Source organism: Panthera tigris, chromosome B1, assembly GCF_018350195.1.
Source record: "Panthera tigris isolate Pti1 chromosome B1, P.tigris_Pti1_mat1.1, whole genome shotgun sequence".
In the NCBI taxonomy this organism is placed as follows: Eukaryota; Metazoa; Chordata; class Mammalia; order Carnivora; family Felidae; genus Panthera; species Panthera tigris.
Window position 1 is genome coordinate 91,817,447 of NC_056663.1, and position 72,089 is coordinate 91,889,535.

Sequence of the window (72,089 nt, forward strand, 5' to 3'; positions counted from 1 at the left end):
AGACAATGAGATTTACTTTCTGAATGTGCTGAGAACCTAGTTGAGCCCTGGGTTGAATGGGGCAAATGCATTAATCTCTGTAAACGAATCCATTAACAGAACCTCCTTAATGGGAATGGTTTGTGCCCTAATTGGCTTTGTCTTTGTCTATGATACTTATCATTCTTCTTGGACCTGAATACCTAGTTATGGCTGATACATAACTGGGCCATGCCTCTTGGGTTATCCAACTGTGCCTCTAATTTTCCACAAACTAAGATACTTCGTGAATTGACTCCCCTGAATTCACACCATCCAATTAGAAAGAACCTCTCAGGAGGCACTAGTGACTCAGGATTTGCTTCCTTTGACAGGGCCATACTTCCTTGGCCAGGAGTAAATGTAAATGAGAATATGATGGGAAACCTCTCTCTAATTCTTGAAGATATTGTAGAATCTGATGCTAAAACAATAGCTACCCAAGAAAAATTTTTAGACGTTTCTGACCAAGGTAGTTCTTAAGGACAAGATAGCTCTTGATTATCTTTTTTTTTTTAATTAAATTTTTTTTTAATTTATTTTTGAGAAAGAGAGAGACAGAGCATGAGCAGGGGAGAGGCAGAGAGAGAGGGAGGGAGACAGACAGAATTTAAAGCAGGTTCCAGGTTCTGAGCTATCAGCACAGAGCCCGACACGGGGCTTGAACTCACAGACTGTGAGATCATGACCTGAACCGAAGTCAGACACCCAACCGACTGAGCCACCCAGGCGCCCCAGCCCTTGATTATCTTTAAGCTCAGCAAGAAGGTATCAGTGCTATGGCCAACACCAATGTGCTGTACCTGGATTAATACTTCTGTGGAAGTTGAAACCCAGTTATATAAGATCATTGAGCAAGCCACTTGGCTTAAAAAGGTGACTCTTTTAGGGGGGTCTTTCTTTGACTTTTTTGATTTTGATGGGTTTGGGTGTGGGGGACCATGGCTCCAAAGTGCACGCCACACATTAAAAACTATCCTGCCTATTATAATTATAATAATCTCCCTAGTGCATTGTATTCTCTCAAAAGCTTTAAATGTATGTTCACAGCTGCTAACCACCAAGAAAATGATCTCCCCAAGACTGGGATTTCAAAAAAAGAAGCAAAGAGAATGATGAATCTAAGGACTATGAACCTGGAACAGTGACCTATGGAAACCACACAAAGAAACAACAAAAGCTGCGAGTGGTAGCCGAGAGGGGTGCTAATGCCTTCAATTTTGATGACATATCTCAGTCAAGCTGACAGTCTGATCTAAAGGAAGGAATTGTTAAAAAGGAAACCACACATCCAAAATGGAGTTGCTTCTGCTAGGCCCGCATTGCCAAACAGGGGCTTTATTCCTAACCTAATTGTAGTTTCAACCTTCCCCAGAAACGCAATCTTAGTCAGTCTGGAATTCTCTGCTCAGCACAAGTGAAGTAATCCACATAATAAGTCCCTGTTAGCCCCCCAAAGGGAGGCGATCTTGCCTATCTTGCCTGAAATAGCCCTTTGTTTGGTTTATGATTCCCTTGTTCTGGATTTATGAAACCTTTCCCTTTCTGTAGCCCTTTGGAGCTCTTTTCTACTTGCTAGATGAGATGTCAGATTTCTGAATTGTTCGATAAAGCCAGTTAGAACTTTAAAATTTACTCAATTGAATTTTTGTTATTTAACACTGTCCAGACTCATTTTATGATATATCATATGCAAAAAAATATGATTCTGTCAATTATTCAGTAACTCCAACAAACATTTATTTGCATGGAAATAGAAAGTTATTCAAAAAGCACACTGGGGGTCAAGGGGAAATATCAGGTAAATATATCCTAGTGCAATCATACATATATATATTTTTCAATAGTAGGGATGGAGGGCTATTTGAGAGTTGCAAAGGGGGTGAGGGAAATGACTGGAGCTCAGCAGCTGTGAGTTTTACTTCCTGGACTCCATACCACCCATAAATAGAGAGGCAAAGGTGAACTGAGCTGATGAGTAGATACCAAAGGCAAGTTAACTTTCATCTTGCAATTTTGCAATCAGCGCTGCTTAAATACAACTCAGAAGCAGACTAGAGTTTTGAGAAAGGAATGATTTCCATTTGTTGCCTGTATTCCATACTTTTGAGCATCAAGAATAGCGACAAAGTGATGAAAAGCAATATTAATAATTAAATACACCACTTAATGTGCGTTAGCATTGTGCTATGCATTTCACACATGTCAGTTCACCTAATTCTCATAAGAATTTCACAGCTAAGTGTACTTCATATTTTACAAAAGTAAAGATCAAAATTCAGATGTGAGATAACTTTTTGAAAAGATCTCCCCTGACTTTCTATAGCATTAAAGAAATTTAAATTTGAAATAGTGATCATACGATGCGGTGCTTTTCAAACATTTGGGTAATGATTCACAGCGAGAAATATATTTCACATTGTGACCTATTTTACACATGTATCGGAAAAAAAATGTTTCACAAAGAACTATTTGTTTTTACCATGAGTGACGTGTTTTCATACTCTTCTACTCTACTTTTTTTCCTATTCTATTTACTTCTAGTTTTATTTTTATGTTATCGTCTTAATACACTGAATTACTCTTGTGACCCACTATTGGGTTTTGACCACAAATTTGATTACTTAATTATTTGACTGTTGAATTATTTAACATTTTCCTATAGTTTCTTTGGTTCTCAAAGCAAACTAGAATTTTCATGAAGGCAGATATTACTATGCATTCCTACCTCTCCTCATTGTTGGACCTTAATAGAAGTGTGTAATTTAACAAAATTTAATTTTTACATCTGAAAATTCATAATCTTGGTTACATAGAAGAGTCCATGATATGATTCCCAGAAAGGGTAAAAGTAAGGGACAGGAGGGACAGGTCTAGGGGAACAAAGCAACTTGTAACTATCACTGTTAACATTCTCTTGAGAATCATTCCTGTATATTTTTATTAGTTTTTTTTCCACCATAGGGCTGGCTTTATTAGACATAAAGAGCAAGAGAAATACCTAGTCCTATCCCTATCCCTTGTTGCTTCATAAAATGAGTTTCTGTCTAGGTATGTGTAGTTTGAACTCAAGAAAATTGGTTACGTAAACCACACATTAGGTTACAAAGCACACTTTTCTTTTACCTTTTAGTTATTTCGGAATATAAATTTCTGTAAGATTTGTCCAGATTATTGTTATCATTATTAAAAAACACTATACCTTAATTTACGTTTTCTTCTTGGAATATGATACCCATATGAATTTTATTTTTTTCTTATGTGTCCATTGATTTTAAATATGAAATAATTTGTGTCTAAAATTTTAGATAAAATATTTTCCTTTTATTGCTCGAAGGCACTCCTGTGTCAAACATCTACATTATTCCTTGTGGGCCCTTGGTATTACTACAAATCAAAAAACTTAAGAAGAAAATATAACAATAGGTGGAAAAATATATACATTTAAAATATTCATTGTGGGTCTCATGAGAATCATATAGAATTAAATGCCTACTTTCAAAAGTGTAAATATCGCAAAATCCTTTAAACCTAGCATATGTTTCTTCGAATGAGACTCAGTTTTGAACAGATGTCCCCTTAGACCTGTTATATTAAGACTGAATTTACTAAATCAGCATTAGTTGTTTTTAAACTTAGGGCCATATTTTGCCACTGATTTTTATTCAAAGCTCCCACGGGCGTCAGTGGAAGATCCATGCATGGAAAAATGGCATAATATGTATCCTAGTTTTATTTATTTCATGTGTATACAGCAGTATAAAATAATATATTACATTTACACTCATTTTACTTATGTATTATTATAGCATTCACAGTAACAAACACTATAGTTAAGATTTAAACTCATCTTTTGTTATAATACCCTGTTTTCACTCACAGATAACTGTCTTGAAAATGTGTTTAGAGCTGAAATTCCCTGCTTACTTTCAGCTCTATGATGTACGGAAGTATTGGAAGTCTGAGTTCTATCATTCAGAAGTTTTTGAGTCTCATGCGAGATTTTAATATTTGCATCATTAATGCAAAAATTGCACGCAACTCAAAAACGTCTGAAGTGTAAAACTTCAAACTAAGCATGTGACAAGTTTTCAAGAAATAAAAGTCATTTTTCTAATTTTACAAATACTTAAAAAATAACAGTGGTTAGAAATACATGCATGCACACTAAAGGTATTAGAATTTTAGTCATATTATTGCCTTCAATACTCTGGCGGCACCCATCTCCCAGCATTCTCATAGAATGCTATAATCTAAAACCTATGCCAAGTTTTAGAAGAAACAAAAATATTCTATTGAACAGTAGCTTCACAAATTACTGTATAAGGATTTTGTTCGACCTAGCAGAGGGATATTCCTTGAAGTGCTAACAATATATATAAAATAATTTTACTACTCCATGGCATAAAAAATATGGAATTTTGTCATTTTCTGTTTTTCCTTGTTAAAAAGGAACATAAAAAGGATGTTAAGTGCAAAGCCTTTACCACTACAAAATTAGAGTTTTGAAAAAGATAAAGAACCCAAGAAATTGCAATATGAAAAATATAAGATTTTCAGAAAAATTATCAAGTATACCAAGATTTTAAATGTTTTTGAGTTCCTCGGGTATTAAAAGCACACATAGAAATATGAGGGGGAGAAAGAAAACCACATGTAATGACAAATAACAGTGCTATGATCAGTCAGCACCGTAAGTAATTTTCTTTATGCTGCCTAACATTTGCAACATTCTGAGTCAGTAGTTGTATTAAATATTAATTTTACTCCAGTAAACTATTTTTGTAAAGTTAAAACGGCATAATTAATAGACAGTTATTAAAGTTTATGTTGAGAATTGTGAGGATGTTTTTTCTTCCTCTTATTGAAGAAATAAGGTTTCTACAGTACAGGAGATCCGGCGGCAAATTATAACACTATTAAGAAATGAAACAGGAGGAAATTAAAAGGAAACGGGAGTAATTAAAATATTTAAATCCTCTACTATAGTACTTAATTTGCAATGTTTGATAAAGGCATTGCATTTAATATCTTCAAAAAACAAAATATACATATTTCTCAATAGTTCCCAAGAAAGATGATACACTTAGAGTGATACCATTATATCTGTAAAGTAATTATGATGTGATACTTAAATATCGATTTAAAATGATTTCACAAAATTATGTTTACAAGGTAAGAATTAGAATTTTACACGTGGAGAAAATACTTCTAAAAATTGTCGTTTGACATACCTTTGAAACATTAAGACACTGTTTCCACAGGAAAATATTTTGACATTTTTACTACTTTAGAACGAACCGTGTTTATCAAGGAGTAAATGTCATGATCATTCGTTTCTGAAGTAATTTATTGATGAAATGTCATCTGATAATTTAGATAGTATTTTTTGATATGTATGGAATTATGTAAGACTGGATATTAAGATGACTAGATTAAATAGAAAAACTATTCTAAAATTCCTTTTCATGGTAATCTAATACATGTTTTTTTGTAAACCTTTATTATTGATTGGTTGCATTTTTCTATTTTATAGTCCCCCTCTCATTGGTAGAAAACATCCTAGCCAAATACCTAAAATTATATCATTACTCTCTGGTAACTTCTGATTTATTCTGGATACAATACATGATTAATAACTGTTTAGCATTTTAGCAAATTCTATCTTTCCCACAAATTGGGTAAAGTTTTCTTGTTTTTGTTGTTTGCTTTTGTTGATTAATGATATAATTTAATAATTAGAATGTAAATTAGAATAACTGTTACTATGATATATAAAAAACGAATGCGTAAATATATGGCATAAGAAGTTTGTTCAAGGGAGATGATATACGATGACATAAAAGTCTAAATAATTAAAGAAACCTTCTTAACATTGAATGAATGAATATAAACATAAGACATGAAATGAATATAACCTTATTTTTAATGCATGTGATAAGGCAGATGGATGTGTGTTTTCCGCCATAATTGGAAAATGATGAATGAAAGGTTTTAATTAAAGCAGTGATTCAACAAGAAAATCATTTTCTTGTTTAAAAAGCAATTACAACAAACAGACATTTTTCCAGCTAAATTATATAGAAACATATCCTTATTAAAATAGTCTATCATTCAAAATCTTAATGAAGTAGCGCCAAAAGTTTGAGAAAATGTTACTGCCGCAGTTTTGTGAACGTATGTGCTTTTGTGTCATAGGCGATGGATTGGTTTTACGTATTTTTAAAGGGTCCCCAAAAGACTGGAATATTACACATACTTCAGTAGATAAAATGATTGGGATTACGACGTATTAATCTCTGTCATTTGATAAGTCAAATGAGTGATGCCAAGATATCACTCAAATCTACATATCAAGGTCCTCTGAAAATATGTATGCATTTTATTGTTAAATCGAAGGAAAATATTCCCATTTACATGACCATAAAACTAGGTGGGAAACATTTGTTATGTGTTAAGCTTTAGTCTGCTCTTTAATAACATAGCACAGCTCAAACTTTCACTGAATCCAGAAGATCAGTTAGCAGTTAAGGTAAATGTGTCAAAATTGATCTGTAATTTGGATTAGGCAAACATTTAGAAACGTTGAAGGCTTTCTTAGGAGGGAGCTTTGAGAATTCTGTTTTTTGCTAAGATTATCTCACATCCTCTGATTTTTCTCTCTTAATTTCTCTCTTAGTTAAGCAATAAACAATAGCTGGTAAAAAGAAAACTATGTAAAAGAAAGGAAAATACATCTAAATGAATTTAATAATTAACTTCGTGGACATGAAAATAAAAGGCAAGCTTAACTTTTCAAGGCTGACTGAAAGAATTTTCTCATTAATAAAACACTGACTATATTTAAGCTATAAAATCTTCACATGTAAGATAATACTGAAACAATAATGTACCATATTTCTATCTCCAAATTTATTTAACTTATTTTAAATTTAGAGATCACTTATATCTTATAGTTACTCTTTACCAGTTCAGATACTTATATATCTCTATATGTTCATATAGAGTTATAAATAGATTTTATATTCATGTGTTAGTAAGAGTCACAAAACTACGTAAAACTATGTAAAATAAAATTCTGTGTGAGTTATACGGTTGAGGACTTCTTAAAATAGTAATCTCAATTACGTATTTTACACCACAAAATGTACAGACACCCAGTGTTTGTTTTTGTTTTTTTTTCTAACAACAAATACAGGTGGATTTATAGATTCTTTATAAAAGCTTTAAATGATTCTAAATTCAAAGCCATAGAAATAGAATCGAAAGAATGTAGATTGTTAGATATTCTGATATTACATATTCAGTGCTCTTCTGATAACATCGACAGCTATATCTTTGGCATTGAAAATTCAGTACAAGTTCTTGACAAAATTGTGTAGCTTAGAGCTTCATTTTCTTTTAAACAAGGAAAAACAGGGTTGTATAAGATGAAAATTGGGAGGAAACTATTAATGATTATTCTTTTCTTAGTAAGTTTATCTTTGGGACCCTGAATTACCTTCACTTTACTATATGATGTGGACTGTATGAATCCATTTAAAAACCAACTGAGTTGTACCACATTTTAGGAAAATTATATAATATAATATATATATTTTATATTTATTTAGAAGCTTTGAAATAGTACAGTAAACACTTTGCAACACGGTGTATAAACTACAGAATGTCTTTGATATTTTGTGGGTCTTCAGAATACAACATTTTTTATAACCCACAGGTGAAAAGAACATAATCACAATCTGTCTTGTAAAGTTGGAATAGTTTGGGGAACACTCGATCACACAAAAAGAATATAAAACAGTCAAGTTTAAAACAGTGATATTGCATTTATAATGCACAAATTTCCTTTATCTTTATGACTGGCTTCTCGTGGTGAATATAAACATGTAAAGGGCTCAGTGACATTTGGAGAGAGAAAGATATATAGTGCTGTAAACAGGCACACACTGATCGGAGAGGCAAAAGCAGTTGCCTCTAAAGTTTCTACAGTTCTGCACATTTCAACTCATTTCTCAGGCCTGCTGAGAGCAATTAGGTCCTATAATTGGCCACGATGACTCCGCCGGCAATCTAGTACTCGGTTACACACAACTAACTGATGGCCAAGATAATGAAGTTGAAAAGTTGATGCTTTTGTTGGTCGACTTTGTGCAAATCATGCTGCTTCAGGTAAATCCTGTAGAATTGACTAGCATATCCTTTTCCGTGCTGTGAAAAAGAAAGAAAAATACTCTAAGAAAAGGAGCCTGCGTTTGGGAGTTTAGAATTGCATGTTACTGGAAAAGAAACAAATACAACTGGAAATAAGTCGTCTCCCTATACCAGACCCACGTCGTGTCAACGTCTTTCATTGTTAGCCTTGGTTTCTAATTGTCAAGTCAATCCGTTGCGTGGGTTTCTAAAAATGTCAATTTTGGTATTTTAGAAAATGAGTTTTGTGTGGGAAAGGTATGTTTTATATATCAAACACCAATTATGTGGAGATTAAACTTTTGAAGTTACATACAGAACAATCCCCACTTCATTACTTATGCACGATCAGAGTATAGAAAAAAAAAAGTGTGGCCTGTAAGCATTCTAGAATGAGTCATTAGAATATCTACAAATAACTGGTTATATGTTTAATTGAAAAAATTCCAAATTATATATATTAAATCAACATATCATACAGAAACCTGTACTAGAAAATGTTGATGTAATTAAAAAGTTAAAAAATGCTTCACATTTTCTGGTTTTACTTTACTTCATCATTTATATTATGTAAAAACCAAACCTTTTAATGTGTACAAAAATAATAATAATAAATTTATTCCCTAAAAGGAATCCGTTTTCTTATAAAAGGGTGACAGGAAAAAAGATATTGAATTTGGTCCAGTCTTATAAAATGTACTGAATTATGAGGTAGAATTTCCAAATCCAATCATTTAGATTTTATGATTTTAAGTATTTTATTTATTTATAATGATAACGGATATTTCTTCCTACCTTTCTATAATCTTTATATTAGGCAATGAGCACAATGAGAGCAGAAACTGCATTGGCTAGGTCAGCATCTGGCACGTAATAGATATATAATGAAAATGTGCGGAAAATAGTGTTCAATTGTGATAAAAAGCAATTCTTTTGTGTAAAATCGATTGTAATAATATATATACATATATAAATTAAAATATCATTAAAAATTAAGAATTACACTAAATGGCATAACTGGATTGTTTCAATCTGGTAAATAGTTGGCTTTTTTGTTTCTTTTGTTTGTTTTTTTTAACACAAACATAAGAACATATTGATCAGAATAATTTTTCTTCTGTGGTATTTCCATTTATTTCAAGTAGATTATCTAGTTAATATATTTTTCTTAATTTATTTCTCCAATTCTCACATTTATTTTTCCTTACAAATTCAGTTTCTGAACAAATCACCAAACGTTTCTTCCCTAGGTCACCATTTAGCAGACACATCAATTAAAATTGGAAAAGTCAGGCACCATAATTGACAGAAATAAAGTGAAAATGAATATTTACATGTCCCTGGTGGTAACTCATATTGAGCAATCAAAATATATATATTTGTAATATAATATCATGAATTATAAAACAAGTTAGCTACAACCCAGGATTATATGGTAGTTATTATAACTTACCTGGTCATAATGCTATAGAGAATATTCTATTAAAGAAAATAGAAATTTTCCTCTTTTTAAGCAATCAAATCTTATTTTCCTATGTTCTTGAATTCGAATTCCCTGTTTCATGATAAGCGTGAATATATATAGTTTAAATATATTTTGTTTATACCAATCAGAATTTAAAATTCCTCAGTAAATTACAATAATTAAGCACCATGGAAATTCAGGTTTATAAAATGAATTTGAACAAATAATTGCAGGGGTCAAATAATTTACTGTCTAATCCAAATAATTGTGTGAGTAAAAGGAAGCACAGGACATGATCTTGTGCTTTCATGGATAACTCAGGACACATGAACATTCTGCAAATAATACTACTTTTCTCAAAATAAGGAGGGGATACTACTTACAGGATGAAACTTTTTTTTTCTTAAAATACTGATTTATAAGAAACAACTTTCTAGTAGTTTGAGGACAAAACAAACTCGCGTGACCTATCCACAACCTATAGAGTAATTTATTATGTGTAAAAATTAATATACCGAAAAGCACATCGCAGTATAATGCAGAAATTAGTCAACCTAACACATATTTAAATCAGTAAAATGTTTCTCATTAGGTTAAAAAATACTTATGAAGAAACCCTTTAGCATGGATACTACATGTTTATTTCATGTAGTCAAAAGACAAAAACAAATTGTTTTTACTGAAATAGTCCAGAATTTTAAGAACACAGAAGTTTAGCACACATTATACTTGATACCTTAAATTTCAACATAAATTTAAAATGCATACTTTAGTTACTGCTTAGGGTTACTTGTGTGCCGCTTTTATTTAAAGTGCACCTATTTCAAGTAGTTGTATGAATAATATAACCGCCTTTTATTAAATTACCACCTCCCACCTATCTGTTAAGTCAGGAATGCAAATCTGAATAGGACAAGTGTAAAGGCTGAGGTTGAAGGTCAGAACCAAGTAGGATGGGAAGGAAAGATTTCCTCTATTTCAGCATCAAATTTCCCAAATGTGAAGTAGTGCCAGATAAACTAGAAAAAATGAAATATTATTACTAAAGTTATAGTCACATACATTTTGTTTCAAGCCTCTTAAGAGCTGATTTTGAATACTGAATATTCATTGTCCTTGGGGGCTGTCTGGGTTAATGTTGGACATGCAGCACACAAATATATATACATATATAAAAGCAATGTTACTACATTTTAGAGTCAGTGCCAAGGACAGTTATCCCACAGTGTTAACTATTATGGGTATGCATTTGCTGAAACATTTCAGGCTAGAGAGAATGGGTCAAATACGCTGAATCTCTATGCTTTATGATATATTCTACATATGTTTTGGAATTATGAAAGCGTACTTGAATTTTTTTTTTTTTTGCTTTTTCTGTTCACTTCACAAATGCATTTTTCCCCTAGTTATTCATCAGCATACATAAGGAGTTGGTCACTTGATATAGATGAAAGATTTTCTTTTCAGTCAAATCTAAAGTAAAGGCATTGTTGGTATTCTTTTTATATCAATTTATTCATTCACTTCATTTATTCTTCAAAGTGAGTCATAAAAATCTTACATTTAAGACCTTTATATTATTTTCTGAACTATGGATGAAAAAATTACTCTTAATGGAAAAGAGATATTCAAATATCTCCTTTTTTATAATTTTGCATACATGTATGTATGCATATATTTAACATTATAGGTATGTATATATTTAACATATATGTTTTTAATGACATGATGCATATTTTTCTTTGTAATTTTTTTTAAGTTTATTTATTTTTGACAGAAACAGAGTACAAGCATGACCTGGGGAGGGGCAGAGAGAGAGAGGGAGACACAGAATCCGAAGCAGGCTCCAGGCTCTGAGCTGTCAGCACAGAGCCTGACGCGGGGCTCGAACTCACAAACCGTGAGATTATGACCTGGGCCGAAGTCGGATGCTCAACCGGCTGAGCCACCCAGGCGCCCCGATGCATATTTTTATTTATATTGTGTCATCCTGTTATTGCCTTTGATCATCTGTAAAGTATATTAAACTTTGGGACATTTACAAATTCTGATTAATGACGTAAGAAGAATAACTATAAGCATGTATGCTGCAGAAATAATTGTAAAAATAAAAGTGCTGATAATCTATTTATACCATGAATAATATTATAATTTGCCTGCCAAAAATAATTTAGTATAATATATTAAAATGAAAATTAAATAACTAGAATATTCACATTTCTATATTTGCATAACAGGAAGCAAGTTATCCTTTATACTTTATGACAGTATGAACCACAGAAGCTAAAGAAATATATAAACGTGTGAAGTGATCTAACCTACTTCTGTGACTGAAAGAAAGAACAGCCTTCAAATATCGCAAATGATTGAGACTCCACTGCAGTGAAAAACTTCCAGATACTGAGATCAGTAACCTACTCCAGAGTGCATTCAAAAGTTTAATGAGCCTCAAGGTCAGGACACTTCTTTATAAGTAAAGTGAATCTAGCAGAGACAAGTTAAAGCCCATTACCCCTTCTAGAAGTCAGAAACACCTGCCCTCTGTGTCCTGAGTAAAAGCATATCATAAACTGAAAGATCGTTTAAAAGGAAGTCTCCATTAGAGATCTGTCCAGCTGAATAATCAATTCATTTACCTTTCCTCTATCTTATTCCTGAGACATTTTTGAGGATTCTCTTTAAAAATCTATTTTTTTTTCTGTTTAACAGTAAAGTCCAGAAATAAGCATAGTAGAGGTTACTATTAAAAGTGGGTCACTGCTTGATTTCTCTTTTATCTTCCCACTTGAACAGTATTATATTTGTTTTTATATTTTAAGATATAATCGTACATTGTCCATATTGTAAATGCTTTCCTTTTCACAAAAAAAAATGACAAAAAGGTTGAAAATTTTAAGATCCATATAAGGCAAAACTGATTAAATGTTATAATTATTATGAATTATAAAAAGCTTGAAAGCCTTCTGTTAATATAATATATATTGTCTTTTGTCTAATAGTACTAGCTTAGTGCAGCATAATCTTGAGGTCTTACATTTATTTCGTAATATTCACACCATCCTCATGTTAAATTTCCTTTTTTCCTTTCATCAAACAGTATGCTCTTTATTTTAGGTTGACAGAGCTAAGAGATTATAGAATACATTTAGAAAACGAGAGTTCATCTGGAGAAAGTGGTTCCCATATGTAAAGTTGATTAGTTTTTTAGAAAGAAAAATTTATAAAATGAATGACTCAAACAAGCCTTCAGAACATTCATGCGAGAAATATGTATTAAATCCAAGTGTTTAGTTTAGTCTTTAGACTTATGTAATGCTTACAATGTAGTTTACAATTAATAAATGTTTATTAAAAGTTAAATTCATGGGTGTTCGCAGAGATAGGTAATTGGCAAGCGTAGTTTTGTGGTATAGAATTTTACACCAAGAATGAGCAAAATGGATCATTTCTGAGAGAAAACAAGCATGTTGAGCATATTCTTTTCAGAAATATTAAAAAGAAAACCATTGCCTGCCGTTTTCATCTTTCAAAATGGCATCACTTGGACCACATTCCTATACAGGAGCCTCATACCTAATCTATTTGCAGTTTCAACCTCTCCCTCCCAGAAATCCAGTGTTAATCGTCAGTCAGAAGAAACTTTTCTTTTTGATTAGCGATTAGGGACACAAGGGCCCTCTCTCCTCCCCAAAGGAAGATGAGGTAATTTGCATGATAAATCCCTTTCTTACCCCCCCTATGGGAAAGCAGCCTTGCCTGGAACAATCCTTTCCTTCCTTCCCTTCCTTTCGTTTTGCTAATAACTTTCTTGTCCCACCTTTCTTCTATAAAAACCTTCCATTTTGTAAAATTCCTCAGGGGCCCCCTGTATTTGCCAGATGGGATGCTGTCCAATTGGTGAATCATTTAATTTTTTTTTTTTAACATTTATTTATTTTTGAGACAGAGAGAGACAGAGCATGAACGGGGGAGGGGCAGAGAGAGAGGGAGACACAGAATCGGAAGCAGGCTCCAGGCTCTGAGCCATCAGCCCAGAGCCCGACGCGGGGCTCGAACTCACGGACTGTGAGATCGTGACCTGAGCTGAAGTCGGACGCTCAACCGGCTGAGCCACCCAGGCGCCCCTGGTGAATCATTTAATAAAGCCAATTAGATCTTTAAAATTTACTCGGTTGGATTTCTGTTACTTAACAACAGTCACCATCTCCCCTAAAAATCCAAAGTAACCAATACTGCTATATTTCAGTTGTGGTAAAGACTATATACCAATTTGAGGCTATGGATTAAAAATGAATTAGGACTCATATTCTCACTAAGAATGGTTATGTACAAAGATACTTTATTTTATAAGCTGGAATGTGCTCCCAATATCAAGAAGAGGTTGATGTACTGTGCAAAGCCCTGAATTTACTACCAGGAAAAATTTCAGAAATCATTGCTCAAAATTTATTTTCAAGCCAAACTTTATCATTATTTAAAAGGTTTAACAACCTTCAAAATAGGAGCTTCTATTTGTCTACAAGTACAGTCCACAACTATGACATATATCATGACCCTCACACAACTCTGTATGAGGATGTGAGTCTCCTGAAACATCATGGGTTCTTTCTAGATAGAGGATCCATAGGCTTTTAGAAATTTCTATATACTTGCGTGTGTTTATGTGCATATGGGTATGTGTTATTTAAAATGACCTTCTCACAAAGGTACATTTACAACTGGTTCACTAGAAAATATCTACCCTGTGGGTTACTGCAACCATGTCAACTATCACTATTATTTTTAACAGGAAAGCTGTACAATTATAGTAACTCAATTTTGTTTTTAAAATCTTTAATTCTAATTAGCTAAATTAATTAAGAGTGCTTTGAACTCTACAGCAAAAACCAGTGATCATGTATCAGCTCCTTTAATTAGACAATACACTTTGATTATTATCATTATCTAAATTGATTCAAGCTAGATATCTAAAAACACAGTAATCATGCATAATTTTTCCATCTAAACACAAGAGTGGTCAGTATTCTAAATATCTGTTCTTTAAATATTAAAACCATTAAGCTTTTAAATTATTTATGAAAAAATAAAAACCCATATGACAAGGTATTGAATAAAAGTTACAGATTGAAGGAATCATCTAGAAATGTGGAAAATTATGCCTTAGAGGCTTAAGAAATTTTCTCTGAGAGGGGAAAAATAGTAGAAGGTGACAATACCTAGCACACATTGGCCACTGTCAGGCTCTCTTGATGAATAAAACCACTTTGCATCATTGGTATCTTAAAATCAAAGCTGGGGATTGAGTTAGTTTTTTAATACTTCCATCCCACATCGGCATATATTTAGGCAATGGAACTCTAATGTATATTGCCCTCTATGTTTATAATATCATCGAACATTTTTCTGTAATCCTTTATCATAATCCACTAAAATATGAACACTATGATTTGTTCCAGAGTTATTTGAAAACCACATTTTTTTTATGTTGGTAATAAAGAAGTACCCTTGAAATATCTCTTGAAGACAAGCCACTCAGTTATCTTGCTTTAATAATGACAAAGGATGCTTTCATTTAAGTTACACAAATACCATTAGTTTATGTATCTAAAATTCTAAGAGGATATCCTTATACTCCTTTACAGAATAAATGGTTCTTCTTTTTTCTTTGACAACTATGAGCGATAACATTTACTGACATTTAGACGCTTGTATTTCAACTAGTTTTCTTCAAAACAACATTATAAGGAGATCAAATTAGTTGTTTCCCTGTAAGGTTGCAATTAGCATTAATTTTCAAAGCAGAAGACATGAAAAATGCCTGAATGGGATCGGTCATTCCTACAGGTATAAGGATCTTATGTACATAGACCTATCTGCAACAAACATCATTGTACCACAATATTAGATCAATTACTAGTGATGTGTGCACCTTTGTCTTTTATATGAAAACTAATCATAAATTCCAGCAATGAAAGATAGGAAAAACTTTAAAAACAAATACATAAAACCTTCATTTAAAAATATATAGCTATGCATTTAATTTATTAACTACTAATAACCTACTTAAGCCAAATACAATTTCAAAATAATGTAAGTAAAACCTTAGATAATTAAGCCATGAAAATAAATGCAAAATATTCAGGATTGGGAAATAAAATACTTATGACACAATTCACACAAATTTATTTTCAAAAAAGACACACACGATATACACAGCTTAGAAATTATGTATAAAAATATGGCTGTATATTTAATATACTTAATGATCCGATTTCCCCTAACATAACTCAGTTGCTTCTATGTGTAAACAAATAGCAGATTAAAAAGAGGAATTTGCAGGCTCAGATAGGGGTTGAAATGCTGACATACTGAGAAGTGAAAGCTGACCACTGTTTTTCTGTATTCAGAAAACAACCCTCACACTCAACCATGTCAGAAACTCCAAGACTACGTATGGGCTTCCATAAGGCCTTGAGCAGGATTGCCAGATAAAATACAGAATGCCCTTACATTTGAATTTCAAGCAAATAATGAATAATTTGTTAGTATACATAAGCTCCATGCAACATTTAGGTGTCGTGTCATTTATTTGTTAAACCTGGAAGCCCTATCCTAAAGCATCTGTTTCATGACACCACAGGTGACACTAGTTACTACTGGGTGAATGGTACAGTGTTTTCTAGAAAAAAATGTTGCGTTACATTTTCTAATTATTTTATAACACTGTAATTCCTAAATTTCATATGTATTTCAGTCTACAATGATTTACAATTAAGATAACACATTTTTTAACTTAAGATTGAAAATTCAAAGAAGAAAATAAATAAATAAAAATAATAAAATTCAAAAGACAGAGAAATGAAATGCAGTTATCTACAATATAAATTCATATGTAATGAATTTAATATCATACACGAATGTAATCTTTATTGTCGTTTAAATTATTTCTTTGTATCATGATTAAATTGTAACCTTGGTTTTGAATGAAATCTTTGTTTTTATGAGATGTGGATACAGCATATTAGATCAAATCTTCTTTCTCTTTTTGCATAGTAACATAATTTTTAATCATTTATTCTAAAATCTAAGCTTACGTATACATTTTAATTTTAGTTATCTCCTAGAAACTCATTAAACCACCTCCCTCTTGCCCTTCCAATTTAACCTATCATCAGATAATTAAAGATTTGAAAACTGGTACGCAGTGAACTATACTCACCTTTAAAATAATCGCAAACATGCGAATTGTTGAAACAAGATTACATTATGCTTGTGAAAGGTTAAAATAATTTTAGTTATGTACTAATTAAATGACAAGATTTGGATCCTTAAATAGTTGTGTTACATCTCATAACTTTACACTTTTGTTTAAATAGGATTCACCTTAATTACTGTAAATATTTAACCACATAATAAATAAAAGTAAAAGTCATGTTAGACACTTAGTATTTATGAAAAATACCACAATCAATCTAGAAAATAATTCAAATTTTAAATAATCGATCTTTGCTGGGGCAGCAACAGATTCTGGTTAAATAGTATCGACAGTGTATGTTTATATATAAGATATCTATATCATTATTAAAACATGACAAATGTACAAACCTACCTACATATCTTACGATAAAGTTCTCACACAAAAAAATCAAAATTCTACCTTATGAAAAAAGAAGTATGAGATACTCAGTTGCCACAAGACCATAGAAAAAGAGTTGTTTAAGAAAACAATTTGAAAATAACTTTTGCAATAATGATGATGAGTAAAGATAACAAAGACTTAAAAACTGTTAGTTACATGGAAACCCCCCCAAACCTAAAGGAAAGTCAGTTAAATTGCCTGTAGCCATAGTCATCCTGTATTATTAACAAGTTCCTGCCGTTGCCCATAATCATGTATTTAAAGTGGATCTCCTTTTATGTTCATGTTTAATTATCTTATATTGACTTAATTTTTACAAATATGTTTGTAAATTATATACAACAAACCATTGAAAAAATATATTAGTTAAAAGAGCAGTTGGTGATGGTGAAACATGAGGCTTAGGGAGTTTTTAAAGAAAAAGTAATCAATCAGAAAAAAAAGAATAAAAAGACTAATACAGTTAAGGCCAGAATAAAAAGGACAAATAAATTATGGAAGGTTAAAAATTGATGAAACCCAGGGGAGAGTATGTTAGGAGTAGAAATGGTTAGGTTCGGGGATTGTTTGTTTGCTTTGGCATTAAGAGATTATTACAATTCTATTAATTTGCATAAGTCGGGAAGATGCCTAGATAACCAAACAGGGGAAAAAAAAAAAAGTTCTCAGTTTCAAGGTGTTTCATTTATTGATTCATTGATGCAGTCTATAAGCATTTATGGGTGTTTACTTTGCTGTAGACCTTATTCTGCGACTTGAGACTCTAAAATGAATACACATGGACTCTGTTCCAAAAGATTTAACAATTCAGTGGTAAAAACAATGTTTTACAAGATATTTTAAAAATAACAATCATGTATAAAAATCTAGAAGAAGTTACAAGAAGAATGCATATCTCTTTTTGGACAGGCTTCATTATTAAAAGTAAAATGAGGGACGTCTGGGTAGCTCAGTCGGTTAAGCGTCCAGCTTTGGCTCAGGTCATGATCTCATGGTTCGTGGGTTCGAGCCCCGCACTGGGCTCTGTGCTGACAGCTCAGAGCCTGGAGCCTACTTTGAATTCTGTGTCTCCCCCTCCCTCTTCCCCTCCTCTGCTCATGCTCTGTCTCTATCTCTCAAGAATAAATAAACTTAAAAAAATTAAAAAATAGAAAGTAAAATGAGATGAATCTTAATTGACGAGTATGAGATGGCCAAACAGATGTGGTGAGGAGTGGTTTTGTAGGTGAGAGAGCATTCCAGAAAGAGAATAGAATGTGTCAAATCACAAGAAGCTGACAATCACTGAATGACATACAGCAAAACTACAGGCAGGGTTTAAACATAAAAAGCTTATAAAGCTACTGAACATTATTGTGGTCACAACAGGGAGCTTCTCAAAAATTTTAGAGGACTATCGAAGTCAAATGTCTATAAATATAAATTAATACTCTACTTAACAGTAGACGCCAGATGGAAAAACGGAGGGATCTTCGTTAATTTTGGTGAACTAAGCACATAGGACCGGGCTTGGAGAATGCAAAAGAAAGTATACCTGTGTCTCCTCACAGAGCCCAGCAGAGAGGTTTATACTTTACATATCTGGAAATAATTTGCATTCCACCCTAAATCTCCCAAGTGTAATAAATTATTTTGCAATCAAATGACTGCCTGGGTGTCTTGGAGCTGATATTTCAATATTAAAGATAATTATGAAAGACAAAAATTGGTGAAAGGACCTGCTCAAAGAAGTGATTCTGTCCCAAATCTCAAGCCTCGGGTAGTGTCAGCAGCAATAAAACTAGGCGCCTAGAGAAAAGCGGGGGATGTTTTTCACACCCATTTTAACAAAGAAAAATTAAGGCAGATGATGCTCATAGCCTAACATTAAATTTACTTTATAACCATGGGGCGCCTGGGTGGCGCAGTCGGTTAAGCGTCCGACTTCAGCCAGGTCACGATCTCGCGGTCCGTGAGTTCGAGCCCCGCGTCAGGCTCTGGGCTGATGGCTCGGAGCCTGGAGCCTGTTTCCGATTCTGTGTCTCCCTCTCTCTCTGCCCCTCCCCCGTTCATGCTCTGTCTCTCTCTGTCCCAAAAATAAATAAAAAAAAACGTTGAAAAAAAAAATTAAATTTACTTTATAACCATGAAACCGAAATTTTGTAAATAAAATATGGCTCCTGAGTTTATTCTTTCAAAGAGACACTCACAAGTAAAGCTCACCGTAAGAACATCTGGGTCCGCAATTCACAGAAATAGTGAAGACACAGGAACAATTTTAATTGTTGCATTTAAAATAATATACTTTAGGGACGCCTGGGTGGCTCAGTCGGTTGAGCGGCTGACTTCGGCTCAGGTCATGATCTCACGGTCCGTGAGTTCAAGCCCCACGTCCGGCTCTGTGCTGACAGCTCGGAGCCTGGAGCCTGTTTCAGATTCTGTGTCTCCCTCTCTCTGACCCTCCCCTGTTCATGCTCTGTCTCTCTCTGTCTCAAAAATAAATAAACGTTAAAAAAAATTAAAATAATATATTTTAAGTGATTAAAGGTCACAGGCATTTGATCAAATCTTTCCTATCCAAAATTAACCCCTGTCATATCTCTGCCTACTAGAATTTTCAGTTATCACGTTACCTTGTATCTACTTTTCACTTCCAAAAATCTTGATACAAAAAGTACACATTTTTTACAGTCTCACAATTAACTGTGACACTGTGTAAAAAATTTCATACTTTTGATATATATTTTGCTTTTGCTACATAATTTTTCATCTTTTTCCATTTGATTGAATTGTCCTTTCAAGGGTGTTCCTAGCTGGTTATTAGTTTTTCAATCAAAATGTATTCCCTTTCCTTTAGTATTTGTATATAAGAGGGATGCAACCTTTTCCCAAACATTCAGTCAGAAGATTTCACAACCATCCCTGATAACTATTTTCTTTATCTTTTATTGCTACATTTAGAATTCTAATACTTCCCTTTTTTTTTTTTTTTTTTTAAATTTCTCTAAAGGTAAACTTCAGCTGTCATTCTCCTCCGGGGTCTTATTGCCACGAAGCCTGACGACTGGAATACACTCTGCTGATAAAACAAAATGCAAAACAATACCGTACAATACATCCTTCCTGACTTCTCTCTGAATAGTGTCCAATTTCTTAAGCCTGGGATTCAAGTAGTGAACTGGTTACAAGTAAATGCTTACTCTAGAATCAGGTGGTCTCAAATAAAAAGCCTAGCTCTCCCTTGCTAGCCATCAGACCATGGACAAGTTACTGGACATCCCTTTTTCTTAATTTTATCATCTGTAAATGGAGACAGAAAACTTATTTCATTTGCTTATTGAGTAAGGCTTCAATCACTAGTTCATCACTAGTGCTAGGCTGACAAGTTCTTAACAACTCTTAGCTACTATCATTATTAGCATTATTATTCAAAACATGTCTTCATCCATCCTAAACATAACTTTCAAACTTTAACTTCCACTATTCCCTCTGGATTTATCTTATAGATTTGGCAACTCAGAATACTCACTTCTTCATATTTATTTGCTGTCTAGTTCCACATTTTTGTTCATTCAACTTTGTCCTCCTAGAATGCCATTTTTCTTTATCAGTTAAAATCATTCAGATAGTGCTCCAATAATGGCCCCAAAGTGGAGGTCTATAAATCCTTCCTTGGTTATACTCTAAGAGATCTTCTCCAAAGATAGCCAAAGACATTTATTATAATAAAGTAACCATCTTATTTATCTGTTAATGAGATAAGAAACTTAAAGTACAATCACCGAAAAACTGCATTTTGAGAAGAGAGAAATGCTTAATTGCCGTTGACATTGCAATTTCACAGATATGTAAACGAAACAAACAATTAAATCTGCTTTAACATTTCATTTTTGCAGAGTTGGGCAAAAGTACTATTAAATGGAGGAAATTTCACCATTTTATAAAAAAAGATGAGAAATTTTTGTTTGCATATGAGGCATGAACGTAAAAAGACATAAGAAAATATAATGCTGGACTGTAATCAGGCACTAAAAGTTGTTAGGTCTCTTGTTATTCAGGCAAAATAGCAATGTACATATAAGGCAGTATATATGGGATATGTACAGGAAGGCAGAGGACAGAAAACAGAGAAACATAAAATCATGAGAGTTACATAAGACAGCCCGACGAATAAACCGTAAACAGAAAGTAAAGTTTGGATAGTCTTTTAAGAATTTCTCCAAACAAGGCTAGGTAAGATCATTTGCTAGTCTTATGTTATTTTTAAAAGACAAAGTTACAAAAATATAAATATAATGCTGGGTGAGAGAATTCGGTTTATCAGATAATAGGATTTTAGGGCAGAAAAAGAGGCAGGGAAATATTGGAGTTCCTGCATGTCAAATACTGACTTACGGCAGGCAGAGTCTTTGGGATATCTTCTAGAAAGACTCTATTTTCACATAGTAGCAGACTGTTCTCATTTACTTTGTGTGATGATTTGGGGGCATCTGTGTCATCTACGCAGAGATATCAGAACTTTTTGGAGTAACAATGTCCTAAGGCCAGAATTTACTCTAATGGGCTAGTATAATTGTCGAAATGCAGATTATGTCAAATTAGATACGGGCATCTATTTGTACCACTTAAAATTTGGAGGGGGGCGGGGAGCCCCAAGAAACATATTCTTTTTTCAAATATAATATGCTGCTTCTTACACCCAAATAAGAATCTGTTGTCTCAAAAGTGCATTCTTTGTCAAATTATTTTAACTGCTTGTTGTACATGATCAAGTATATTTACTCACTGTAAATACACAAGTTAAGTAAAATAATGAGAATATATATATTTTTTAAATTATAATCATGTTCTGTGACTAACATCACCACAAAATGAATACAACCCAGTCTTTAGTGGGCATCATACCTTTGGTTCTATTCAATCTGTCTCATTGGTTTTACAGATGAAAAAGAAAAATACGGATGCTGTCCTTTGAAAACATATGTATTATGTGGAAGAATATATACTGCAGATGTAACATAGTGATATATCGTGAAAAGAACATTTGGAGTCTGATTTTTCTCTGGGAGTAAAAGAAAGCATAATTAGTTCTATTTAAGCCAGAATTTTAATTTTCTCCATACTCAGGCTGATGTCATTGTTCCAATTTTAACTGAATATATGGTTGCCTTGAACACTTAATGAGTGCTTCCTTTGGGCCAGGCACTCCCTGCTTTAGATATGATAAATAATTTAATCTCTACAATGAGCTTTCGAGGATCTATGTCACAGATGAGGAAAATGAGTTACAGGAAGGTTAAATGAATTCTAGAGGTCACACAGCTAGTAACTGGCTGGATGAGTATTGGAACCCCGGGTAGATTGGCCCTGTAACCAGAGCTCTTAATTATACCTCATCACATCTCTGATATGAGGACAGACAGAAAGACCTACTCTTGTAATTATGTAGTAGGCTATGAGTCCAAAGCAAGTATGCACATACCTTAAGAGCAAAATCAGAAAGTGATATTTGCTGGAATTAAAAATTCCATGTTCCCATATAGTCAAATGGGAAAAAATTAGTGATGCTTAGGAAAACCTACCTGAAAATAATAAGACTAGAATATTTTCCAAGTATTTGCTAAGACCACAATCCAACTAGGTAAGTAGGCTGTGTTTCATGTACATTTTAAAGGAAATGGAGAACTTTTCACTAGTGTTGGAAAATGCCAAGTTTTGGTTATTCATTTTTGGTTTTTTCAAAATTATCTCAAAAGAGGGCTGGTAGTTAGCATGAAGTATAGCATGGGAGGATATCAAGAATTAAAAATGCTTTTGCGTATTTCTGGAATGGTGCAGAGCAGGTGACACTGAGATGACCTGATCTGAGTATGCTGATCTATGCTCTAGGGCAAACAAAACTGAAAATCACTGTGCCTAGAACACAGTTGGTGCTCAACTGTAAGTTTTCTTGAATGTGTGTCATACTGTTTTTGTCAGTAGCTTGGGAAGATCTGCCTAAAACAGCTGGTTAAAAACTTTTTTACAGTTCTAAACTGCCATGGCACTACTTTATAATAAATAATAGTATTACAAATAGTAGGACCTATTGACATCCTCTGAAATTAGAAAGTAATTGAAATATGAAAAACTTTGAAGGATTAATGAAGGGTACAGAATTAAAATTAACTTCAAAGAAATATAATATGCCCTTCATAAACTACATTAAATGTTTTTATTTAAGAGGAAGATAACATTTCCCCATATTAGATATATCAGCACACTTTCTCTATTAGCATTATGAAAACATAATTTCTATGAAGAATTCCTACAAAGCAAGCAATTGAAGTTCTCAAGGATTATGTCCCTAGATCCCAGGCTCAATTTTAAATGTGAGAGATGAAAATTAAATTATTTAATGTCAAGTATTTCCTAAAAATAATTCTAAGTAAGCCTGCATTAAAAAAAATAAGTTTCTTAGTAATTTTAATGAGTCAATATTTTATTTTTATAATTTGAGAAATAATTGTCTTCATTCCTTATATAATTTAAAAAATATCATTTTCCCAAATCCTTAGCTTAATTCAAGTTCAAAGGAGTTAGAATTCAATCCATCAACAAAAGCCATTTCTACATTGTCTAATACCAAACAATCCCTTTGTCTCTATAAAATTAAGTATGTTTATATAATCATAAAATATGAATATATCTAATTCAAAAATTATTTCATGACCCTTGATTGATAAAAAGAGCTATCCCCTTACAACACTGGTTGTATATTTATGAAATCAGTGCCTTTATTGTGTCTTATTTCATCTTTTCGTGCCTACAAAATGGGCACTCAGTAGTAGCTAGTACTGTTATTAAATTTAGACTTAATGTTTAGCTAATACAATTTACTGTTACACTGTTCTTTTCATTTTCTATTCTTTTTTAAAATTATTTTTAATGTTTATTTATTTTTGAGAGAGACAGAGTGTGAGCAGGGGAGGAGCAAAGAGAAAGAGAGACACAGAATCTGAAGCAGGCTCCAGGCTCCCCATTGTCAGCGGGGCTAGAACTCACAAACAGCAAGATCATGACCTGAGCAGGAGTCAGACGCCTAACCAACTGAGCAACCCAGGTGCCCCTCATTTTATTTTCTTAAGTGCAGAATTAATTCCTGCTTTCATGTTACCAAGCTAATGCTACATTTACTTTCCAAAATAAAACCCAAAATGTAATGATCACATATAGTCAGCTTGCTATATCTTCCAATATAATTAAGAAAGCTTGTATGACTACTAGGTTTAAGGAGTAGGCAACTTGACAGTGAATCATTATTAACGGCTGTTTCATTTTTTGTTTAATTGTGAGCCATTTCACAGTAACTGACACCAGGGATTTCCTTAAAATTCAGCAGAAGATAATATGATACCAAAAGGGGAAAATTCTTATTATAAGAGAATTAAGTCAGCTTGATAAAGATTCAATATTTGACAAAGTAAGCTATTTAAAAGCTATAGTCATCTGTCTTCCTGTTATAAATTATTATCATATATAATGTGAAGCTTCATATTTTTTAAGTTGTAATGCATACTTTTAATAGACACAATCTATGTTATATATTTCATATAAACAATAATTAAATAATTATTCAATAATTTAATAAACATTTTACACTTAGCTTTTGCCCTCTACACATTTCCCCAAACTTCCTTCTAAAACTATGATTTCTCAATTTCTGTTCTTGGATAGTCAATCATCAATTGCAATTCATTGTGTGAGGGGGAATCAAAGGCTTTAAGAAACCAATTTTTTTCCCTTTCAGAATCTCTAAGAAAGAATAAGAAGTCATCTATATAGAAACAGGAAGCGAAGGAAATAGATAAAAACCTAGGCTTCCTCAATTGCTTTTCCTTTGTCCTCCAGTAAAATTGAGCCTCATCCCTTTCACTCCTTCACCAGCCCCAATGCCGGGAAAAGTGTTTTGCAGGAAGTACATCACAGGGCTAGAAAGTGCCATTCTACCAAATCACAGTTGACATATGCCTACGTTTGTAGTTTGTAAAGCTTTCTAGGTAAAGTGTTTCCATATCTCTCAGGAGAAAATACCAATGTCAGGGTCAGGATATTTCCCATAATGTGCAATTTACATCTCTCAGGATGCAATATAGATCCATTTTCTCTGTTCTGCTCTCAATAAAGACAGATTAACCGATAACTATCTTATCTGTGTAGTATTTGTTTAAGCACTTAACATTTGTTAAGTCACCTCTCCCCTTTCTTCTCAATTCACAGTCCCTCAATCCTTTTAAACTCTAGTCAGATATGCTGTTTTCCAAAATGTTAATCTCTTTATTTTATTAACTCTCCCTTCAGCATCATGGGTGCCAGTTTGCCACAGTCCTCTAACCTAGACTCAAAGAAATGTGAAATACAGACATTACGATTTTTCTACTCTCTTGTTTTAATCTGGTATTCAAATCAATATACTTAAATATTTGTTTCTATAAAACACCTCTAAATTAACAGATTATGTTTCAATCAAAAATAAAGATATAAAGACAGGTACCAAGCATTTCTGAAAGACTAGACAAGAATTCCAAAAAATAGCAAGATAAATCATGTTCAAGGAGAATACATGTTAACTGGTCTTTTTAGCTTACACATTTTAGGCTCTGCTGATTGCTTTCCCTGTATTAACAGAGAGAATAACTGGCTATTACATTTTAGTGAAACAAATACATTATACTATTCCACTTATTCAAATTGTATAAAATTGAAAACCCAGAAAAGCTAAATTTGGTTAGGGGATAGGATAGTGGCACTCCCTGGGGTGGTCATAGCTGGAAGAAGACAGAATACAGGACTTTTTTTAGGTACTTGTAATGTTTTGGCTATTCGACCCAGTTAATGTGGCCACTGATTACACACGTGAGCTCATTTTGTAAAAAGTGGAGTTATACATCTGTGATTTTTGTATTTTTCTATATGCATATTATACTTTAATAAAAAGTTTAAAAATAAAAATGAATTGCCATGTATGGAACTTATTTCAAGCATGAATCAAATTAATTGTAAGTGTAATAATATTTATGAGAAAATTATGGAGATGGGAACAATAATTAGACAATCGATGATAGTAAAAACTTTCTTGTTAAAGAGGAATAGGTTCTTGTGTTGATGTTAAAAATAAACTTCATCTTTAATAAACATACGCTGAAATAGTAATGGATTAAGCAGTCAGAAACCTGGATTTGCTCTAAAAATGTGAGGAAAAAGACAGTATGTTAGCATTTGGATGAAATAAATTTGGCCAAAACCTGATAATTGTTTAGGCTGGAGAACATAGAGACTTTAGTACTATTCTCTCTATTTTATATACTTGAAATTACCCATCATTTTTTTCTTAATTTTTTTTTTAACATTTATTTATTTTTGAGACAGAGAGAGACAGAGCATGAACGGGGGAGGGGCAGAGAGAGAGGGAGACACAGAATCTGAAACAGGCTCCAGGCTCTGAGCAGTCAGCACAGAGCCCGACGCGGGGCTCGAACTCACATACCGCGAGATCATGACCTGAGCCAAAGTCGGACGCTTAACCGACTGAGCCACCCAGGCGCCCCTACCCATCATTTTTTAAAATGTTTAAAAGTAAAGTTTAGTGGAACTCTACGAGCTCCAAGTAGTATTGTTTTCTATTACCATAGTTCTCATAAAAAAAGGTTGAGGTAAATCAAGAATCAAGATACATCTACCAAAACAAAACTAGGTTTCATGCTCTCCAGTGTAATCATCTGAGGAGTATTTCTCTGGCAAACAAAACTTAAACCCACACCATTAGTAACTGGCAAGGGGACGAGTTCTTGTATAAGGTTTATCAACAGTGGGGAAAACAAGTACCATGGTTTTATACTAATTTTACAGGTTAGCCTCCAGATTTTCTATACATTTTCTAACAATAAAATGATAGCAACTGTCAAACTAGAACATTAACCTTCCTATCTATGGACCTATTCCTAAAACTATTTTGATTAAACCTACAAGTGAGATATTTCATCTTATGTACACCATCAGGTATATACCATCAAGACAACATGTATGCTTATTCTACTGTTGCCCTTGTTGACTCCGAACTTTCTACCGTGTGTTGTACTTTGAGACAAAACCCAATGATGTGTTCAGTGAGATATGAGACAGACCCTTCCTCATAGCTACTTCTTTATCCTGGGTGATTCAAAATTTAACTCAAGAAATATACATTTGATACTGGCTTTATTTATGTATTTCTCCAAGGCCTGGGTCTTTTCATCCTTTTTAAGGCACTTACTCGAAAATTTTAACAAAAACACATTTACAACTATGCTTTTTATGGAATAATGCAGTCATTGGCCAACTTTCAGCTGAAATATAGTGACTGGCATAAATATAAACTTTAGGACACTTGATAACAAACGAAGTCACTTTTCTAGGAAGTATAAAATATATGATTAAATATCCAACACAGGTAACTTGGAATCTGGTACAGGATTCTGGCTGATAGCAACATTAAAAGAGGAAAAGAAGTCCTATTCATTACAATATTTTTGCAAACAATAAAAATAATGTTGTCCTCGTAATACAGACACCTCTTTCCTCTACAGGTCAATTTTGCTCTAATGTGCAATGTGAACTGGTCCTCAAAAAGTACAACAAGCACCTTAAAAAATAAAGAAACGGACCGAAACCGATTGCCACTTATCTGTTTCTCAAAAAGTGCCAAATTCTCATGTTTAACAGTTTCTGATACTGAAGTAGCCATTAGTTAAATAATCATGCTCTGTTCTTTCTCTGGTAACTGATAGATATAATTAAAAATTAAATTAAAAACATAATGCTTCTATATGGGATGTCCATATGCATAAATGCATCCATATAACAGAATCATGACTACAGAACACAGAAAAAGGATTTACAATCACTTGTTGAGCTCATTGTTGAGCTCAATGACTTAAAAGCTGTCAGTGGTAGTTTTTGTTTTGTTTTGTTTTGTTTTGTTTTGGTTTGGTTTGGTTTGGTTTGATTTTGGGTTTTTTGTCATTGATTATTTAATAACACTCTACTGGCCAGATTATAAAAAATTTGTTGAAATGAAGTTCACATATACTCTTTTCAATCCTCACAGTTAAAAGAAATGTATCTCCAGGAGAAAGAATACAGTATGTGCCTAGGTATAAGGTGCAAATATAATTTCATGCAATGTATCAGTTAAAGAATCAGAAATAAAACCCTGAATTTTATCTGCAAAAATTTCTAGCTTATAATTTGTTTTCATCTGTGTCCTTTTGTATGTAATTACGTTTTCGGGATTCAGTGTTTCCGAATCTTCTATACTGTCCCTACCTAAACTGATGTAGGTGATTAGGGGCCACTAATGCAGTAATTAGGAAGTCTTATGAACCTTGATACAAAACTTCCAGGATTTTATTACACTTTGGGAAACATTAAATTGACTCACATTATGTTAAGTTCAGTCTTGATTTGAGAGTATTATTTAATCTTAAACACTAAACCTCAGAGTACAAAACAGTTTCCAAGCTCTATTACCTAAATGACACTATCTGATTCCTATTAAAAGGACTTCAGGAGACGCAGACTCACCCAAAAAAAGTCTGGCACATTGAGTATTGAATAATGTTTAATGATATTTATAAGCAATTGAATTTATATATTCCAGACTTCTTTACAATATCTTTATAACTCAATGCATTTAAATTTTGACCCACACATCTTCAGTATCATGAGGCAGGAAAAAATCCCAGGTAGATAATCCTTTTCATTGAATAATTCTATTTATATTTTAATTGATAATCTTCCTTTGTTAGGCTCACATGGCGGACAAATGCTTATATGGATTTATTTCCAATGTACAAAATAAGAAAGAGGATGGAAATGATCTGTAATATAAAATCAGGTATATAAATAATATTAATATGCTAAATGTTTGCTCAATAAAATGCAAAGTATGCACCAAATAAACTGCTTTAAATAACTGATGGACACTCACACATGGAGTGTAAAATACTGAATAAAGATATAAATTACTTTTAGCAATTAAGTTTTTTCTATAGACCGTTAAATATATATTTTATTGAACTATATATCTGTGAATTCAAAAACAGAATTAATAACATGCAAATAAGTAATTCCTACATGGGAATTATATAAGAAAAACAAGTGATGATACCAGAGGAAAATTTGGATCTATTAACTTTACAAAGAAATGAAAGATGGGACCGAAACCATGAGACCTGTTAGTAAATAAAATATGTCCAAAAAAGCTTATCTCAATGACCTGGTAAGAAAGGGGAGTACTTAGAAGTGTAAGAGAACTAACAGGTATGAAACAAACTTAACACTTTTTTAGGATATAAGTTCTTAGAATGAATCAAAGGGAAGCCTCAAAGCATAGAAAAACTCCACCTATATACATAACAAAGCACCTTGGTTGGGTGCATTTCAATATTTTGAATGAGTTCACGATCTACTTCCCCTTATAAAGACTTGGAGGTAATAGCACCAGAGAAAGACAACTAATTTAAAACATATTTTAAAAATTAGAAGAGAAGAAAGTTTGCCTGGAGATTAAAAACAACTGCAGACGTGTGTGTAAATGAAAAGTATAATGAGAGCATTAAAGATTATTTGGATACTTTAAAAACACTCATTCAGCCAGTCATTCATTTTTCATCACATAATTATTTAGCATTTATAATATGCACAGCCGGGTAATGAGTCTCAATACGCCAAGAGAGTATTGGATACTAACTAGTTCCGATGCACCCAAAGGCACACATTTTAAATGACATGTGATAAGTCACAGAGAAGCACTGATGTCTGAATAAGTAAAAACAAATTGCCTACAGAAATTGCCATATGTATAGATGTACAAATGAACTGTTCACCTCAGAAGATTTTTACAGCTTCCGATGTAAATCATATTAATTGAGGTAGACCATTACTTAACGAAAGAATAAATAAGATAATATTATAATATCTCATTTATCTGGAGTTACAGGAAAGTTCCAGGCAGCTGCTGCATCAGCTAACTGGAGTAATGATACCAGTTGTGAACAGATTATCATTTTTCAAAGAAGTAAAAATATCATAAAATTCGGTGAACATTAAATCTAACAATAGATATGCAGAGAATATGAACTGGGATTGAGTTACCATTTGTTTCCTGTTCACGGAGTTGAGGTGCGTAAATTATGTTGATTATGAAAGATGAATTCTTAATCACTAAACAAAGGAATTTAATGAAAAATAGAAGGACTGGTGTGACTCAAAGACTAGAGATTTGTCACAAAAAGATAAACTAAAAACGTGAGAAAGTTAGGTTCACAAATCTAGAGCTATTCTTATAGAGAAGAGTGAGAGGAGCAAAAGTCTCAGAAATAGGATATTATAGAAAAGTAACACAACTTGGAGACAAAGGGAACAGAAATTAACATAAGTACTAGGAAAAAAAGTAATCCTGAAAAAGATGTGCATCTATTTAGTGATGTATGGAGCTAGGAGACAGGAATGCTAAAAAGGCCACATACAAGAATGCTTATTTGTGGACTTTAATATTTGAAAAAGTGATGTTATGTTTATGACATTATAGGAATATACAAATCCCAGAGAAAACACTATATGAAGATATGTAAATATGAGGGTGCTGTGTGCCAATAAAAGAAGTTGTTTATTTTGAATCCTATGTACACTCTTACCACACTATTGAGTTCAACAGATTAAGAAAACTCACAGAAGGCAGATTGAGATAATGAAGGGATTGAAAGAAATGTGACTAAACAAAACATGGTCTACAATTTTAATCAACTGAAAACTTGAAGTGCACCATAGAAATAACATCGATGCCCAAAAGAATTTTCTCAAAATGACGTTTACTGAAAAGAAGTCTACGTAAAGTGTCAGCAATTTTTCAAATGGAATGTTTCAGAAGTTCTGACACCTTTTCTTGTGTTAAGAGCAAATTGAATTGAAGTTTGAAGGGGATTCAAAAAGTAGGCAAAATTAAAATTAGGGCAGGAGACAGCTCGTAATTTTTTGGCATGCATGGACTGGTCTAAATGACGTGTAATACGAAGGCAACATGGACCATGACACTTCAGTAAATCGTTCTTTACAGTTCTAGAAACCTAGAATATTTCATGAACACAGTATTTAAAAATTAATTATGTCACTGTATTTCTTCATTTCATTCAACATAACTTATTACCTCATGACCCTTCAAATTAATGAAAAAAAGATTTTCACAAATATATTTTTGATGAAATTTCATTGGTTATTGTCTTTTGACTGTTGCCAATTCTTAGGCACTGATTATGTTTATCAACAAGAAATCAAATTTCCAAATAATGAATCCTGAAATCCTGAAATCCTGAAATCCTTTGTTTCATTTAGGCTTATTTGAACCGAAAGATATGTCTCATCCACTGACAAAATCAATCGTTAAGTGATGATGTTCAAAATGTGTAGCCAAAATCATAAGCAAGAATGAGTGCCAAAATAACATAATTGTTTTAACTACTGGGATTTTCTAAAGTACCTTGATAATACAGCTTTTATCAACTATTCTGGAACTTAAATTATTTTTATGCTCCTTATTTGCTGATATTATTCAGAATGTGTCATTTGAAGGACTGATTTTATATAAGGTGTCTATAATACTAAAGAATTTCATGAATTCTTCACTATAAAATGTGATGTTATTTTTAAAGTCCAGGTAATATTTTTTTGTGTTTCATTTTAATAAATGTTCAAAACAATGATTAACTTTTATTAAAAGTTAAAGGGATACTTTAGAATTTTTTATTATTCTAAAAAAGGTAAAGCCAAGCTAAAATTCATCAGCATTTTAAGATAAATCTAAACACTGAGTTTTGAATATGACCATATTCTACATATTTACATTTATTTCTTCAGTCCTTCAGTGTATCCCTTTGGTTTTCACCAGAGCATTAACAAACTACAATATTGTAACAAAAATAAGAGCAAACAAGCTCATAAGGTGTTCATGACTAACGAGTATTAATAGAAACTTTCAAAATCGCTCCTGATTTAAAAACGAACTTTCATTTCATTAAATGCATCACGTATATTCTTCACAGATCTTTTCTTACACATTGGAAAAAAAAAAAGAAAAAATATAGCTGTATGTGAGCATTTCTTTAAAAAAAGAAACACAGAAACTACTTTCTTTAACATGTGCATACACGTACTTTTATGTAAAAGTTGGTTTCTTGCAAGTTTAAATTTTAAATTTTGCAATCACAAGTATAGAAACGGGAAGTCCTTGGGCACAGACAATGATCTCATTTGTATTATTAAGCATATTACCATTTCCTCATCATTTTATAAATGGCAGTGGTAGCTTCATTAGGCTTTATTTTTAGAGCTCTACAAAAATAACCAAATATACAGTTGTTTTTCTCAACATCAAAATGTACGTTATGTTTACTAAAGAACTAAATGCATGTTTAGCAAAATAAAACTCTACCTCAATAATTATTTAAACATTCTGATTCAAAATAAGTTATAGATGTCAAAATTTTAATTTAGTTACGTAAGGGACATGCTTTCAATTTAGAAGATGAGAATACTTCCATTCCTGATGATAAATAATACAAATATGAATGACTACCACCATGTGAATTTGGAGGGCAAAATGGTCAGGCATGGTTTTGATTTATAGTTTATACTATTAAATTAACCATAAAATTGACTATGTCTATTAATATCGGGCTCATGATGTAATTTTAAGTTAATATTAAACACTAAAAGTTGAAGTCATGCGAATAGCTAAGGAGAGTATAAGTAAAAACAACAAAATACCTATATTTTTGCTTCTTTTTCACCTAGGGCACACTTCATCCCAAACCCTAAATTTTGAGTGGTGTGAGCTGGCTCAAACAGAAAAAAAAAATAGTTTTTTAAAACTAATTTATTCTACCGTATCTGAGTAATATGGAAAAAAATCTTAATTTTCTTAATTAAATGATATATGAATTCTTTGATTTCTAGCAACACACATAATAACTATTTTAGGTTATTTTAAATCACTAATGTGTGTAGATGTGTGAGCTAAACTTTAGGATTTTAGCATCCAAATTTCATCAGTTATGATGTTGGACATTTCAATACTTTCTAAGCATATGTGGTCTCCTTGCATTTTTATAAAGCCAAAAATAAAGCAAAATAAATATCAATAGTTTATAGACAGGAGTAGTTATTTGGTTCTGAAATGATATGGGGTAATGGTATTTCCAAGAAATCTGAAAAGTTGATGTGAATCCTTCATAAAACAGTTTAATCAGTGTTGCCATCACAATGTATATTTCCAATGGCAGATCCATTCCTTTATCAATGTCTAGAGTAGTAGTCTTGTCCTCGGTGTATTCAATTCATGCCTTTCATATTTACATTCATGAGTTAAAATATATGTTCTTCTAGTTTGTCTTTCCTTTACGTATTTTTTTTTCTATTTCCCTCCCATTCCTGAAGTCATGAAAGTAATGATACATCTGCAAACTGTTTTATTTTTGTTTCTAGCTTATGATCCCATGATTTTTTTTTTTTTTTGTACTAGGGGATGAAAGTAAGAAAACACCATGTACGTTAGATTTGCAATACAAAATAAAAGTCATCTTTTGATTGAGTCTTTATGAGTTTCATCCTTATCAAGTATTAGTTTATGTGGTTTGACCAAACTATTGAATTGTCAGTGGTATTTACCGATTAACTAAAAGAAAAAAAGATTCCTATGTAGCAGAGAATAATAGGATAATTTCATTACCAAGACCCTCAAAGAAATATACTACAGAATCTCTAAGCATTTTTATTTTCACTGTGGTTGTATAAAATAATCCACTTAGAGAATATGGTCCCAATATTGAAAGAGAGGAGTACAATTTTGAACATCTCCATTGTTAGAAGAATGTATTATTTTAAGTAAATGAAGAATATTGCTTTATTCGTATGTTTCCATCACATAGTTCCTCTGATTCTGACCATATGAACATATTACTAAATCACGTTGAATGGTCAAAGTGATAGCTGCGCTGATTTCTTAATTTAGCCTAAAATGTTTAATGTCACTGTGGGAAAAGGATGATTATGTGAAAATGCTGGCATCAATAAAAAAATGAGATCTCCCAGTGACTCAAGTGTCAAGAGATGTTTTTCCATCTTAATTAAGCCCTTCAAAACACATGGAAATCAAGTAAGCAAGCGAGCAATATTCAAAGGAAATATGAAATGCATTTGAAAAATGTTTTCAACATCAAAAGTTATGTTTGATTGTTGTCAACAACCATGTCCTAACACAGAAACCTGTCTTCCTGTTAAGATATTCATTTTTCCATAGTAAAGGACTGCCTGCATCCAAGAGTCACTTTTATCTTTGTTTCTGAAAAACAACCTGAGCTCTATTTTCACTAAGAAGAATGGCATGTTGAACTTTATTCCCTCAAAGGGAATACTTTGATAAAGGCTTTTATGTAATACTTACTCAAATATGGTGGTTTGTAAGGCGCTCGTGTATTAGACAGCAGTCCATCCAGCTCCTTCCTCTCCAGGGTGCTGTGAAGGGCCTTCTCTTTGCCAAAGGTGGAGAAAGACCTCTCCGCCCCAGGCTGGGCTTCTGGAGTTTCAAACACCTCAGTGTCTGGAACAGAGTCCATGCCAGGAACATGCAGATTGCTGCGATAATCCGCAGCCTGGCGTCCATCCGCGGGGACAAAAGAAGGCATCCAGCACCGATCTGAATGGCCCAGCGCTTTACATTCCTCAGTACAGTTGGAGAAGAGATCCATGCCTGTAAACAAAAGGGAAACTATGGATCCAGGTTTCACTAATGTGAAAGATTACAGGTAGCATAAAGAGTGCTGGGTGAATGCGTTTTAACAAATTTTTCTTGCCTTAACCTCATAGACATCAAAAATGTCTTTGTACTATTGTGCAAAGGGTTAGACTCTTCTAGCAAAGAGGACCTTAAGGTAGATAGATCTTTCTAAAATTCTCAGAGTTGGGAAAAAGCTGTGGGAAAAAAACTAGGGAATGGTGAGTAGAAAAAGAATGAATATTTTTAAAAATCTCTGGTGAAATTCATAATAGAGAAAAATATAAGTATAAAGCTTTTATAATCCATAATCTCTAATGATGATAAGGCATCCAACATGTTTATTTTTCCCTTAGAGACAAAAACATCAGAAATACGTAAAGCACAAATGATGATATTTAGATTAAGAAATCTAGACATTAAACAGAAAGTGAAATTCAAGAGAAATACGGCACACATATTGATAAACCAATAAATAACAAGAATGAAACAACATTTTGTGAGTGGCCAAGAGCATGCTTTCTTAGGATCTCAGAAAATGACCCTAAAAGGTATAGCTCAATGACATTCTGGTAGCCCATATTACTACTTATTATTCGCCACTGCAGACAAACCCAGAACAAATGACTATAATTAGTGAAACCAAGGTAATCAAGTGTAATGTGAGTCAGCTGCAGATACTATTGACAAATACCTTATTACTTGTTTCACACTGGAAACGCTTGTCCTAGTGAACACAGAACTGTTTCCTTACTAATCCTAGGATACTAAGATTTCAAATGACACCTTCAAGTTTCATCGTCTCCCACAGATTGACAAGACTATTAAATATTATCTGGTTGTGACTCAAGAAAGCTCAGTTTCTTAGGCAAAGCATAATAATTTTGAGCATTATAGAATACTATTTGACATTCATTTTGGTAACTACCCTTATTCAGAAAAACAAGTACATAAACCATAATCACATTTTAATATTTTTCTAAACATACTAACACATTTATTGTGCATGTTTTTAAACAGGATCAATTTAAAATAACTCAAGTATGATTATTCTGCATAAAAGAAGCTCTCAAATGCATGAGCAGTCTGGAAAAACGATGAATTTCTTTTTTAATCAACAGAGTCATATTTATTTAATGAACCCATCTGATTGTTTCTTCTTACAAATATCAGGAGTGATTTTGAACTCTTGAGTTTTGGTTTTTAAATTCCTAATGGCCTTTTGTCACAAACTGCTTTACTTGTTTGTGTGTGTATATATTAACATCTGTATATAATAAAGTATAGAAAATAATTTTTTCAGAGTATCAATCTTCTAGATTGTCCACAAGTATTTTGGAGATAAGAACAGTTAATTATGTAAATTATGTTTAAAGAAATAAAATGAATCTTCTTATCATATATTAATCTCACTTTATGACTTTTTTATTTTAAATTAAACTATGTATAATGCCGAGTCTGGCTTCGATTATAGTGTTCCATTGATAATTGTCATGCATAAGCCTTGAAATAAATTACTGATCAGTGAACTGTTGAGGAACTTAAACGTGAGCTGAAACCTGGATAAGGAACCAGGTTAAGAAAGCATGTAAAATATGTCAGTGTTTTTTTGACACCAGGGTAGCTGAGGTTTTTTTTTTTTTTTTCCTATTTCATCACAGAGATATTTAGAAAGAAAAAGAAAAAGGAAAGAAATTGATACACATTGACATCCTAGGTTGGTAGAAGCTATAGAACCAAAGAGATTTATATTTTGAATACTGTAGTAGAAACGCTCCCTATTTGAAATATGATAGAGCAAAAAGAAAAGATTTTTTTGACAGATGGAATTACTGTTCAAAGTTAAATGATTGTGAGCAATTATTTATTTTAAAATTAAATCCAAATCATAATTAAGTTTGAAGTTGGTGGAATTAATACAAATATTAGGATAATACTACATTATTAAACCATAATAAAAATGGGTATTAATGCAAAATTTGGAATACAGTTTTTTTCTCACATGACCGATGAATATCATTTTAAATATACCACATGATACCATTAACAATCTTTCCCATCTTTTTGAGCAGCTATACTCTCAAGTTCTCTCATAATTTTAAATGTGATCATCTGTCTTAAATTTTAATAAACTAGTCTCTCAACATTAGTAAGATGCTGTATGTGTTAGGAGGTACTTTTAGTAGAACTTGTTTAATTAAATAGTTTATACTCAGTTGTGCCCATTTTCTTTTCTTGAAGTGTCTGGTTTCCTGGTCTTCGGCTTCTTTAATTATTAGAAACTAGTTAAAATTCTCTCAGACGATGTAATCAAGTTCTCACGAGTCGAGAACCTGTACAAAAATGATATCATGTGCATAACAAGAAAAATGAGAAATAGGATGAAGTTTTATGCTGGAAGAACAATTTTACTCGACAGAGAAAACACTTGTAAATGATGTTCTTACTGAATTTATGAACTAGTCTTTTAAAAGTGTGATTCCCACAGTAATACCACACAGCTATATGTAACCAGAATGAAAGATAAGGTGCTACAAATTGTGCATGAACATACTCCACCAGTTTTACTGACAAAACAAGCGTACCAGTTTCTCATGAGGAAAATGTCAGACTCAGAAGCAAAATTAAAAAATAATAACATAAAAACTACATCAATACATGTCAAATCATTTGTCTTTTAGATGCATGATTTGAGAACCAAGTAAATATACCTGTTACCATTCCTCACTTGAGGGAGTCACTGAACGACTAACTATTCTTTTCTTTTTTTTTCTTTTTTTGCCTTCTTTCATTTATCGCCAGTCCCGTTAAATATACTATTTAATGGCCAAATAAACAGAAGTATATTTAAGTTCTGTTGTGATAAATGACTACATGATACACAGGAATGCCAGGTCTTCTGGGACAGGTGACGTATTAAAATGTATGCTTTTCACATTGCTCTTGGAATTTTTTAATAGCTCAAAGTGAAGGCCCCAGAGAAAACAAATTTAAGGTGATTTTTATATTTTCTCATTCAAATGCCCCTAAGTATAGAACCTGTGAGATTTGTTTAGCAGAAAAATACAGGCCAAACCTCAGTTTTGAAGTTTTGGTAATTTCTAAGAATCATCTCAACATACACACACACACACACACACACACACACACACACACACATATATATACATACACATATACACATATATGTATATGCATGTATATATGTATATACATATATACACATATACATACATACGTATATATATACACATATACACACATACATATACATTACTTGAAATTTCTTCTCCTAGTTATTTATTTTTCCCACTTCTCAGAAATAATCTGTTCTACAAGGCATGACAGCTGACGTGATAGACTTCTTGTTATGCAAAGATATATTTAGACAAATTTTAAAATACATATTTTTGAACTGGCAAGTAACTTGTTCTTTATAGTCAGAGGCAGTGCTATTACCATTGAGAACAAATCATGATTTCAAAAATATTATAATTGTATTCAGTTTGTGCTGTTTTCTGATGAATGTAACAATATGAAGTTATGTGTGCATTTCTTTCTCATGCACCAAGACTTCATAAAAATGTTCAATTTTTCGTAACACGATAAATTAATTTTAAAGAAAATCAAAACTTAATTTTTTGAGGAAATTTCCAGTCTTCCTTTAACCACTTACCAACAACAAAAAAATGGAGAGATATTAATTATAACCGCAAAAATTGGCATAAGTTTTAGGAAAAGATAGCTTGGACACAGATATTTATTAACATGATTCACTCATGAAAAAATCAAAACATGTACATCAAAATTTCTCCTAATTTATCAATCTTCCAGTGTGTTGATATTTTTCTCCATTTTCTCTAATATTTTGTCATATGCGTTTTTCCAATTATAAATCTCTCTGTAGCATCAAGTGGCAGTTCAGATTTTCACCAGTAACACGAATAAGCTTTTGCAAACAATCATATAAATTCACTTTATTGACAAATCCAGATGCTAATCTGCCAGTATCTACATTCTGAGTGGAGCTGGGAAAGGGAAATTTGTATTGATGATAAATCAAAAATTGTCTTGTTGGTCTTGTAAGAATGTGCAATCGCTGAAATACTTTACTAGTTTGGAAATACTGTCGACTCCAGTCACTTTGTTTTTTTAACATGTAGCCAAATTTTGACCGCATATCCTGCATCGATCTCAATAATTAAAATTAACACACCTAGTCTAAGTTTCCTTGTAACTGAAGGTCAAACGTACAAGGAAGAGCGGTTTGACAATTTTCAGGTAAACTATAACACGTAACATTAACAGAATCACTTATTAGATTGTCCTTTTCAATATATTTTTTAAGAGGACACAAATATTAGAAATAAATTGATAAGTCTAATAGTGTGCATATCACAAATATTTAATAAGCGAGGCAAAAAATTCTTATAACTAAATATATCTCCTTAGATGTGCCTGTAATAATGTTAAAATGTTTAAGGATATGCAACTAGAATTTTTGTATCAGTATTCCAAATCAGAAAAAGATATCTTAATCTCATGATATAATAAACAAAATTGAAACCATATTTCTTTTAAGTACACTTTGACTTATTTGTGGCTATTTAAGCTGTGATTAATCAGATTTTCCTCTTGTGATGGTTTATGCATACATTTACCACATCTCCCTGGACTTCTGCCATATCTAACCAATACATCAATAGCACACTGAAAAAAACGGAAAGCACCTTGACAAGGCTATAGAAAGAAAATGCCACAAAGCAGTGGTCAAGCCGAAGAATTTCACACATGGAGCCAGGTGCAGTAGAAAACTGAAAAAGCTTATGTGATTCTCTGTGCAGCTGCCTCCGTGTTTAAAGCCCTTCTATGAACAAGATTGGTGACTCCAAATGGCTTAGAAAGGAGAAAAGCAAGGAGGGGGGGAGGTGGAGAAAGATCAAAAAAGAAAACTATTCATAGTAGAATAAATAGAAGGCATATCGAAATAAATAAATACAAAATAATGCTAACAGAAAAAGAAATCAGGGATAAATAAAAAGTTAGCAAGTTTAAACAGGTGAAGCACTGAGCTAAATAGTGTATATAATGAACTATGGAAGAAGGTACAAACTGAAGTAGAGATTTCAGAGTCTGTATCTTTCTAATGTTATTTTCCCATGGCAATCTGGTGTTCTTCCCCTAAAAACTAGCTCAGTGAGATTTGCTGATATGTATGTATTTTTTTTCATACCCTAAACCTGGATATAGACATGCTATGAATAATATTTCCTAAATATTACACAACTAGAAGATCATTAGTACCTGGCATTACAAGAAAATAAAACAGATGTACTTATTTCCCTGAAATGGGCTTAACTTTTAGGAAATATTATAGCCACTTGGTGTGAAGTTTATAGGACACAACATCAGTAGGGACTGGAAAAAGTCATTAAGTAAATGGATTTCAATTCTCTGCACTTAGGGTTTCATACTTAAAAAAAGAAAACACTTCAAAATCATTCTTACCATAAAATTAGACATATTAAATCTGATTGCAATTCAGCACACAAAGGTGAGATTACTTCTTAATACAAGCGTGTCATTACAATTCTAAAAGAGCAATTATCGCACTCAGTATGTTGTGCCTGCCTTGTAACTGCCAAGGAAATACAAAAGTAAATTGTTAATTCTGTGATACTTTTCGTGTTTAAGAATGTAAAGGCAGAGGCAAATTTTACCACTGATAAAGAAAAATACAAACTGCCTTGCTTTTTGGAAATTTTTCCAGTACACAATGTAGCATTTTAATTTTCCTTGTAATGCTTTGACATCTCAAATAATTTGAAAGAAACATTACCGAAATGGCAACACTGAGTGCCTGTGAAATAAAACAGCTACTGGGAAGACGCATTGATAAGAATGTATTCCCATCCATCTTCCAAATTTAGTACTTTTTGCAGATGTTTATTCGTTTCTCTTTCTTTGGTTAGGTTATTATGGCTCATTATGTCTGAGGGACTAAACTAATTGAAATGTTCATTGAGATTGGAGTGTTACAGAAAACAACAACAACAACCACAACAACAACAACAACAAACAAAGCAGAGGGTGGGGGAGTGGGAAAAGAATAAAATGCACCCAAGGAAACATGCACCAGATACTCTGTTTTAATATTAAACATTTTGTTTTAAAAGTTTATAAAAGGCTAACTTAAATTAGAAACCCTGGAAAAAGAACAGGAATGAGCAATTCTACATGTACAGCTTTTTAAAGATAACAATAAATCATATGCCATATATAGGCCAAAAATGAAAGGGACTTTGTACTCAAATATAAACTTCTGGCAAGATCTGGTTTGTTGTCAGGTTCCCAGACACTAAATAGATGCTCTGTTCACTTAGCGTGAAGGCCCGCAAGGGGCAGGGACCTCCGGGGATTCTTGGCAGTTCTCAAGTCTCATTAGGTCTGCATATTAATGACTTGCAGCAATATAAAGAGACCCTTGAGCAGCCTTTCCCCCCCTCCTCCTGCCTGTGTTTCCCAAGGCTAAGTCAGTCTCAGACACAGCACACATTGGCCAAGTGGGAGGCTTGCAGTAACCACTGCTGCCAGGCGACCGTGGGGTGTGGGCTGCCCTTTGACACACTGCCTCAGCACGGTTTAGAGGTCCACCGAGTATGTTACGGAATGTGTGCTCTCTAGGACCAATATTACCTTGAGAATCAGGACTCTCTCACTCTAGGGTTACATCGTTAACCAAAATGGAGCTCAAAAGCATGTGACCAGAGTTGAATCCAGAGATGGCCCAATGATGGACATTTTTACAAGACACAAAAGTTAATTCATTCGCCTTTCCATTTCTTTTTGCATGTCAGAAAACCACAAACCTCAAAAAAAGAAAAATTAAAAAAAAAATACAACAATCACCCTTCTTGGTTGAAAGGCCAACGAGGTAGAAAATCCAACCTCATTTAATCCAACCTCAAATATGAAATCATTTTCATCATTGTAAGGTACATATTTTATTTTTAAAGTGTCTTCTTTAAGTATTAGTAAGCAGAGTTATCAGCATCCTATAAAACTTAACAGTTAAATTTATATAGACAAAAGTAAAGCAAATAAACAATGTAAAACATCTGTGTCACATTGCAACCCCATCAGTGACTATCATTAAGCTCGTATACAAATACACACAGGGTTCAACTTTTGACAGGTCATGGACCCTATTGAAAATATGAGGAAATCTAGGATGCTCGAGAAAATACACATTATCAAATGTTTCCTAATGTCCTGAAGCCTAAGAACCCAGCATTGGAAACCCTGCTTTCAGGCTATTCATGACTTTTCATCACCATTCCTTCTACCATTCAATACTCAGTGGCTTACAAAATGCACTGCTCTCAAAAGCAAGAAATTTGGATTCTAGTTCCCAATCATCCAATTATTCTCTTGTGACTTTGTACAGTTCAATCAATTTCATTCATCTTCAGTTACCTCATCCATAAACAAGTCTAATAATACCTTAATTGACTAAAGACTGAGGACTGGACCAGGTGAGAAATCTATAGCTCTTTGTATGCAATACAATTGCACTAAAGAACATTACATAAGGAAGAAATAGCTCATATTCTAACATATTTCACAATAAATCTCTAGCTTTACCTCTCTGAAGGAACATCAAATTTTTATAATCCTCTTTGAATATACACTTATCAACATAACATGACACCATTTTTTCTGTGGATTTACCAACATTAAACCTACAGAAAATTACCTAGGACATCATTCTTTCTAGATTTATTTAAAACAACAACAACAACAACAACAAAAACCATAAAAGTCAGCATTGCTCTTTGAACACACTTACCAGCTGACTGGCCGCGGTTGGTGGCATCGTGATCACTATCTCCTTGTTCACTGTCTCCATGACCACTGTCCTTAGAGCTTACTATGTCGGCTTCCTGGAATGCAGAACTAGAAGTACAAAAACGTGAATATTAGAATAAAAAAGGTGAAGAAACACAGAAAACATTCTTCTGCCACCACATGGTCAACAATGGTGCTGCAGATTCATAGACCTCTCAGTTGTCTTTATTTCTGCATAAAGCTGGTTTTCATCACCTTAAACTTAACTCTTTAAAACTGAGCATAGCAGGTGGTTGAGCCCTTAAGGCATATCTAGTTTAGCCATTTTCTATGATTAGAGTTATGTATATGTATATGATTTCCATAAAAGAGAGTATCCACCTGGAACAGTTAGGGAGACTATCAGAAGCAGCGTAGGCGTGTAAATTGATAAGATATTCAAATATATTCAGAAAGTTGTATATAAATGAAATATGCCCAGATTTTAATGTATTGTCTAGGAACCCCAACATAATCAGCATGTATGTTCTGCCTTAACTGGAAATGCTTTATACATTTTATATTTTAATATTGTATAATACCCCTAATTCCTAATTTTAGTAGGTTGTAAATTGTCCACACACCAAGGTAGGAAAAAAAAAAAAGAGTCCATACCTGTTAACTCGGCGAGGTCTGTCAACTAGATAGCTGAGCTCTGCTCGCTGGTGTTTAGTCTAGAAAAAAAATAAATAAATCAAGAGCATTTGAATGCTAAGGGTTTAACTAACAGTCCTTTTTTTGAGGTAAGGAACTGAGTCTAGTTTAAGTAATTGTGTGCATTTTTATGAATTTTCAAGCTATTCTAAGACCTCACCCTAGTGACTGCTGGGTAAGGGGTGGGGGGGGGGGTATGCAGAGACACTCAATCTAGACTTTCAGTAAAGGTTAAAAAAAAAAATTCCAAAAATAAAAAGCCAATTTTAAACGTGTGTATGTGTGTTTTTAAGGAGAGAATGCAAATGACCTCACAGCTAGGGCTCATAAACTATTGTCCCTAATAGAGTCAACCTAGGTAAACTCTACAGTCTTTCTTTCAGTGGCCTAAAACAGTGTTTAGGTGCATACTGGTTGACACAAGAAAAACAGCACGCTCAATAAGCAAAAAGTTTGGATATTTTATGGAATTATTTTGTTGTTTATTTTCAAAATGTGCTTAAGATACAAATGAACTGTACAAATATTCATGAAAGTCAATTAATAATATCTAAGACTCAAATAAAATAACCTGCCAAGAAAGGAATTCATAAAGCCCCCCCCTCCCCATTCTTTTCCCCCTCCAAACGCCCTCTGCATTCTCCTCCCCCCACCTCCGGCATCCACACACCTTTTCCGGTCCAAACTTTCTAGTACATAAATCACCCCTGTTCTCCCCCTCCCTCCCACCTTCCAACTTTGCCACTTCTCCATCTTTTAAATAGAAATCGGAATTGACAAGCCAAATTCTTTGAGGAAGAAAGCCAACAGTGGTGATTTATCAAGAACAGTGGCAAGAGGTGATTATTAGTTAAAAGATATATTTAAGGTAACAATTGTTTAAGCCTTTCTTTAGTTTACGCTTACAGGGGTTTGTGCCAAAGTAACTTCATTCAAATTCACACTGTGTGGGCCTTGGGTTTCAAGAGCGTCTGTAAATGCTGTCCAGAGCAGAACTGAAGGCTTTTCTGCAACCCGAGTTCAGGGGACAAGGATCTGATAACTTATTCGCTAAAACATGCATTCGAGTTTAGACGACTGTGCAAAGTTAAACAATCTATAGCTTACTTTTACACGCGACTGAAAGCATCGATAAACAAAGCAAACAGCATTAACTTTATTAACGCCTGGGACAAACGCAAAGAGAAAAAGACCTTTGCCGGTGCCAGAAAGTCCCTCCATCACATTTCCCTCGGTCCCCCTCCTACTTTTCCCTTTACCCTCAGAAAACTGAGAAGGGAAAGGACTGAGAAGGGGTTAGGATTTTAAAGGAACGATGCCTGAGGGAAGAAGGAAGGTCCAAGGTGGCAAAGCACCAAGGGGAGGAAATGAAAGTAAATGTGGAGGGGTGGAGCGCAGAAAATTAGGGACAACACGAAGTTTAGGTTACATACGAAGGGGTGGGATAGCCTCCCCCGCCCAATTCCTGTCCCCACAAAGATACAAAGAAGTTAATATCCTAAATATAAATACAGAGTGCACCAGAGATACAAGGGCCGGGCTAGAGGAGGCTTTCAGATGGAGGAGATGAGAGATGGTGGTCCTTTCGCTTCAGCCTTACCTCGTTGGACAAAATGCTTCCGTTGGAGATGATGTCGGGCTGCTGGTCTGTGTAGCCGGTGACGATGGCCCCGCAGGGGTTGTGCTCAGTGTCCGTACTCCGCGAAGGGCTGCAGGGCTTAAGGAACATCAGGTCGGTCTTGGCGGACTCAGGGGTCAGGCAGACCTGGTAGCAGTAATTCTGGTTGTGGTGGTGGGAGCCAAAGCCCCCGGACTCCTCCACCGGCACTTGGGCCGGGTTACTGGGTACGTTGGAGCTTTGCACCAGCATGATGTCCGACTTGCTGAGTTTTTTCTTGCGCGCCCGGGCTTGGCGGCCGCAGCAGGTCGAGCCCCCACCGCCACAGCAGCAGCAGCAGAGGCAGCAGTCACTGGCCAGACAGGTGTAGATGTTCAGCTTCTTCTCTTTTTGGCAACGCACGGCAAGCACGATCATGGCTAGCAGGAATATGAAAGACACCGAGCCCAGCGCAATGATGAGGATGAGGGTGAGGTCCAGCGAGGTCTCCCCGCCGCCGGAGCGGCTGGGGCGCTGATGCTCCCCTGACCCCCCGCTACCGCCCCCGCCCCCTCCCTGGGGCTCCACGGCTCCATCCACCAGCTGCACCACCAGTGTGGCAGTGGAGGACAGGGGCGGCTGCCCGTGGTCGCGCACCTCGATCACCAGCTCGTAAGGCCGCTGGGGGTCGCGCTTGGCCGGCACCCGGCGCGCGGTGCGGAGTTCCCCGGTGCGCCAGTCCATGCGGAAGAGGTTCATTTCGTTGCCCCGCACAATGCTGTAGGTGAGTCGGGCGTTCTCGCCGTCGTCTGCGTCCACTGCGGCCACGCGGGTCAGCAGGTAGCCTGGCTCCGCCGACCGGGGCAGCACCTCCCGCGCTGGAGTCCCGTTGCGCCCAGGCAGGGGCGCCACGATGGCAGGGGCGTTGTCGTTCTGGTCCACGATGAGGATGTTGACGGTGGCGTTACCGGCCAGAGCCTGGGGGCTGCCGGCGTCCCGAGCTTCCACCTGGAAGCTGAAGTCCTTGAGCTGCTCGTAATCGAAGGAGCGCAGGGCGTACAAGTAGCCGTTCTCAGAGTTGATGGACACGTAAGTGAAGACGCTCATGCCCTGGATCTGGCACTCGAGGATAGAGTAGGCTAGCTGGGCGTTGGCGCCCTCGTCGCGGTCTGTGGCGCTTACCGCGTAGATATAGGCGCCGGGCACGTTGTTCTCGGTCACATACACGTCGTAGACCGGCTGGCTAAACCGCGGTGCGTTGTCGTTCACATCTGACACTTGCACCTGGATCGACTTACTGGTGGAGAGCGCCGGCTCGCCCCGGTCCCGAGCCACAACGGTCAGGGTGTAGGAGTCCCCGGCCTCTCGGTCCAGGGGGGCTTCGGTCACGATCGTATAGTAGTTCTTGAAGGAAGACTTGAGGCGGAACGGCACATCCCCCAGCAGCTCGCACTGCACCTGCCCATTCTCCTCGGAGTCGCGGTCGGTCACGCTGAACAGGGCCACCACGGTCCCGGGCGCCGCGCCCTCGCTCACCGCCTCCTTCACCGTGCTGAAGCTGATCTCCGGCGCGTTGTCGTTAGCATCCAGTACTCGCACAAGCACCTTGCAGTGCGCGGGCACCGCGTTGGGGCCCAGGTCCTTGGCTTGTACGTACACTTGGTACACCGGGCTCTCTTCATAGTCTAGCTCTCCGCTCACCTCCAGCCGGCCAGTGCGCGGGGAGAGTCCAAAGAGCTCCCGCGCCCGGGGCGAAATGTGGCTGCTGAAGGAATACACGACTTCGCCATTCTGGCCCTCATCTGGGTCTGTGGCGTTGAGCTGGATTACGAGCGTGCCCGGCGGCGAGTTCTCTGGTAGAGACACAGTGTAGACGGGTTGGTCGAAGGCGGGGACGTTGTCGTTGGAGTCCAGCACTCGGATGGTGAGTAGGGCAGTGCCGGTGCGCTGCTGTTGGGGGGGCAGGCCCCCTCCCCCGCCGCCTCCCCCTCCTTCTCCTCCTCCTCCCCCTCCTCCCCCGTCCACCGCGGTCAGCACGTAGCGGTGCACCGCTTGCTGCTCTCGGTCCAGCGGCTTCTCCAGCACCAGCTCGGCAAATCGGTTGCCATCCCCTTGGGTCTGCACGTCCAGGGAGAAGTAGCTGTTGGGGGTGATCTCGTAGTCGCGCAAGGAGTTGGTGCCCACGTCTGGGTCGAATGCGCTCTCCAGCGGGAAGCGGGTGCCCGGCGTGGCGCTCTCAGAGATCTCCACAGTCAGGTCCGGCTCCGGGAAGGAGGGGGGGTTGTCATTGATGTCCAGCACTTCGATCTCCACACGGAAGAGCTCGAGGGGGTTCTCCAGGAAGACCTCCAGGTGCAGGACGCAGGACGGGCTCTGCTTGCAGATTTGCTCGCGGTCGATCTTCTCGTTCACGTACAGCACCCCGGTCTCCAGGTTGAGGTCCAAGTAAGGGGTCCGCGAGTTGGGCACCGTTTGAAACCTGCGAGCTGAAAGTTTTGTAATGTCCAAGCCCAGATCTTCAGCGATATTCCCCACGAAAGTGCCATGTTCCTGCTCCTCCTGCACTGTGTAGTGAAGCTGGGAAAAGACTCCTTCCACCATCCAGAGCAAGGCAAAGAATAATAGCACAATCATCTCCAAAGGGAAAGGAAGCAGCTTCCCGCAGCCAGTCAGCCACCCAATCACCTCCCCCACCACCACGAAAAAAAAAAAAATCTTAAAAAAAAAAATAAACAAATAAAAGTGCGCTGTGTGGGGGGCTCCTGTGGCTTTCTGTCCTGAAAAATCTTATTCCTTTTGCTTCATTTTAGGGCTTCCCCCAACTCAGCCTCATTTTTCAATCTTAGCGCAGGAAGGGTGACAGGCGTCCCCTTTCCTCATCGGTAATCTTCCCACTGACCAATTAATAAAATAATAATACAATAGTCAGCGTCCTTTATTCCGACAGTCTTGGCGCAACGCGGCGCTGGCAAATCCCAAGGAGGAAATTTCGATATTTCAAGACTGTCCTCGGTTTGTCTTCTTGCTGATGGGAGGAGAAGGAGGAGGAGGAAAAGAAGGAGGGGGAGGAGGAGGAGGAGGAGGTGGTGGTGGCGGTGGTGGTGATGGTGATGGTGATGGTGGAGGAAGATGAGGAGGAGGAAGATGAAGAGGAAGAGGAGAAGGAAGAGGAGACGCTGCTGGCACCGCTGAACATGCCTCAATGTCAACGGCTGGCAAATGCAAAAGGGCTTAAAAACAGCAAGAGAATTTTTTGCCGGAAAAACATAGAACGGCTCTGCAGCATAAAACTTTCATTCTCTTCATTTCTCCGGATGGATGTTCTTCTTGGCATTTTCTCCTCTTTCGTTTTATTTGTATTTTTTGGCTCTCATAGTTTTGTCTTTCTCTGTCCTCATCTCCAGCATCATTTGCCTCTCTAGAAGTGTGATGAGCGGCTTCTTTCCTGCTGTTTTCTTCCCAAGCCTCTTTCCCTCTAACCTGTCTCTCTTCCTTCCAGTCTTTCCCTCCTCCTGCTTCAGTCCTACAGACTGTGATCTCGGCTGGCAGTTTCTGAGCTCCGAGCGCTCCGCTTTTCTGTTTTTGCGCAGCGCCCTCATTCTGCCAACCAATCGCTGAAGAGCACCACCCACCGAGCCACCGCTAACTGGCAGATCTGGCTGTCAATCATGAGCGTCACTCGGCAGCCGGGAGGGGCGGGATGGAACCCGCGTTCGGGCGGGCTGCCGGGGTGAGTGTGAGTGTGAGAGTGAGAACAGCCCGGCAGGTCCCGAGGCGCTGGCTGGGGACTCTGCCGCGGAAAGTTCCCAGTCCCCAGCCGCAGGTAATGGAGAGGGAATAGAGAGGTTCCCCTGTTTGCATCAGCAAATGCGAAAACATAATAGCAACAGCAGCGGTATCCTCTCCCAGGAGCGGGGTTTCCAATGACGCTAACATTCTTTTTCCTTTAAGGTGTTTTCCTTTACTACCGATCGTGGAAATAAATCACCGAGAAGGGGAAAAGTTGCAGAGGGGCCGCTAACTGACAGGGGTTACCTAACGAAGGGGCTCTGGCCGAGACTGCCTGTACGATTTTAAAAAAGGGATATAACATGGGTTGTGTCAAACTAAGCGGGAGGGTCTATCGGGGCTGGATGCAGAGGAGTGAGGCAGTTGGGGCGTGGGGCGGAGGTGGGTCCTGAAAAGCCGAGGAATTCACGCCGGGAGATGTGGGCTGGCAGCTACTATAGATGTGCAGACGCGTTAGACGTGCCTCTGCCCTTCTTCAGTGTATATCCGTAACATTCTTACCAAACAGATTATTTCCCCTGGGGACCTAGTTAGGGCTACGAGCGCTTTGATCAATGACTGAGGAATTCCATTTGAGCACTACCTGCAAGCACGCCAGCCTAACGCCCGACTCGCTGGCAACCGAGCGCCGCTGGGCGCTGTAAGGCGCCTCGGATATCCCTGCGCCTCGCCCTGCCAAGTGCTTCGCTGCGGCGGCGCGCACGGGCTATTTTCTGCTTTTTGTGACATTTGGAGATCCCCTTCCCCGCCCCCATTATAGACGCGGGCAGCGATTCTTGCCCAGTTTGGGGCAAGACCGCTAGGTGAAAACGGCCGGGCTGCTGAGAACAGGCGCAGGGGTGGGGGTGGGTAGGCGGGCAGGGGCTGAGCACATGCGGCGCCCGAGTCTGTGCCTCTGCGGTTATCAGCGAAGGCGCTCGCACACTGACGGCGCTCGCATCCATCCTCCCCCAGCCCGGAGCACAGGTCTGTGAAAGCCCCAGCGGAGTCCCGAACCCCCCACCCGGATCTCGAAGGATGCGCTTGACGAACTCTGAGGGCCCACTGCCGTGGCGCGGGGGCAAAGCAGAGCATCCATGCATCCACTTCTTGTGAAGTTAAAATACAGCGCGAACTCTTGTTAGAGAGTGGAATGAATGTCCATTCTCCGAGAAAAAGATTTTTTAAAGCATGTTTTTATACTAATTAATGGGCTGTACGGGGGTTGTTTATTCACTAAAGCTGCCCCAGTTTAGTCTTCTTATGCCACAACATAGGACGGTCCCTCGCGGCTTCCTGGTAATGAATGACCCGAGGGTAACACCAACACAACCTTCGAGAAAAGGCGGACCATTTCCCCAAGCCCGAGGTACGTTTTCATCTCTTCGTGATAGGGAATTAAGGAGAGCAAGTGTCCACGGGCGTGATTGCAGACGGAGGCATGCCTCTGTGAGTCCCGAGAGTGCGTGTCTACTGCCCTGCACCCCCCCCATCCGCCACCACCCCCCCTCCGCCCCGGGCTCTTTCATGGAGATGGGTCGTGCCTTTGAGCGGTTGGAAGGAAAGGATGCCAGCAAAAATGGCTAATCCTTTTTCAGCTGCAGTAAATTGACTACTGGCCATAGCCAAGAGAAAACCGCTGCAGTTAAAATGATTTTAGCATCACGTCTACTGCTGAGAATGGAATGGCAGTTTATAAAAACGGCCTGTGGATCAATGAAAAGGAGATTATAGTATATCTGAATATTAATAACGGCATTGCATCTGTACTTTCCACCCTTCCCCCCTTTTTCTTTAGATCTGCAGGACTGAAATGAAATATTTTGAGCTCTTCTAGCTGACTCATCAGAATCCTGGAGCATTTTTTAAAATGACGGTAATTTTCTAATGTTTTCATTTATACATATGGAAACACTTGTGTGTGTGCGCGCGTGTGCACGCGTGTTTGCGTGTGAGAGACATGTGGCTGAATGACAATGCAGATCTGAAACTGTTTGGGGAAGAGGGTTTGTGTTTTCAAAATGTAGATGAAGTTTGGGCGGACTTGAGGCGTTCTCTGCGAGCCAAAGAGCTTCCAGAGGTGGAGATGAGAACGTGGAGAGATGGCCAGATTTGCCTGTAAATAATCACTACATCCACTGTAACACTTGAGCTGCTTTTTTTTTTTTTTCTTTCTTTCTTTTTTTTTTTTTTTTTTTTTGGAGCTGTTGTGTTTGAGCCGGGAACTCTCTCGCAAACGTGGGTTACAGGCGTCTCCTAGCGGCGAAAGCAGCATAGGGCAAGCCAGAGAATTTTGCTTTGGAGCTCCCATTCCGCAGGGTTCGCCTGTTGGGGGCTCTGCAGGATTTCTTGGGTCACAGAGGCCTGTGTCCGCGCAGGCGACGCCGGCCCGGGCCCTCTAGAGGTCTCGCCTCTCGAATTTCTAGTCTCTAAGGCTCCCCTGGACTCTCAGGGTGACAGCGGGGTCTTCTGCTAGGGGGAACAGACCCGAGCCCGGCCTTGCCTTCCCTCTAGGTAGCTCCAGCCAAAGACAACTGCTAGAGCATTTTGTTCCGAACAAGATTCAGATACTGGCATTAATAGCCTTTTCCGCTTCTTTATCCTGGAACCATTAAACAGCCCCACCCCGTCACCCACAAAACAACAGCCTTTTAAAAATGCCTCTTAATTCCTTTTTCTTTTACGTGCCCTTCGGTGGATCCCAGAATTTAGTGAAGCCATGAGTAAGTAAATAAGAGCCTCGGTGGTGGGGTTCACGACCTCTTTGAAGTGCGGAACATCGTGTAATAAACCGCGTCCCCTCTATCCCCCTTCCCCCATTACTGGACCAGGAAGGGAGCAGTGATACCTATGGAGCACCTCCCTACCCCTACCTCCAACACCTTCTCCAGGGGAGCCAACCGTCTGGGCTAAAACAAATTGCATCCTAAATCAGAGTGGAAAAGCAGTAATTATTATTTCGAGAGGTGTATCAAAATCAATTTTCATAAAGTCCTGGTTGGTGTATGAGAGTGATAATGCACATTCGTGTGTTTCATTGGCCTCTAAGTGCAGCAGAAATTGGGGGGTGCAAAGGATCCCACAAATGCTTTTTATATACATAGTTAGAAACTTTGAAACTAGGTAACAGGGTTGCTTTCTTTCTCACCCTTTTGTGGAAAAAGCGGGAGGGAAACAAGTTTGTTAACCAGCGGTTGGATAAATGAGTGTTTGCAGTGATTTAACTTGACTTGAAAGCAATTTGTTTCTAAATCCTCTTATTATTGCAGTGTGCCCAGAGCTTTGAGAGAAGATTTTTTTTTTAAAGAAATGAAAGAAAAAAAATTTAAATTGTCAATAAGAAGTCTTTCAGACACCAGACCTGGCCAGGATTGAGGTAGATGGTTCCTGGCATTTGCCATTCGCAGCAAGGAGAGTGCAGAGAGCAATCACAAAGGACCTGGACTGCGTTGCATCTCTTATGGCTATGAAATAGGTTTATTTGTGGTAGTGCAACCTAACTTTAGAGGTGGAAAGTTTTGGAGCCAATGCCAGGGACACTGATATTTTTGTTCATCTAGTTATAGAGACAATGTTGACTAAGTTTCTAGAAAAGATTGATAGCATATTGTAAGCATTTAGGTAACTCCTTAGTTACTGTGTTGTAATGCTCTCAACTCAACAGAGAACAAACTAATACATATTTTGAGGACTGGGAATACTAGATATTCCATTAAAGCATTACTTGATATTCAAAGTAGAAATGTTCTTCTCCATTTTGTTTAACCTCGTTAATATTGGTACGGCTTCACATTTCAGTGTCTTTTCAGTTATCAGTCAGGGCCAGCATTTTGTTAAACTCTAAACAGTGAATTAAAAGCACTGATGAGCTGAAGCAGCCCTCTAATGCAAAATGACAAATTGCACTTAAGCAGCACATGAAGAAGAAAATGATTTATGGATTTTTACAATGGTCTGAGCAAATGAAAGCAACATGAATTATACATCCTAATGCTCACGATATCATTTTCTAATAATACTGTTTCAGTTCAGATGCTACACTCTCATCCTTTCTATAAGAGATATTGATCAATAAGAGGTCCAGGAATATTTTTAAATTAGGCAGTGGTGTCCGATATGGGTTCCAGATATATATTTTTTCCCTGAGTATGGGTGGTGAACATTGAACATACTAACATTCTGGTCAGTTCCTTCACATACTGTATCACTGAGTGATAAATAGTCTTTGGGAAACTAATGTTTTGTTCCACACCTTCTTTCGGAATGCAAATAAATAGATCTAATTTAGAATGACAATCCTTATTATGTCATGACCTCTTTCTCTGAAAATCAAAGTGTGTAATCTCATTTTACCTTTTTCTGTCATTGCTTTGGATATTGAAAAATCTGATTTCTCAAAAATGTCTCTTATCTTCTTCATCTTTGTTTCATCCTATTTTTCCAGAACATTGTTTACTTCCTTAGTGTGTTAAAGACACACCTGAATTAGTAAAAAGGTCATATGCCTTAGTTTTATTTTGGCCTTAGTAGACAGAATAGTTCTTTTGGCCATCTTAAATTACAGGAAAAAAAAATCAATCAGATAAAATTTTATGTGATGCTTGTTTTTTGAATCTGGAAAAAAAAATCTAGTTACCTCTATGTTATGATGGGTGACTGCTCCCAGCACTTTTATTTAACCATTTGTGTCTTATGTAAGTATTTTAGCGTGTGGGTAGAATTTTAAGAGAAGATAGTATCTTTGCTGTATTACACATTTAACCTCAGGAAACTTCTAATTACCCAGAGGCCTCTGCAGTCACATTATTAGGACTAATCTTAATTGTCCAGGTAGAAAAAGAAGAAGAAAAAAATGAATCACAGCTTCTGCTTTTGATAGCATTCATATCACTCTTACTGAAAGTTTACTGAAATCAATGATATTATTAGGATTGTGAGTAAGAACTACAAGACATCACATTTAAAAAGCAAGCTGTTTTGCTAACATGAATGCTATGTGGGTTTTACTGATGGGGTCCAGAGGTAGAAATGAAGGTTTGAACATTTAGATCGGTTCAGAACAATTTCAAAAATTAATTGCAAGCCCTGATTAAGTTTGTCTGAGTAAGAAAAAAGGTATCTAGAATTCTGTGTTTTTTCTTCACCAGTGTGTTTGCTTCTTATCTGACAGTGATACAGTCAGCATAATGCTAGTGTTTATTTGGCAAGTATAAATTGTTTTCTTAAGGGGAAGCCCCTTGAGTTTATAAATACAGAATGAGATTATCCAAATTTTGATAATCCACAAGCATCCACATTGATAATCCACACACCACAGCATTATTTTCTGAAGAGTTTGAAAATGTTATTGGAGACAGTCACCATGCAAAGAATATCAAACATAACTTGAGAATTATGTTAGTAATTAGTAATTGGAATTATAATAGTAAACAGAACAAATAGATACTTCATTAAAAAAATTATCTATCTCAGTTTGACTGGCTAGTTAGTGTAATTTTTTGTGTTAGAAACTTGATTTTCATGATGCCTCATTTAAATGGGCCTGGGAACACTATACTGTAATATTCTTTATTTTATTACAGTTTTGATTTTTTTTAAGTGAAACTGGATAATTAACTTTAAAGAGCCAATGTATTCCAAGCATTCTTACATAAGTTAGCATAACCTCCCATATCTAAAGGTATTATCATTTCAATATCATAGGTAAAGATAATAAGGATGTTCAGAATTTAAGTAACTCACCAAATCAATACAAAACTCAAATCCAGACCTCTTGATGCTAATGTTGAAGCTCATTTTTCTACAACACGATATTTCTCTAGTTCGAGTTAGATTTACTTAAAAAGTAAAAAAAAAAAAAAAAAAAAAAAAGAACTAATTTAGAACTGGGGTTCATTCAGATTTTGTACTGACAAGAATACAGCTTTCATCATAGTCAAATGCTAGTACTTCATTGAGTTGAGCCATGAAAATGTATTTAAGGAGGTGTTTTGTGTGTGTGCATGTGCGGCGGGGGCACAGGGCATTGTCAGGAAACCGAAACTTGAATATGTTGTTTTTTTTTTTTTTTTACTAGAGTGAATAGACTATAAGCAGCCATCTCTTTCTCATGCAGACCAGCCTGAAATGGAAATTGTAGGTTTTAATGATTGAAAATGGAAATTGATAGAACACACGTGCCCAAGAGAAATGCATCTCCACTTCTTCCAGTCCTGAAAGATAGGATGTTGATCAGCGGTCCCAAAAGCATTGCCTTGATTTCTCAGAGTTTGTTAAAAGCTAGGGAAAAAAAAAAAAAAAAAAGTGTAATCACTCTATACAGTGCACATATCTGTGTATCTGTGTTTACTTTGTATATATTTCTGGTCTTTAAAAGGGAAATTCTGTTTCAACTATCATTTGATACTAACTTCTTCAATGTTGCTCAGAAAAGATTGTTTTAATTTGAAATTTCAAAGTTAAACAAATTTATTTGACCATCTTGTGCCAGCAGAAAATGGAAAGAAACAACTTTAAAGACTCTTAAATGCAGAAAGAAATAATCAAAGGAAGATGATTTGGAATCTTATATACCTACTGTAAGTAAAATATGTATTATTATTTTGATAATAAGTACTGACAGAGGAACAATATTGTGTTTCTTTTAGAAGAGTACTTGGTAATTCAGGGTATGTGTATTGGATGTGTACAGGGTAGGTTCTCTATGTGACTCATTTCTAAAGGCACCCAACTATGGCAGACAATGATACAGTAAATTATGAAGAACATAAACTTGAGAATTAAGCCAAATTGGGCTCAAATCCCTGCTTCTCAAAATATGTGAACTTGGGCACACTACTTAACTTCTTTGAAACTCTGTCAAAGTGTGTCAAACATGCTGAACATCTGTTAAAATATGATGATATATTGACCTTGTTGAGTCATTGTGAGGCTTACCTGAAATGTTATATGTAAAATTCTTGGCCTGTTGTAGACTCTCAGTCAGTGTTAAATATTTTGATAGCCAGATGTTTTGAATGAGGTATCCTGAAACAAGATAATTATGGAGAATAGTTGGCATTGATTTTCCTAGTGGTTTTATTTCCTTCATGAAACACAAACTAAAGAATTTACTTTGAGGTGCAAAAACAGTTTAACATTGTTCCTATTTTACGGAAATTACAATATAATTTTGAAGATTGGATGCAAATAATGAATGAAGAAGACTAAACTAACAAAATTTTAATTAGGCACCAAGACATAAAAATCAATAATGACCTTTATTTCATAATCATGTTTTATATTGAAACTTTTATTTACTTTTTTCCAGATAAGTTTACATTTTCTATAAGCTTTAATTTATATGGTAATACTAATATGTAGATAGATTTTTAAAATCATCTTGATAAGAACATGGCTCTTTCGTTGCAAAAATATTTTTCTTCTATATGTGTCACAATTTTAGGATTAAAGTACTCTTACTTGATAGATTCGCTAATCTTTCTTCCAGTTCCTTGATGTAAAGCCTTAATACCTACTACTCTATCCATGCCGTTGAGTACTAAAATTCTCAAAACTAAAAACAAATTAGTGACAATCAGTGACTGAAAATAGAATGAGTTTATTAGAATGACCAATTCTGAGTGTCAAGCCTCAATTGTATTTGACTTTCTCTTTAGCATTCTCCTCCTTGCAGTTTCTCTGCCTAGTTTTGCTGTTAGTATTCTCTTCAGTGGCTTTTATAAGTTTAGAAGCAAAAGCATGCACTGGTGCTTTTATGATAGGAGCACAGCCATAGGAATACTGAAATAATAGGAAAAAAAAATGTAGGGGGAGCCTGGGTGGCTCAGTCGGTTAAACATCTGGCTTGGGCTCAGGTCATGATCTCGCGGCTGGTGAGTTTGAGCCCCGCATTGAGCTATGTGTGCTGACAGGTCAGAGCCTGGAGCCTGCTTCAGATTCTGTGTCTCCCTCTCTCTCTCTGCCCCTCCCCTGCTCACGTTCTGTCTCTGTCTCTCTCTCAAAAATAAACATTAAAAAAATTAAAAAAGAAAAAAATGTAAATCATGGGTATATTTTTTTAAGGATTCACCCTCAATGTGATAAATAAAGAATATACATTAACAGGTCTGAACATTGAACAGTATGAAAATAAACCTGTTAAAACATATAATGACTATAAATGTTGAGTGCATGGAGAATAGAGAAAAGACTAGAATAACACCAATTAGTTAAGCAAAAATTTCTAGAAAAGGGCAGTTTTGTTACTGTTTTAAAGACAACAGTGATATGGGTTAGTAGAAAGACCTATCTGAAGTAAGTGAGAAGGACTTGCGCAGTGACGAAGTGAAGGCAGTGACAGCATAAAGCTTTTCTTACAGAGATTATCAAACAGCAAATTAATCTTTTCAATTACGGGGCAACATCCTGGCTTTGGACTCAGTTTATCCTGGCTTTGGACTCAATCTCATTGGAGATTGGCTTAAATCTCCAATGTCAGAAGGCCTTAATTTTATTTCATTAGATTTTCCCCTCCCCATCACCACGTGCAAGAACTTGACCAAATTTAAGGTCAGCAGAGAAGGGTGAGATCCTCATTCAGCATTCATACCTGAATAATGCTTTGAGTATGATTTGGGCCAATAGCCAACTTTAGCCTTCGAATTATGATAAAACCTAATATTATTGCTTGTTCATTAGCATATATATTTGAGGACCTTGGCCGCTGTTGCTAATCTAATGATGAAGTGCTGATTGCTGATTTTCGCCAACCATTTTTTAACCTTGCCTAGTCAGACTACCTAAGTATCAAATTTATCAAGAACATATTGTCATTCTGCTGAACAGGATAAGAGAGAGTACTGTTTAAGCCCAAGGAACCTAACAAACGTTCAGCTGAATGGTCACATTTTTTTTTAATTTTTTTTTAACGTTTATTTATTTTTGAGACAGAGAAAGACAGAGCATGAACGGGGGAGGGGCAGAGAGAGGGAGACACAGAATCAGAAGCAGGCTCCAGGCTCTGAGCCATCAGCCCAAAGCCCGATGCGGGGCTCGAACTCACGGACCGTGAGATGGTGACCTGAGCTGAAGTCGGACGCCCAACCGACTGAGCCACCCAGGCGCCCCTGAATGGTCACATTTTTTATGAAATTGTTGGCTCCATAACCAGTACTTAATAAAGATGTGCTGGCTAAACACATGAATGCTTGACCTTTTCACTTTCTGCTATTATTCATCTTAAAAGGTATTTCTAAGATACTTCACTCAATTCCACAATATATGTTTTTAATAATCTGTATTTGAAAAAGGTCTTTTCAAGTAGATTATTGCTAAGAAACCTAATACGGAAAGCCCATGGTACGAGTGTGTTAAAAACACTTTATCTCTTACTTTCCACTAATGAAATGCATGTCTTCTCTCTCCAATTGCTATCATTATGATTTTCTTTGTTGTCTAATGTTAATCTTATTTTCTATTTACTGCATTGACTGTATGAATATGAATAGAGTATGCAAAAAAGCCAATATTCTGGATTGTTTTATTTCTTTTATAAAGTCATGATGATAAGGTAAGAAGGAGTCTTCTGTGATTAGAATGTTAGATGTTAAGGGTAAACAGAGAGGGAGATGGGAGAACATTTGCTGCCTTAGGTAGAATCGGGAGATACTATAATTTAGAAGAGTATTTCAGGGTTAATTTAAAAAGAAATGTTGATTAACTTTGTGGACTCAAAGCAATATACTGAATTTCAAGCCAGAGGGGACACTGTCTTGCTCCTAGCTTCTCATTTCTTCAATCTCCTGAAATGGAATTATGTCACTTCAAAAAAAAAAAAAAAAAGGCTATTAGTTGCGCATATATATATATATATATATATGCATTTCCATATTCCCCAGCTTCTTCATTCCATATTTGACACTTATATTATGGTTTAGATATTATGGAGTTTGGATATAATTCTGTAATTAGGCTCACAACTATTTTGCACACGCAAGATTAAGAGTAATCCTGTGAGGTTTTTCACAGTCTAATAAAGTCAGGATTAGTTGACCAGAGTGAAAGGATTTAAGTATAAAGGTAAAGTACACACGGTAGGAAAAAAAAAAAAAAAGGTATAGTAGTTAAAACTATGTTTTTTGGTATAAGAAAATAAAAACATATCAGTGAAACAGGGCAGATGACACAACTTCAGGTGATGTAGAAGTTTGCGTGGTTTAAAATGGAGAAATTTCGTGTCTGTTGTGAAAAGAAAGGTTTAGTTTTTCATCTTTCGTGATATACAAAGATGAATTCCCACTGGATTTGAGCATTAATTAAAAAAAATATAAAACCATGGGCTAACTAGATCTATGATAGCATCTGTGGAAAAAAAAAAAGGAGGTAAATGGAGGAAAGTGCAAATACCAGAAATTTAGTTTATTCAGGAATAGCAGAAGAATTGCACAGGGAAGGCAAAAGGTAGGAACCTTTTGCAAAGTCTGAGCGCCTGGGGAGGCTGCATTTATCTGGGAGGAGCCCAAAGAATAGGGAGTCCAGCCAGAGTCCAAGCAGTGAGTTTATTGGCTTAAGAAGGGGGATAGATTCTTTGCAGATGTTCCTTGGCTGGAAGAGAAGTTTCGGTCTTCTGTAAATAGGGGATTTACGGGGGCAGCCTTCTAGTTCTTCAGTTGTGTGTCCCTTAGAGTGCATGGGTGAGATGCTCCGTTTCAGATGCTCTGTTTCAGAGGCTCCATTGGTGCTTTCGATTGGAATCCTTTCACATGTGGAACATTTACATCACTCCAGGTTCTTGTTACAGGGCTTACCATTGGGCTGTTCAGGTCCACTCCTGAAGGCAAGTAAGAGAATTTCCCAAACAAATATGTGAGAGACAGCAGAAATTTTGCTCTTCCCACGAAGTGAGGCACTCAAATGGTGAGCAGGAGCCCTCTCCTGAGACCTGCTCATTCACTCCTAGGAGCCCCTGTTCACTGAAACCACTGATGGTGGCAACAGATGGAGGTTCTGGAAGGGGAAATCAAGGTTGCAATTATATGGACCTCTCTTAATTGCAGTATGAGGTGTTTTTTTTTTTTAAGTTTGTTTGTTTGTTTGTTTATCTATTTAGAAAGAGAGCTAGCATGTGCACACCCAGAGAGAGGAGGGAGAGGCTCTGTCAGCGCAGAGCCCAACATGGGACCTCAACTCATGAACCCTGGGATCACGACCTGAGCAGAGATCAACAGTCTGCCTTTAACTGACTGAACCAAGTGCCCCTACATGGTGAGTTCCTTTTGACATTGATGTGGGAAGACAGGAATTAAGATTGTTACCCTTTCAATAATTTCCTCATTAACAGGATTTTAAAACTTCCCAATTTTTAGTGTTGACATCCCAGAAACTCTAAGAGGCTTGTTTCAGTTAGAGAGTCCTGAGATAATAACTCGTTTTTCACATTCCGAGTGGAGAGTATTTCTAACCTGCATAAAGAGCTTTGACAATGTCTTCTGATTGGAAAACTAAGTTACTAGTTGTTTTATGGTTCTTACTGAAATTCACATTAATATTTGTCTAAAAGGTTTTTGACTTTTCAGTTATTTATGTTTTAGTATAGCATTCCTTATTTGAGTAACTATTTTTCTAGAATTAAATGTATAAAATAATATTTATCTCTGAAAGGCAAAAAAATGAGTAAATATCAACCAAGAGCATGTGATTTATTTATCTTAAAAATCTATTGATCTTCGTCATAATTCTTTTTAATAACACACCCAAATTAATCTGGGATGAGAAAATTCATTTACAATTTTAAAATAAATGCCCATTTAAAAAGTTCCCTTCTTCCTCACCCTTAAAATTAGTAGTTTGGATTTAGCTGGTTTTCTCATAATTTATGTAACATTTTTATGTTTAAAATAAGGACATGCACGAGAGCATAAGATCTGATTCATAGATTGGAGAGTCTAACAAGAACAATTTATTTCTGTGCACTTAAATTTTACATATGAAGAATTTTAGATGTAAAGGCAGCAATGTTACTGACTTTATAGTTTTATTCCAACTTTAATAATTGTGGGTAAAATGGATTAAAAAGTAAAGGTCACAGCATTTAAGAATATCTTTTTAATATGGTGCTGTTCTCTTAAATTGCTGATGATCACAGAGTCCCTGCTGATTTATATTGTGTTCAGCAACATTTGCAAATTTTCTTTTTTTTTTTTTTTTATCTGAGAAGAATGTGTTATATTTCAGTGAATTATAGGTGGCAGTATACACAGCTAAATTCCATGTTTTATTGCAGGTAGATAGAAAATATCTCAGTTGGTTAGCAATTTCATATTTAAGCTCATTGCAATTTTAACTCCCATTCTAAACTCCCCCTTCCTCTTTGTTATTAATATAAGAACATCAAGTAAACTCTCACAAATAAGAGAATGCTCTTGGAAAGTATTTTAAATCTCAGGTTTATTCTGACAGATACAAAGTATTTTTTGTAATGTTATTAAATATACATTACAAAGAGTGTAATAGTCACTGACCAGTTGACTTAATATTAACATCAGAATTTTAAAGCTTAAAGCCTTCTTAGAATTACATATCAAGCCAGTGACAAGAGAATTTTTTATTCTGTCTCCACCTCTTCTGTTTTAAAAGTTACAAGCAAATGTGTTTTGACTGCTAAGTTGTAAAAATTCAATACTTTCTTGATTTACTATCTTGAGGTGTGATATCTATCTTTGAGAATAAGTACAAAATTGCTATTCTTTATGCCTCATATCCACTCCAAAAGCATTATATCCATGAGTATAATAAAATTATACATGATATAGAGAAAGAGAAAACTTTAAATTGATGATCAATAGCCAGAGTGTGTCGTCTCATGGAGAATAAGAACCTTAGGCAGTAAAGTGGTCTACTGACACCATGCCTTCCAGAACTTTTCACAAGTGAATCCAGAGGTTTTAGGAAGGTTACTGAGAGACACGTGGGGTTGGAAGATGGGGCAGAGAGAGTGGAGGTGAGAGCCAAAGAGGCAAGCAGGTCAAACTCTGGTGCCCTGCAATTTTCCTGTTGTTTTGTTTTACATATTGAACTTTGTAAACTAACCTCTTTCCCTTCTAAACTAAAATCATCTTATCTAATTCAAAATCCTCATGTTTAGAGCAGGTAATTGAGAATGGAGTAGATTCAGACACTTGCTAAGGGTCAAGTCAATAATTAGCAGTGTAGGGCTGACATTATGAATACTAACCACTGTACTGCTAACCAAGTAAGCGGTATTTACTTTGTATATGTGTTTTCTCCAGAGTCTTTTTTTTTTTTTTTTACGTTCATTTATTTATTTTGAGAGAGAGAGAGAGAGAAAGAGGGAGAGAGAATCCCAAGCAGGTCTGGATCCCAGGAATTGCAAGAACATGACCTGAGTCCACTGCTTAAGCGACTGAGCCACCCACACGCCCCTCCAGTGTGGCTTTTTATGTCTGTTTGCTGACTTGCTTTGTTTGTCACTTTCCCCACCATAACTTGTTTATTCATTTTAATGCAGCCAATTACTTTGCAAATTTTGGCCTATATAGTAGCTTGTAACTTTCAAATAGATATGCTTGCTTGCAAATGTTCATGTTAATGCTGGGCAATTGTTTTAGGATCATTTGGTTCTCTCAAGCTGATATTTAAGCATTATTAATTCTAATAAGAAATAAGTAGACTTAGAGAAATTCAGAGAGAAACTATTCATTTTTTTTCTCTTTCAAGGTCAGTAAGATAAGTTCTCAAAACTTGAATGTTTCTTAAGTACTTGCCAATGGATTTTATTGTTTTTTGATAAGATGGAGTTCTCTAGCATTTGGAAGTATGAATATCCTTAAGCATTTGGAGTTTAAAATAGGCATAAACCTGTAGAAACACAAGAAGACATCAGCTAAATGTATTGAGCTAAGTTCATTTGAAAAATAAATTGAAGCCATGAAAATGTTGGGAGACCAACCCCAAATCTCCTGTTTGGGTCGGAGAAATGCAATGGGCCCCAGGTTGTAGCCTCTTTATTTTTAAATAATTTACTCTTGAATAGCTTTTGAATCAAATAGCATGTTAAGAATGGGCATCTTTTCACCTGAAAAAAATATGCTTGGAGCTACCGTATTCCTATGGAGTATGTCTAAGAATTTTTCCATTATTATATTAGTTGAGATCTCAATCTTTCCCACTACTGATGCATATGTTTAATAAAAAGGTAAACATCAATGGATATTGCAGTATGAGTGCAGCTGACTTATTTTGCATGTGTGGTTAGAGCCTAGGAAAAAATCATTTATTTAGGTTGTGCTTGCATGGTCCTATGTGATAAATAGTTCAAGTTTATGAACTCAAGTTTATTAAATATAGCCCCCCCCAGTAGTTAATAACTTGTAATGCTTCATGTAACTTCAACTTGAAATTTAAAAAAATGGGAAGAAATTTTGGTTGACTAATTCATTTATTTATTCAGGAAATACATATTCAACATCTGTGCCAAGCAAGGTGTTTAGGATACAATAGCGAACAAAACAGACAAATGTTCTTGTCTTCATTTAAGTGTGTATAAGTACAGACAACAACAAATGAACATATTAAATAAATAAGTCATCTAGCTTTTCAGAAGGTGAAAAGTGCTATGGAGAATAGGAAATGTTGAATAGGTTAAGAGGATCTTTTAATTTAAATTGAGTACCTCTGAAATTTGTGAGGGTTATGGAATTCAGAGATGAAATACAGAGAGTTATTAGTAAATGACTATGGTTGTTTTGCCATGGGAAGAGAAAACAAACACAACTTAAGCTGTTCTTTTTAAAGATTTCCTTCAGGAGTTGCTTTAAAGTAGATTTCTCATTAGCCATTAAATTGAATGTTTTCCCACTAGGCAATTTGCCCCAAACACTAAATTAGTGGGAGACCCACTAAAATAACTTTGTCATTCTAATGGCAATAAGGATTTTAAAGCAAAGGTGTAAAGGGAAGTCTGGATATAGAGTAGGTTTCCTTTTTCTTTTTCTTTCTTTTTTTTTTTTTTTCTCTTGGCAGAAACATAAGGTAGGATTTAAGAACATGTCAGTGGAAGCAAAACTGTGGTTTAAGATGTTGAGTCCCCAGCAGGAGACATTTGAAGAATTTCTTGGTTACATTAACAAAACCCTTATCTTCCATGGGGAATAACTAAACAATAATAAAAATACAGGCAAAAAAGAAAATGTAGTTATTGTCACTTGAGCAAGTAAGTTTCACATGAACACTGATGACAAAAAGCTTTGTCAAAGTTGACTGCTGTAAGAGTCCACCTTCATTGCCCTTTGCAAAAATACCATTCTTACACAAGCAGTGGTCTTAGAACAAGTAATGTCTTCTGTGAATGCAAAATCAGTGATTACAAAGTGCTCACTCTTGTTTTATCCTCTGAAAGGTTTTCTCCTGCCTAATTTTCCTAGTTTTATTTTAGAAGAATGCGTATCTCCCAAGCTTATTTATTTTCTGCTAATGTCATATATGTATTTACTCACTTGTTTAAAAATGTGCAATGAAGTCTTCTATGTTTGGGACATTGTGCTATAAGTGCATACAAAACCTTTTTCTGGTTAAAGAAATTCCTGTGAAAGGTGGCAAGGTGATATGGCTAGTCTGAGTACCTGATTTAAGAGCCATTGGTTAGTTCTTTCTAGTTTACAGCTGTATGACATACAGCTGTGAGTCAACCATTTGATGGCAGGGAAGATGTGCACACAAGTATCACTAGATTTGGAAGCAGAGAACCAGAAATCTGGGTGAATTCAGGTAAGTGCTACATATGTGATGGTGTACACAGTAAAGAAAAAGAGAACAAGTTAAATGTTGTTTAATAAGAATAAGAGACATTTTTAATACATTTCAAAATGATTTCAATACAGTGGCCCACATTTATAGAAAGTTAATAACAAATTACATTAATGATAATGATCCTTTATATATTTAAGAAGTTTATGAAGTCCTTGATTAGCTATTTTTTTTTAAATGTTTAATTATTTATTTTGATAGAAAGAGAAAAAGAGAGGGAGAGAGAGGAGAGAGACAATACCAAGCAGGCTCCATGCTGTCAGTGCAGAGCCCGACACAGGGCTCAAACTCATGAACCGTGAGATCATGACTTGAGCTGAAAAGTCAGACACTTAACTGACTGAGCCACCAGGAGCCCCTTTGATTAGCTATTTTTCCAGTTCTTTTGTAAAGAAAATTATTTTGTGTGGATTATTTTATTTTTATAATTTGATGAATAAATTACGCCATTATAGATTGCATTTAATCTATTTTTTGAAAAAGATGCTCCATAAATATTTAGCTTACTGATTTGCCATACCTGTTTTGCTGCAAACCTGTTATTTCTATAAAGACTCTCCTATATTTTATGGATTCACAGTGCAATTAGTGAATGTATTTACAACCCTAAATGCTAAAAGAATCATGTTTAGATCATTCTTTCATTTACATACAAGGAGCTCAGTCCAGTATACCATATCTTGTACATACTAACTTGTGGATATCTTGTTTCCAACAATTTCATCATGTGAAATTGGAAATGTGCACTTTAGTTTCTATAGAATGACTGTTAAATTTCACATAATATCTTTCTGTGAGAAATGTGAGTAATTAAGAAGCATGAAGCTTCCTATTTAATTAGCCTACTTGTATCCACAGAAGAATGTTTAGTTGTAAAAAGTCAGAGGGAGCTTGCCTTTAGTTAATTGAATCAGGGGATATTTTACCTTTTTACATTTCCCCCCATTCATTTTATTTAGTTTTATTCACTCTACATGACTCACTGAAAAATTCCAGACTGTATACTTTTGTCTCAGTAATATTTTGTTGAAGCCTCTCTATGGTCAAATCTAGGGTCAATATCAATCATATTTTGTGACCAAAAAGGTATGAATATGTTTTTATGATAAAGAAGTATTCAAATATGAAAATAGAGTTCATCGATCTTTAAAGAGTAAGGGATTTAATGTTTTGACATCTAATGAATAGTTCAAAATGCAGTTTGATTGCTGCTTAATCTTTCTTTCGAGTGGATATTGCTAAACCACAGGTGTGGAGAACTTGGCTTACATATAGATCCTTCTATCCCCAGATAATTGTAGTATTTACGGAGATGAACTTTATCTGTTTCAGCTTAATATTTCTTTGAAAGGGCAGTCCTAATTTAGAAGCAAGTGAATCTAAAGGCATCATGCTTTTAATTACTTTTTAAAAAGAACCTGATTCTTTCCCCTTTGAATACCCTAAGTGAGATTAAACTTTTCGGGGAGAAACAAAGCACAGGGAGTTGTCAGTGGAAAAGTGTTTTGAAGCCAAATAGAAGTTACCACTCCTTTTACGGAATGAAGGAAACTGAGGAAAACAGCAGCTGCCACCTCAGCTCAGTAACTCCAGTAGATCCGAGTGAAACCATTTGGAGACTGCTGAGTAGAAATAGTTTAAAGGTCTATTGTAAAAAACAATAATTTTATGCATTAATTAGACTTGTCAGAAACTGCGTTGATTTTGCAAGAGTGAATAACCTTTTATTCCCTGGTTATAGTGAAGTCCTTAAGCTCATTTGATTTCCTGTGCCCCACTCGATTTCACTTTAAGGTTTCACTTTTGCAAATGCATTATACCTGGCCAATCCCATTAAAGTTTTCATTTCCCTCTCGCTTTAATAAAAAAAGCAAAGAATAACTTTTCTTAAAATGAACATAAGACGGGGTGGGGGGGTGTAAATTGCAGAATTGAAGGCACGAGTAATAGAATGAGTAACATTTTGTTTGCGCGTTTCCTACCTCAACCTCAGACAGATGATGAAGACTGCTTCCTTTTTTCTTAGGAGTGATTTTTTTTATGTTGCACCATATTGGATTTTTATGGAGATTGTTTTCAGTTTTGCCACTTTTTAGTTGAGGTTGATTCAAAGGCAGAATTTATGCCAGCATTTGGGATTTTGCTGTCTAGCATCTATCATATGTTAATTCACACTCGATTACTGTAGAATTTCTGAAAATTTCAGTGTAGTATTGGACTTTTTTGACACAGTGGAAAAGAGTACGCTAAACAAATAAATAGCGTAAAAAATTACATAGGAAAAGTATACATACTTGGAGATCAAGCAGTTTTCAAAGTTTTAAATATAGCTGAAAATTTTCAAAGCATTATTTTTCAATCATTTTGACATGACAGTTTCAACTTGCTTATTAATTATAGTATTGATGTTCCTAAGAAACATTGCCTTGTTTTAGGTTTTAACATATTTCAAGTTACAGTTTCTTAAAAATAACTAATTTTTAATTTTTTTAATGTTTATTTTTTTCTTTATTTATTTTGAGAGAGAGAGAGAGAGAGAGAGAGAGAGAGAGAAGTGAGCGGGGGAGGGGCAGAGAGGGAGACTGAGAATTCCAAGCAGCCTCTGTGCTATCAGCACAGAACCCGAAGTGGGGCTCGATCCCAGGAACCATGAGATCATGACCTGAGTCAAAATCAAGATTTGTATACATTTTAACTAAATAGTTCAGTGTATAAAATACAGAGATCTTCTGCTCCCACCCTCCCCGTCTCCCCATCCAAAGTACCCAGGTTTTTTTTTTTTTTTTGATAGTTTTAGTTACATATCTAAACATCTCATTGATATTTAGTTTTCTTGACCTCTCAATTTTAGGCTGCTTCTAGCTATTAACGTCCCAGAGTAGAAGCTCTTTTAACAATCTGGGTATACATATAAAAACACGCTCCTACTGCTTCCATCATCCTACTAGAGTCTTATTATAATTTTTGGTTAAAACATTACTTGGTGTTTACATTATTACAAGTATGTAAATGTTTTTATATCTGAGTTAAATGCCATACACTAGGAAAATAATTGCTTTCTTCTGCAACTTTTTTTTTTTTCTGGAGTTGATGATAAATTATGTCTTTAATTTGTATGCACCTATCATTCCAAATTCTCCAGATACACTATGAAATTCTCTCAGTACATACACATCAGATAATCTTCTAGATTTTTTTTTTTCACTGCCAGCTTCTTATTTTATTCTGCAGCTTCTGAGCTGTAGGTCAGTGATACCGCTATCAATCCAGGACTTCCTTCACTATCATCCCAATATTTCCTGTGTGTAGCTCTTGTGTTCAGTTTATTTTTATTCTCCTTCCTGGTTATCCCTTAATTTTAGGTGAATATGTCCTCCAGAAACATATCAGAAAGGGATCTTGGGAGTTAACATTTTTGAGAGCCTACAATTCTGAAAAGCATTATGGAACACTGTATTTGACTGAAAATATAATTCTAGTTTAAAAATGTGTATTTTTCTAAATGTTGAAGATTCCATTTCTTCCCCCTTCCAGAGTTGCTCTTGAAAAATCTTACTGACATTCTGATTCTGAATCTAGCTCTTTGTGATGGGACCTATTGTGCTTATTTATGTCTCCAGAAGATTTTGGGATTTTCTCTTTATCTTTGGTATTCTGACATTTTAAGATGATACAACCTGTGCGTTGCTCCACACAAAATATGACATTTCATTGGGCTCAGGACTCACTAGACCATTTTGCATTGTAAAATGTGTGTGTGTGTGTGTGTGTGTGTGTGTGTGTGTGCTTAAAAAATATATATATTTATATATATTCATATATATATATATATATATTTATACACACACACATACAATCTTTCAGTTTGGGGAAATATTTTGATAGTATTTCTTAAATGTATTTTCTTCTCTTTTGTTGTTCTCCTGTAATGCCCCCGATTTCGAATCCGAGAGACCACCAAGGAGCCGATACGGATGCAAACGCACGAGGGTTTATTTGCAAGCTTGAGCTTGGGCCCAAGTATACCCTACACAGCGGAGCAGGAACTTGGACCCTTAGGTTAAGAGGCGTAGCAGTTTTATAGGGGCCAGTGGCCAATGAGATTTTAACACACACAGAAACTTGCATAGTCATGCCAGTCCACACGCAGGTGGACAATTGAATTACAATTTACCCTATAGTAGCTGTTTGAACTAGCCTATCACTCTGGTCAGAATTGGCGCACAAGTTTGGCGGGCAAAAGGTGGGGTTTACATTGTTTGGCGGTTAGGGGTTCCGCATTCCTATATGAGCCGGTTTCCACTAAGGGTGTGCTCAGCGGCTTGACTAGGGTGGGGGAGTGTCTTAAGCAATAAGCAGGTCATGTAGGGGTTATACATGAGATGGTGGGTGTAGCACAAAATGGAGTTAGTCTTGCTCTGCTTGTCCAGGGGTAGGAGATTTTTGTTAAATTCCTTGGGCCCCACACTCCTTTTTCTTGAAACTTAATTAAATCGGTGCCTTAATTTTACTACATTTTCCTATTATCCATGTCTTTGTGATTTTTTTTCCTGCTGTCTAAACTTTTTTTTCAATTTGGCCTTCCAAGTCTTCACCTGGTTATTTTCATTTCTGTTATCATATATTTAATTTATAAGCGGTGTTTTACTCTGAATGTACCTTTTTAATATCTGAAAAAATATTTTCTTTTGAATTTTTTCAATGTTTTATTTGTTTGAGAATGAGCAGGGGACATGCAGAGAAGGAGGGGACAGGGGATCTGAAGTGGGCTCTGCACTGAGAGCACAGGACCCGATTTGGGGCTGGAACTCACAAACTGTGAGATTACGACCTGAGCTGAAGTCGGACGCTCGACTGACTGAGCCACCCAGGCACCCCTCTTTTGAATTATTATCCTTCACCTTTATTTATTCTCTTTCTTCTCTGATCCTATTTTCTGTTTATTGAATTTGTTCACTGTTTTTCATTTACAGTATTCTTTTTCGTGTGATGGCCATTGACCATCCATTCAGTTTTAAAAACAGAACTAAAATGTTGCTTTAAATGATCTGAATAAAAGAGTTCATTACATGCTCAGCATACAAGGGTCAGTTTGAGAATGGTACCTGTCCCTTGCAGTAGGGAGAGCCATTTAATCAGGGATTTTTAAATATCAATGTCGAGGGATCATTTATCCTCAACTAATCTGCATAAAACAGAATCTTTTAATCTCTTCCAGATAAATATAAAATGGGCTGGGGAATGCAACTTTTGACTATGCGGACTTTCATGTTAAACCTTTTGGTTTTTGGGGGGGTACCTCACCTTCACCTCTGTCACCTTTGGTGACCCAGAGACAAAAGCCTTTTTCTTTTTAGGTTTATTTATTTTGAGAAAAAGAGAGAGAGAGAGAGAGAGAGTACAAGCAGGGAAGGGGCAGAGAGAGGGAGAGACAGAATCCCAAGCAGGCTCTGCACTGTCAATGCAGAGCCAGACGCAGGGCTCAAACTCAGCGAACCGTGAGATCATCACCTGAGCCCAGATCAAGAACCAGACACCAACTGAGCCACCCAAGCACCCCAATAAAGTATTTTTTGTTTACCATCTCCATAAAGTTAATGCGTGTTAAGAAGAGGTAGGGGTACTTTTAGGACTGGCGGGAAGGTTAGAAAGATCTGAGAAATGATCTAGTCCATCTTTTGACAAATCTCCCTATTTTCAGTTTTATCCTATATGCTTTGCTACTGGTAAATTCAATTCCTGAAAAATTCAGTGGCCTTTTGAAGTGGGACATGACTTTCCTCCTGTGAGGGCACTTCAGCATTGGCTTTCTTTGCTGTCCTATGTCAGTTATCATGTATCCATCTTCTTCACCTTTCCCAAAAGAATTTCCTGACGCTTCTCATCTGCTGTTTCTTCTCTTTCTCTTATGTATATGTATTTTTTTATTCATTTACTTGTCACTTTATTTTTTTAATTTATTTTTAAATGTTTATTTATTTATTTTGAGAGGGAGGAAGGGAGAGAGAGAATCTCAAGCCGGCTCCACGCTGTCAGCACAGAGCCAACACGGAGCTCAATTCCAACAACTGTGAGATCACGACCTGAGCCGAAATCAAGAGTCAGACTCAACCCACTGAGCTACCTAGGCGTCCCTTTTTACTTGTCACTTTAATAGTTTTAAGAGGCAACTGAGGAAAAACCATGTTCAACCGGAAGTCACATAATATAACTTCAATTTTTAAAACTGGCAGTTCAGAATTTTTATTATTTTATTTTAGTGACTTCACACTAATGACTGGTTACATTAGATGAGTGGCAAAATGTTCTCGTGAAAAATTATTACCCACTGACTACAGTATTCACATCTGATCTTTTCTCCACTAGAATAAAGATGATTTAAAAAAACATATATTTATATACTGATTGAATTCCTTCATCAGTAAAACTGCATCACTGATCATACCAGGGTGTTCAATTGATTTTCTATAGTACTCGGTTTCAAATGTTAAAAATGTATGGATGAGATGTCCTATCGTAGTATTGGTATCTGTGTTTAGCCTGTTGATAGAATAAGTGCCACTGTCGTTGTAAAATGCAATGTTGTTGCATTTTAGGCCTTGCTAATGCTTATAAAAATATTGATATTATTGGCCGATATCATAAAATGTCCTACTCAAATGTATAGAATTCAGTAAGCATACTGACATGTCACATTAAATTTCTGTAATTGAGGTAGAGATAAGAACATACTATTCTTAGTATGGGGGCAAACTCAAAAATGAGGTGACGTCAAGTCAATTCAAGGTAGTATCATTGACTATTCTGTATTACAAATGAGAGGAAGCTTCCTAGGAAATGTAGGTTTTGAATAAGGGGGCAGATACTGGTACGATTAATTGAGGCATGATGTATATAGGAAAGAAGTTTGCAGGAGACAGATGTTTTGGTTTCAGATAGATTAGCCTTGAGGATCTTTTGAAATGTTAAATAATCTGTAATGTAGGATGGGAACTCATCAGAAAGGTCTGGTGTAAATATATAGAATTGATCCAGTTAGCTAAGCTACAGCGAACAGGAATATGCCCACATCACAGGTGCGTAAACAAGATAGAGAATTATTCCACTCTTGTGGGAGAAGCATAGTGGAAGGCAACTAGGGCTGAGGTGAGCACTAAAAATTCATCGAGACTTATTTCAGATCTCTATTCTGCCATTTGAAAGTGTGGCACTCCTTCTACTCCAAAGTCTCTGGTGTAAA

The 72,089-nt window shown here is 35.8% G+C and overlaps 1 protein-coding gene and 1 long non-coding RNA gene across 3 annotated transcripts; one reads left to right on the forward strand and one right to left on the reverse strand.

The window, feature by feature from the left end:
* Positions 1-7,666: 7,666 nt before the first annotated feature.
* On the reverse strand, positions 7,667-48,380 carry PCDH10 (protocadherin 10). Of its 2 annotated transcripts, none has more exons than XM_042983901.1 (5): positions 45,281-48,380; positions 43,642-43,700; positions 42,989-43,095; positions 34,810-35,115; positions 7,667-8,229 (listed from the first exon to the last, which is right to left on the reverse strand). In XM_042983901.1, the coding sequence occupies exons 1-5, from the start codon at positions 47,909-47,911 to the stop codon at positions 8,210-8,212; spliced, it is 3,123 nt and encodes a 1,040-aa protein (XP_042839835.1). In that variant the 5' UTR covers positions 47,912-48,380; the 3' UTR covers positions 7,667-8,209. The 2 variants fall into 2 exon arrangements, with proteins under 2 accessions (XP_042839835.1, XP_042839834.1); XM_042983900.1 differs by lacking the exon at positions 7,667-8,229 and adding an exon at positions 28,915-29,191.
* Positions 48,381-49,013: 633 nt separating this feature from the next.
* On the forward strand, positions 49,014-60,216 carry LOC122237674. The gene is made up of 5 exons (XR_006216272.1): positions 49,014-49,100; positions 50,323-50,414; positions 50,844-50,921; positions 55,539-55,623; positions 60,135-60,216. It is a non-coding gene; the product is annotated as an uncharacterized LOC122237674 (long non-coding RNA).
* Positions 60,217-72,089: the final 11,873 nt, after the last annotated feature.

Coding starts and splice junctions, on each gene's coding strand:
- PCDH10 (XM_042983900.1), bottom strand. CDS start 47,911: ATGATTGTGCTATTATTCTTTGCCTTGCTCTGGATGGTGGAAGGAGTC. Junction 35,116..42,988: donor CAACCGCGGCCAGTCAGCTG/GTAAGTGTGTTC, acceptor TTTTGTTTACAG/GCATGGATCTCTTCTCCAAC. Junction 29,192..34,809: donor TTACAAACCACCATATTTGA/GTAAGTATTACA, acceptor TTTATATTACAG/ATCATTTCCATCCTCTTTCT.